This window comes from Pristiophorus japonicus, chromosome 9 (genome assembly GCF_044704955.1).
Source record: "Pristiophorus japonicus isolate sPriJap1 chromosome 9, sPriJap1.hap1, whole genome shotgun sequence".
NCBI classification, from domain to species: domain Eukaryota; kingdom Metazoa; phylum Chordata; class Chondrichthyes; family Pristiophoridae; genus Pristiophorus; species Pristiophorus japonicus.
Window position 1 is genome coordinate 107791195 of NC_091985.1, and position 72089 is coordinate 107863283.

The 72089-nt window shown below is 47.2% G+C and overlaps 1 protein-coding gene and 1 non-coding gene across 2 annotated transcripts in view; one reads left to right on the forward strand and one right to left on the reverse strand.

The window, feature by feature from the left end:
• Positions 1-11794, reverse strand: part of LOC139273909 (NADPH oxidase 3-like) — a 110027-nt gene extending 98233 nt beyond the window's left edge. The window contains exons 1-3 of the mRNA XM_070890981.1: positions 11750-11794; positions 11139-11234; positions 10931-11041 (exon numbers count right to left, since the gene is read on the reverse strand). Coding sequence (XP_070747082.1) covers positions 10931-11041; positions 11139-11234; positions 11750-11794 — 252 coding nt within the window. The remainder of the gene's footprint in view (positions 1-10930; positions 11042-11138; positions 11235-11749) is intronic.
• Positions 11795-31665: 19871 nt separating this feature from the next.
• LOC139274367 (U2 spliceosomal RNA) lies at positions 31666-31862 on the forward strand. Its single transcript, XR_011595451.1, has one exon. It is a non-coding gene; the product is annotated as a U2 spliceosomal RNA (small nuclear RNA).
• Positions 31863-72089: the final 40227 nt, after the last annotated feature.

Sequence of the window (72089 nt, forward strand, 5' to 3'; positions counted from 1 at the left end):
CGTCTGTGAAGCTGAGCTGGGAGGTCACGGGCCATTGAATCAGCTGATGTGTTGACAGCTTCAAATGTCAAGTCAAAGCTCCCAGCCGATTGAGAAATATTCCATTAACCACTTGCTTCTCCAAACTGCATTTCCATTACAGATTCAGAATGTTGAAAGTCTTTACACAAGTCTCCATTCAGTCTGACCTCATTACCTCTGCCACCATTTATAGATTGCTTCTGTCATCTCCACTTCACCTGCCATCTTTTCCATCAGCATTGGTCCTCAGAATCCCACCTCGATCAGCTCCAACACCATCATCACCAGGCACACTAGCAGCACCAACAACACCAACCTTCTCCACAATCAACTGGTGCTGCACAAGACAGAGGGCATCAGCACCCAACCACATTGCTACTCGGGATGCCAGGGATGGCCTTGCCATGGCCAGATTTACTTCACTGTACACCCTGGCTGCCACATGATGCGCCAGGTTGACACCACCCCACACCAACACCATAAAGCATCTCTACAATGCCCAAGCCATTCCTTTCACACTCATCTGCATTGCAGGGAGTACCGTTATGTATCACCATTCACTACAACTCACTAAGCCACTTCCAAAGGTGCACACAAATCTGTCCAAGTGTTGAAAATAAAGATTTCAATGTTTCACATCACATTAACAGAAACTTTACATGAAACATTGGCTAAAACACCTAAATGCCTACCCTTGTGTGTTGTTAGTTGGTATGATTGCACTAGGATGAGAGTAAGTGTGAGGGATGGCTAGTGAGCTGGGGAAGTGATAATGAAGATAGAGAGGAATGGGTAGAGGTGCAGGTAAGTTGGTGAGTAAGGATGTGCAGGAGTAGGGTAGGGAAGGCAGGATGATTGGGATGTGATGAGTGGCACAGCAGGATGAAGTTGAGTGTGGCTTTGCAGTAACGTTTCGTGATCTATTGAGATCATTGAAAGTTTGTGCCATTGCACCCTGGTCCTCCTAACAACATCCCTGCTTGTGCCCTCCTGTGCAATGTGCAACCAGGCTGTGTTGGTCTCCTGAGGAGATCTCTTCCACCCGTAGGAAGGGAAGAGAATCTCCCTGCGTGCTGTGACTCCCTCCATTAGCATATGGAGGGAGACATGGGAGAGCCTAGGTGCAGCCGTGCACCTTTGTGCAGTGCTTGTCAGTGTTTGCAGCACCTCAATGCTGTAGAACACTGACAGCACAAATGTCAAAAGAAATGTTTTGTGTCCAAATGGCGTCTGTGGCACGTGTGCACATGTCTGATGCGGGTCACACCAGATGCCATTTTGCTGAGGTTATTTGCGTCGGCGCAAGGAGCATGGGCCGGAAGTATGCAGAGTATGTAGAGTAGGCAGATCCTGATGTCATTCAGCGTGCCGTGCAAATTTGAAGTCAGTGATGCCCTCGCTCAATCTTCCACAGCTGAACACGTGTTCACCAGCGCTATTTGGCAGATCATGAACTACTTACAGGTTAGTTGCTGATTGATTTCTACTGGCTGATGCTGAGTTTGCAGAAGTGTTTGGTAACTTCTGCAGTTATTTGAAGTTGCTTAAAGTCTAAAGGGAGTGGTGTGGCATGTGCTCAAGGACTTGGTACTGATTTGCAAGGCTTCTGCTCAGTGCAGTAGTTTGTATCCCCCTTGGCCTGCAGCGTGACAGGGAAGATGAACACAGAGCAGGATATGCTGAGGGAAGAGGGAAGGAGGAAGGAGTAGTCTGTGATCGACTCATCTGACTGTGGTACGAGTGAACCCCAATTCCCCAGTTACCAACAGTCTAACACCTTAGTTTCCCTCTCTTACTAACCATCACGGCATTCTCTTGGCTACAATACTACAATAAAAGCCACCACAAAACAAGCAACCCAAGCCAAATTTATAAATGAAACCATTCCAATATTTCATACAAAATTCAAATAATCACCTTTGTGCATTCCCTTACTGCCTGTCTTTCATGTACCTTTGCCTGTCCTAGTGCTCCTACGCAGTGCTACCCCAGCGGCTGCACCATGGCTGGTGGAACGCTGCTGACTTTCAGTGTGGGTGAATGCAGATGGTCTTGGAGGATGACCTCGAGTAGATGTGGGCCTAGAAGGGCCAGTTTTGATGTGCACCACCTTGGCATGGGCAACAGAAGTCTAGGCTGGCTGGCTGACTGGCAACAGCAAAGGCACTGGCGAGTGGCAGGGTTGGGAGAACGAATGTTGTTATCCTGAGAGAGAACAGCAGCTTCATGCGCCATGGAGCCACTGCCATGCCCTGGGGTGGCACTGTGACAATCCTACTAATCTGCTTGAGGGCCGGTTACTGGACTACTGTGACATCCTGCAAGACCCTTTCCATACTGTGTGGCTCAGTGTGCAGCATCCTCTCCTGTGGGTTCATGTCCTACTCCCGATATTACTGAGGGAGCGCTGCACTGTCAGAGGGGCAGTACTGAGGGAACGCTGCACTGTCGGAGGGGCAGAACTGAGGGAGTTGTGCACTGTCGGAGGGGTAGTACTGAGGGAGTGATGTACTGTCAGAGTGGCAGTACTAAGAGAGTGCTCCACTATCAGAGGGGTGGTACTGGGGGAGTGCTGGTCTGTCGGAGGGGCAGTACTGAGGGAACGCTGCACTGTCGGAGGGGCAGAACTGAGGGAGTTGTGCACTGTCGGAGGGGTAGTACTGAGGGAGTGATGTACTATCAGAGCGGCAGTACTAAGAGAGTGCTGCACTGTTGGAGGGGTGGTACTGGGGGAGTGTTGGTCTGTCGGAGGGGCAGTACTGAGAGAGTGCTGCTCTGTCGAAAGGACTGTACTGAGGTAGAACTGAGAGGCGTGGTGGGCCCGACCTGTGAGAGACCATCAGCGGCAGGTCAGGGCCATAAAAGGAGCAGCGAGTGGCTCCTGGACAGCGTGGCGGCCATACCATGGCAAGGTACAACGCGAGCTGGTGCAGGAGGGCAACGGCAGCGAAGAGGGCGACTGGATTGGATGTCATCAAGGTCCAGGTCGCTGATTGGAGCGTGGGCAGGTACACCAGGAGCGGCGAGGTTGGGGCGCAAGAGCAGCGAGTGATCGGGGCCCAGGAGAGAAGTGGTTTTGGGGCCAGAAGAGGTGTGGCCCCAGAGGCAGCACGGTCCAGCCCACACTGAGATTGTGTGCGCACTAGGTCCGTGCAGCAGAGCTGGTCTTCAGTAGTCTTGGTTAAACCTTGCCACTGGACCAAGACCTAGCTCTGTCAGGCCCATGTGGTGGCTGGTGTGCAACGGCCACCACACGTTAAAAAAATCCACGCAGGTATCTTCCACCCTTCAGGATGTAGTTCAGGACCTGGAATATTAAGTCCTTCATTGAAACAGCTGTGAACTCATTCCTTTTTGGCATGAAAGCAAGTCATCCTTGATATGAGGGACTGCCTGTGATGATGATGACACTGGTAAACCCAACCATGATGGCAGCAGTCTGTGCTTGCGTGGCTGCAAACTTTGATTGCATGGCAACAAGCTGACTTTGCAGGATGTCAATCAGAGCTTCCACTGCAGCATTCAGATGTTGGGTGGCTTCTGCTTGTGCTGCAATGGAATACCACAGATGCTGCATGGTTGCGTCCACAAGTGTGCTAAGGGAGTTGCCCCACATACACGCTGGAAAGGATGGGCTCCGAGCTCTGCGCAAAGCCCTGTGCAAAGTTGGTGTCGGACTCGTACACGCTCCTTGACATTGCAGTCAGGCTTTCCGGCGGGCCTGCCAATGCACCAAGCATTTCATTGTGCATATCCATTATCATTCTTCTGCAGGTCGTCCCCTCGAAGTCCTCATCTGAGTCCTTGGCAGCAGAACTCATGTGCGACCTCACCATCCGGTCAGCTGGTACCTGTGTTACCCTTGCCTTGGCTGCAGGCCATTCGTGCCCGGTGATTCAACACTTGCAGATCCTGCCTCCATGCTACACTATCTATATTATGCATATCTGAGCTTGTGGCTGCGACTGTGAAATCGAGTGACAGTGCTGTCTTCAACATCATTGCTTTCCTCCTGTCATGTATTCAACTGTCATTGTAACCCACGTATAAACTGACCTAAGTTGTACACCGTGAGAACATTGACAACTAGGTGGTGAACTTGTGGGAGACACTCCTAACCTGGACTTTCAGGTATAAAAGGGGAAGCTCCACCCACCTTCATCACTTCAGTGCTGGCGAATAAAGGTTACTGGTCACAGAGTGACCTTCTCTCAAGTATGGGCCTCGTGTGCATTTATACTGCAAAATAAGGACATATTATTGGCGACGAGAAACTGGGATTTAAACCACACGAGCATGGCCACTAGCAGCACAGATGAGAGGTACTGTGTTGGTGATGATTGGGACGATTTTATTGAGAGACTACAGCAAAGTTTCGTCACTAAGGAATGGCTGGGACATGATTCAGCCAACAAACGCAGGGCTCATCTCCTGACGGTTTGTGGATCCAGGAAATACTCCCTGATGAAGGACCTTCTAGCGCCAGAGAAGCCGGCGGACAAGACTTTTGAAGAGCTCAGTAAGTTGATCGGGGAACACTTTAAACCGGCGAGCAGCATGCACATGGCGAGACACCGGTTTTACATGCACCGGTGGCGAGAAGGGCAAAGCATTCCAGGCTTTGTGGCAGATCTCCAGCGACTGGCGAGCCTATGTAAGTTCCCAGATGCATGCAGAGTGGAGATGCTGTGAGACTTTTTTATTGAGGGCATCGGGCATGCTGGGGTTTTCAGGAAACTGATTGAGACCAAAGACTTGACCCTGGAAACGGCGGCTCTGATGGCCCAGACATTTATCTCAGGGGAGGAAGTGACCAGAATGATGTTTGACAAAAATCTTGGCTTAAATGCAGCAAATGGACAGGGAGTCAACATTGTTAACGTGGGACACAGTTCTCCAGGCAGACAGGAGCAATCGGACATGCCCGAGCATGTAGTCGAACCCAAAGGGGGAATTCAACAGAGACAATGGCTAGCTGAACGGCGATTCATGCCATCGCAAGGGACAATGCGGCCAGTAATGAGGCCATCAGCACCTGTCAATGGTGCGCTTAAGGAGAGTTACAGAGACAGTCAGAGATGATCATCTGGTAATGGACCTTTTGTTTCCATCAACGGCTCATGTTGGAGGTCTAGAGGCAAACACACAGCCAGAGCTTGCAGGTATCAGCAATATACCTGCAGAAACTGCAACGTCAGCGGTCACTTGGCACGTAAGTGCAGGAAGCCTGCAGCCAGGTTGATGTACAAAGAGGACGGACCTGATGTAAGCCCTAAGAGGCCAAATGAACACTGGGGGAAATCGCTGGAAGCTGAAGTTCAGCGAGTTCATGTGGAGCACATATACAGTTCATATACCAGGACGCCACTGATAATGATGAAAGTGCTCCTCAATGGCATCCCAGTATCAATGGAGCTAGACACCAGGGCCAGCCAATCCCTGATGAGTATCAAACAGTTCGACAAGTTGTGGGCATTCAAGGCCAGGAGGCCAAAATTATTGCCGATTGACGCACAGCTACGGACGTATACAAAGGAGATCATTCCGGTGCTAGGCAGCGCCATAGTAGTCGTGACCCAGAAAGGTTCGGAGAACAGATTGCCAATCTGGATTGTCCCGGGGTACGGTCCCGCACTACTGGGGAGGAGTTGGCTGGCTGTCATAAACTGGAAATGGGGCGATGTCAATGCAATTTCTTCTGTGGAGCGAGTATCATGATCACAGGTCCTGGACAAATTTGACTCACTATTTCAACCTGGCATTGGCACTTACATGGGGACCAAGGTAGAGATTCACATAAACCCGTGGCTAGGCCAGTACACCACAAGGCCAGAACGGTGCCGTACGTGATGCGGGAAAAGATAGAAGGCGAATTGGACCACTGCTGAGGGAAGGCATCATCTCGCCAGTCGAATTCAGTGACTGGGCGAGCCCGATCGTGCCGGTGCTCAAGGCTGATGGGTCGGTCAGGATATGTGGTGATTACAAGGCCACCATCAATTGTGTGTCACTCCAAGACCAGTACCCGCTACCGAGAGCGGAGGACCTCTTTGCGATGCTATCCGGTGGCCAACTTTTTTCAAAATTGGACCTGACCTCAGCTTACATGACCCAGGAGCTGGCGAGTGAGTCGAAGAAGCTGACCACCATCACGACACACAAGGGATTGTTTGAGTACAACAGATGTCCATTCGGGATTCGTTCGGCCGCCGCGATCTTTCAACGAAATATGGAAAGCCTCCTCAAGTCGATTCCAAGGATGGTGGTTTTTCAGGAAGACATCCTCATCACGGGTTACGATACTGAAGAACACCTCCACAACCTGGAGGAGGTGCTACGCAGACTGGACCGGGTAGGGCTGCGACTGAAAAAGGCGAAGCGCGTCTTCCTAGCTCCAGAGGTAGAATTCCTGGGGATGAGGGTAGCAGCAGACGGGATCAGACCTACTGCGTCCAAAACAGAAGTGATCCAGAGAGCACCCAGACCCTGTAACACGACGGAGCTGCGTTCGTTCCTGGGGCTCCTGAACTATTTTGGTAACTTTCTTCCCAAATTGAGCACGCTGTTAGAGCCGCTACACGTGCACCTACGGAAAGGTCGCGATTGGGTCTGGGGGGACAGCCAGGAAAGGGCTTTTGATAGAACACGCAATTTGTTATGCTCCAACAATCTATTAACGCTATATGACTCATGTAAAAAACTTGTTTCAATGTGCGATGCGTCGTCCTATGGGGTCAGGTATGTATTGCAGCATGTTAATGCCAAGGGTCAGTTACAGCCGGTAGCTTAAGCCTACAGAAGTCTGTCCCAGGCAGAAAGGGGCTACGGAATAGTAGAAAAGGAAGCGCTTGCATGTGTATATGCAGTAAAAAAAATGCACCAGTACCTGTTTGGCAGGAAATTTGAGCTGGAGACAGATCACAAACCCCTAACATCCCTTTTGGCTGACAACAAGGCCATAAATGCAAATGCATCGGCCCGCATACAGAGGTGGGCACTCACGTTAGTCGGCTATGACTATACAATTCGGCACAGTCAGGACACTGAAAACTGTGCCGATGCACTCAGCAGAGTCCCAGTAGCCACCACCGAGGGGGCAACCGAGCATGCTGCTGAGATGGTCATGGCTGTTGAAGCTTTCGAAAGCGAAGGCTCACCCGTGACAGCCCGTCAGATCAAAGTCTGGACGAACAGAGACCCGCTACTGTCTTTAGTCAAGTAATGTGTCCTGAATGGGGACTGGGCTGCCACGTACAGGGCATGCCCTGAGGAATTTAAACCATTTCACAGGCGCAAGGATGAACTCTCGATTCAGGTCGATTGCCTACTATGGGAAACCGAGTAGTCATGCCCCAGGTGGGCAGAGAGGTGTTCATTAGAGAACTCCACAATGAGCACCCGGGCATTGTCATGATGAAGGCAATTGCCAGGTCACACGTTTGGTGGCCAGGGATTGATGCAGACCTGGAACTTTGTGTTCGCAGGTGCAACACGTGTGCCCAGCTGGGCAATGCGCCCAGGGAAGCCCCCCTTAGCCCTTGGTCCTGGCCCGCCAAGCCATGGTCATGCATTCATGTGGACTACGCAGGTCATTTCATGGGAAAAATGTTTTTGGTTGTAGTAGATGCCTACTCCATTCTTATCCATACTCCACTCCAATCGAGTGTGACATTCTTAATTCAAGCACATTCTCTGCCACAGTAGAAAGTCTACGGGCAATGTTCGCCACCCATGGTCTACCGGATGTCTTGGTCAGCGACAATGGCCCGTGCTTTACAAGCATTGAATTTCAGGACTTCATGGCAGGAAATGGTATCAACCATGTCAGAACGGCACCTTTAACGCCGGCCTCAAACGGCCAGGCGGAATGAGCAGTGCAGATAATCAAACAGGGGATGCTCAGAATCCAAGGGGGTTCCCTACAAAGCCGCTTATCACACCTCCTGTTGGCCAATAGATCCCGACCACACTTGCTCACAGGGGTTCCACCCGCAGAGCTGCTAATGAAAAGGACGCTCAAAACCAGGTTATCCCTTATACACCCCACCATGAAAGAAATTGTTGAGAGCAGGCGCCAGTCACAATGTGACTACCATGACAGGAATGCGAGGGCGTGATGTATTGATGTCAATGACTCTGTCTTTGTCCTCAACTACGCTGCAGGGCCCAAATGGCTCGCAGGCACTGTGATTGCCAAAGAGGGGAATAGGATTCTGGTAGTTAAACTTACCAATGGACAAATCTGCCGCAAACATGTGGGTCAAACAAAAAGGAGGTTCAGCAACCCCATAGAAGAAGCAGAGGAAGAACACGATGTAGAGTTCAATCCACCAGAGGTGACCGAATACCGGAACCAAAGGGAGGAGAGCCCAGTCACTGTGGGCAGTCCGGACAGGCCTGAGGCATCACAAACAGCAGACACTCAGGCCAGTGCCCAACAACCAGAGCCCCAACTCAGGCGCTCTACAAGGGAACGTAAACCGCCAGAGAGACTCAACCTGTGATCCCAATAAGACTTTGGCGGGGAGGTGATGCTATGTATTCAACTGTCATTGTAACCCATGTATAAACTGACCTAAGTTGTACACCGTGAGAACATTGACCACTAGGTGGTGAACTTGTGGGAGACACTCCTAACCTGGACTTTCAGGTATAAAAGGGGAAGCTCCACCCACCTTCATCACTTCAGTGCTGGCTAATAAAGGTTACTGGTCACTTTCTCTCAAGTATGGGCCTCGTGTGCATTTATACTATATAGTAAGGACATATTACCTCCTGCTAAGCTGGGCGATGCCATTCATCTCTGGGTGGATATAGCATTTGTCAAAAACTGAAAATTTTGAGGGTGACAAATCTCATCATTACATGGCAGGACTGTGGTCAACAGTAACTGTATAACTGTTATGTTGAACTGGGTGCATCAAACTCTAGGATTGAATAGATTTATTGAAGTTTGAAACAATCACTATCAGCTTGACTCATTCTTATCTCTCAAGGCTGATGTGGGTTCAAGCATGTCCCCAGGTATTTGAGCTCATAATCTAAGATGATATTTCAGTATAGTACTGAAGGACTGCTCTTTTGGATGAGATGTTAAATTAAGACCCAGCTTGTTCAGTTGGATGTGAACCATCATTATTCAAAAAAGAGCAGCAGAGCTATCCTGGAGTCCTATCCCCCATCCAAAGTGCATGGGGATCATTTTGACTTTGGGTGATAGCTGCCACATTCACTTACATAAAACAGTGACCACACTTCAAAAGTAAATCAACAGTTTTTCAACATGAAAGGTATTATATTAATGCATGTGTTCTTATTTGCTTCTATCATTGTCAGCAGCACTTGCTAACTTACAAATTCCAGCTTGCAGACTGACTGACTTGTACTGTTTGGATTTAACCATTTCCTTCGGTTGCAACATTGATAAAGCACTTGCTGCTGTGAAAAGAACGGGCCCTATGCAGTATAATGTGGATAAATGTGAGGTTATTCACTTTGAGGGCAAAAACGCAAAGACAGAATATTATCTGAATGGTGGCAGATTAGGTAAAGGGGAGGTGCAACGAGATCTGGGTGTCATGGTACATCAGTCATTGAAAGTTGGCATACAGGTACAGCAGGCGGTAAAGAAGGTAAATGGTATGTTGGCCTTCATAGCTAGGGGATTTGAGTGTAGGAGCAGGGAGGTCTTACTGCAGTTGTACAGGGCCTTGGTGAGGCCTCATCTGGAATATTCTGTTCAGTTTTGGTCTTCTAATCTGAGGAAGGAAGTTCTTGCTATTGAGGGAGTGCAGCGAAGGTTCACCAGACTGATTCCCGGGATGGCTGGAGTGACATATGAGGAGAGACTGGATCAACTGGGCCTTTATACATTGGAGTTTAGAAGGATGAGAGGGGATCTCATCGAAACATACAAGATTCTGACAGGACGGGACAGGTTAGATGCGAGTAGATTGTTCCCGATGTTGGGGAAGTCCAGAACCGGGGACACAGTCTCAGGATAAGGGGTAGGCCATTTAGGACTGAGATGAGGAGAAACTTCTTCATTCAGAGAGTTGTTAACTTGTGGAATTCCCTGCCACAGGGAGTTGTTGATGCCAGTTCATTGGATATATTCAAGAGGGAGTTAGATATGGCCCTTATGGCTAAGGGGATCAAGGGGTATGGAGAGAAAGCAGGAAAGGGGTACTGAGGGAATGACCTACTCCTGCACCTATTTTCTATGTTTCTATGTAAAAGCAGGCGAAAGGTCCCTTTTACCAGTGCAAGAGTTTCAAAAAGCAGAAAAATAAAATGTTATCAATAATTTATACACTTAAAAATCTGTGAAATAAGGTACATTTATTTTTAGCTGCTTTAAAACATTTAAATGTATTTTTCAAAAAATTACATTTTAGTTTTAAATTTTAATTAAATGCCATTTTGATTAATTTTAAATGTGTGATTTAAAAAAAAAATTTATTTGAAGAGTAGATCTATTTTGGGGATATTCTCATCCATGCATGAGGGGTTTCCATGCATACGGAATTCGCATAAGTATGAATGAGGATGCCCTTCTCTCATTCGTTGGGCTGACCTATGTGATCCCAGGGTGCATGCAGTTTGCAAGTGCCCCTGAGATACGTGGGCCTCTACCCGCGGGTACCCGGAGAGCCCCAGGACCGCAAGCCTCTGCACCTTCCAAACCACGAGATACGTGGGCATTTTATTTGTGTATTGCCTCCGATTGCAAATTCAGGGCCAAGATCTCCAAGTTCCCGTACTCAATTGATATATCACTACAGATAAACCTAAACCTCAATCTAAAAACAGTATGTAACATTTTGTGACCCTTCTTTCATGTAATAAGTAATATATAAATGTCCCAATTAGTGTAAACCCCAGGGTACCTTGATAAAATAGTACATACACTGCATGATCCTCTCAAAAATGAAATCAGATTCCGACTGATGGGCAGCAGGATCAGAAGACAGTTTAAGTTGAGACACATCGCAGATGCTCTTGACCAAGCCAGCGCTGACTGATAGGAAAAATCAGACACATATCTCTAGCTTACTACCAAGAGCAGATTAATGATGTAAAACCTGTATTTTAAACAGGAATAATATCTCACTTACCCCAAGCAGTGCACGAGTATAAATATATGCTTCCCCTCGTTCATACAGGAAGAAAGTGTGGCCGAAAAGAAAAGTATTGAGTCCCAACCACAACAACTGTAATAAGAAAAAAAAAACTTTTATTTCACAAACTAGTTCATTTTATGTGAGTTCATCTAATTTGTTTTAAATGGTTTATTATGAGGAGTAGCAAATGCTAACAATTTTTTAAAAACTTTTCAAATCAATTATGTGTAACATTTCAAATGTTCTTAATGTGTGCAAATTAGGAACCGGCTTCAAATTGTACTGAGTAAACTGATGCAAATTAAAAGCTAACTGTATGTATAATGTATGACATGATGTGGAGCATGTAGCTTTTATTTTTCAATAATTTATCTAGATTTCCCAACAAATACAGTTAGTTTTGTTTCTTTGTAAACTATCAGAAATTTATTTTTCCAAACAGGCCTGAGCAATTACTTTGTAAAAATAATTAAGTAACTTTAACAATTGAGCAATATAATTAGTACTTGTTATTTGTAATAATGTGTTTTAAAACAGAGTTTTATAGCATTAACGTAGTACTAAAAGGACATTTGACAAATTAACAAATTAAATATAAGACTTACTAATATGATGAGCTTTGGAGCTTCATTCACAACCCAGTTTGCCATCCTGTAGTGCGGTTGTATTAATCTGTTCTCTGCTCTTTTACAACTGGTGCCTTGTTTTCTACCTACCCAGCACTGTAGGCGATGGCTGAGGTACAGTATTGTTGAGGGTGCACTCTGGGAATCGTAGTTCTGTCTTTGCTTGTCCACCATTCAAACCTTTGTTTAGCTGTAGTACTAAGATTTCTAATAACTCCATAGAGTAGACAGTTTTAAAAATAACGTGTCTGGGCACTGGGTGCCAGAGGGTTAGTACTCTCATTCCTTTTTTTCTCATCAAGATAAGAATCCTACAAAAAAGGAGCTTGGACAGTCTCAACCTAGTTCCTATTGGGAGCAGCTCCATAAAACAAAACTGTCAAATATCATTCAGACAAAATGGAGCAATACATTGGGCTAAAGTCAGAATGATTTTGCTGATATGTTGTGCATTATTCAGGAATAGATTTCTGAAGCCAATGTGATGGTTAACTGTACTTGTTATTTTTAAATCACTTCATGGCCTTGTCCCTTCCGATCTCTGTAACTTCCTCCAGCCCTACAATGCCCCCTACCACCACCCCAGAATTCTCTTTATATCTGACTGTCCTCCTAAGCATTTCTCCCTCCCTTCGCTCTACCATGAGTGTCTGTACCTTTAGCCACCTAGATCCCACGCTCTGGAATTGCTGCCCTAAATTTCTCCGCCTCTCCACCCCTCTCCTCTGCGTTAAGACCCTCATTAAAAACCCACCCTTTTGACCAAGCTTTCAGTCATCTCTCTTAATATCTCCTTTGGCTTAACATCGATTTTTTTTAAATGAATTATGACTCTGTGAAGTGCCTTGGGATATGTTTCTATATTAAAGGTGCTATATGTGATATCTTCCATACGACCTCACAAACACACAGGCTTTAAGATGGCTGATAACTTCAGGAACATGTCAGGTGTCCTATTCCCTCTTTATTCTGGTACACATCAATGGCTGCATTACCACAGTAGTCCACTAGGTGTATATATATATATATATATAATTATAACACTCTTCCCTCCTTAATGAAGAAGTAATGATACCAACAACCATCATGCATAACTTGCATGGTTATACATAACAAAGGATATGGACTTATTTTGCGATATTTACAAATCAAGCTTAATGACTTGTTTTCTGTTTTAAAGAGGATAGCTTTGCTCTTGAACAGAACCTTCCAAACATGGTGTCAAACTTAGACTCATTCTAGGCTGATCCTGAGGAAAGTTTTCCTCCAATGGATGCCCTTGATTTACATTTGAACTCTACAACTTCAGACTGTTTGTCTGCCTGACTCGGACTCAGACTTAAATTCTGACTTTCTCTTGGACTTGTTTCCAGTACATTTGATGCAGGATATGCTATTGGTACTGTACTTGTATCAAGACTATCTGATGCGTCAGAACTAATTTAATCATTCCAACCTTCAACTCCTTCCACATCTGTAAGTAAAATATGATCAATGTGAACAAACCTAACCTGTCCACGATCAAACATCTTGACCAAATATGTGCGAGGACCACATATCTTCACCACTCTTCCTGGTAACCACTTTACCCATTTATGGTGATGGTTCTTCACTCTCACCTTCTGATTTAATTTCACACTTCTCTCTCTTACTCTACCTCTATCATGATTCTTTTTCTGTCTTAATTGTTTCTCTTCTATGGACTGTGCCATGTTTGATTTTAACAACGAGAATCTGGTTCGTGGCTGTCGTTTGAGAAACAACTCTGCTGGTGTTCTATCATGACAACGGAGGTAGCTGGAGCCTGGAGCAGCTGGAGGGAGTTTTAAACATAAGCTAGCTATTATAGGTCCTGTTAAGGCTCTGAGTTGGCCGAAGGGAATGGAAGCGGCCACTCTGACTTCTCTCACAACCCTTTGAGAAGCTAAAATAGAGCACGGCCCCAGTGTCTCTCATCCCCAACCCTCATCACACCTCCGATCTCCCACCACCTCTCCTAAAGGCGCTGCTCAATGCCGAGCTTAAGGCTCACATCCCACCATATGCAATTAGACCTATACAGTAGAGCCTGGTCTCCAGGCATCTCGGACCCCCCTGCCACTGGACCAAGACCGTGCTCGTGTGATAACCGGTGTGCAACGGCCACCCCACGCTAAAAGAACTCACGCACAGGCATCTTCCACCCTTCAAAATGAAGTTCGGGATCTGGAACGTCAGGACCCTCATAGACAACCTCAACAGCTACAGACTGGAACGTCGCACTGCTATCATTGCCTGGGAACTCAGATGCTTCGACATTGACATCGCCACCCTAAGTGAGACCCGGCAGGCAGGGGAAGACCAGCTCAAAGAACAAGGTGGTGGTTATACCTGCTTCTGGAGAGGCAAACCAGAAGAATGCCGCCTCCATGGAGTTGGCTTCGCCATCAAGAATGAGCTGGTGGGCCACCTCAGAGACTCCCTCTGTGGGATAAGCGAACGTCTCATGACTCTTTGGCTCACTCTAGCCCGGAACCAGTGTGCCACAGTCATCAGCGCGTATACTCCAACACTTGACGCAACAGATGAGACCAAAGAGGAATTCTACTCCAGCCTCGAACAATCCCTGTCCCGAGTCCCTATGGATGACAAGCTGATCCTCCTTGGTGACTTCAACGCCAGAGTTGGAAAGGACACAGACCTCTGGGGAGCCGTAATCGGCAGAGAGAGGGTAGGGAAAACTAACTCCAGCGGTACCCTGCTCCTGACAAAATGCCTGGAACACAACATTGTCATCACTGACACCTTGTTCCATCAGAGGGACAAATAGAAGGCATCATGGCAACACCCTCGCTCTAAGCACTGGCATCTGCTAGACTACGTCATCGTCCGAGCGAAGGACTGCAAGGATGTGCGCATCACTTTCCTAGTGGCCATGACAGGAGTTGCCGACTGCTGGACGGACCACCGTCTAATCCGCTCTGTCATTAACATCAATATAGTCCCAAAATGGCGATGGCAACAGAAACAATGCCACAGGAAAATCAACGCCGGGGCATTCAATGACCCAGTTAAGAAAGCCCTATACAGCCAGTGCCTCACTGCCAACCTGGCGACCCTCGATGACCCCGAGACGCAGACTGCCCACAGCGCCTGGTCTGTCCTCAAGGCCAACATAATCAGTGCCTGCGAAGACACGCTCGGTCACTCAACCAGGAAACACCAAGACTGGTTTGACGAGAACGACCAGGAGATCCAGGAGCTAATAAGCTGCAAGCGCAAGGCATTTCTGAAGTTAAAGCAGCAACCCAATTCGGGAGCAGCAAAGCAGCTCTACAGGCAGCTGAAGGCCAAGGTCCAACAAAAAACCTGTGACCTAAAGAATAGATGGTGGGTGGAGAAAGCAGGAGATCCAGCAGCTGGCTGACAACCATGACATGCGAGGATCTTAAGCGCAATTAAGACCATCTATGGCCCAAACACCCAAAGCCCCATCCCACTGCTGGCACACATTAAGGACACCGAGGCAGTCAGTGCCCGCTGGAAGGAGCACCTCGATGATCTCCTTAACCGAGACTCTGCCGTCGACGCGAGTGTCCTTGACTCCATTCTGCAGCATGCTACCCGCCACCATCTCGGCAAAATCCCAGCCCTGCACAAGGAAGAAAAGGCCATCCGTTAGCTCAAGAACAAGGTATCACGAGCAGATTAAATCCCCACCGAGGCACTACGATGGAGAAGCACTACCCTGACCCGAATGCATGGCCTCATCTCTCTTATCTGGAAGGAGGAGAGCATGCCAAGAGATTTCAGAGATGCCATAATTGTGACCATCATCAAAAAAGGGGACAAGTCCGACTGCGGTAACAGCAGAGGAAGCTCCCTGCTGTCGGCCACTGAGAAAGTGGACCTGAGCCCATAAACAGATCAACCATGATCATATTAAATGGCAGAGCAGGATCGAGGGGACATATGGCCTACTCCTGCTCCTATTTCTTATGTCCTTAAAGTCCTCGCAAGAATCCTCCTCAATTGTCTTCTCCCTGTGGCTGAAGAGCTCCTCCCAGAGTCGGAATGTGGATTCTGTCCACTAAGGGGTACAACGGACATGATCTTCACCGTGCGACAACTATAAGCGAAATGCAGTGAACAGCCCCAACCCTTGTACATGGTCTTCTTCTTTGACCTCACAAAGGCCTTTGACACTGTCAACCGTGAGGGACTATGGAGCGTCCTCCTCCGTTTCGGCTGTTCCCTAAAGTTTGTCACCATCATCCGCCTCCTCCACGATGACATGCAAGCCATGATCCTGACCAACAGATCCACCACAGACCCAATCCATGTCCGGACCAGAGTCAAGCAGGGCTGCGTCATTACACCAATGCTCTTCTCGATCTTCCTTGTTGCAATGCTACATCTCACTCACAACAAGCTCCCCGCTGGAGTGAAACTAAACGATAGAACCAATGGAAACCTGTTCAACCTTCGCCACTGCCAGGCTAGATCCAAGGTTATCCCATCCTCTGTCATCAAACTACGGTACACGGATGATGCTTGCGTCTGTGCACACTCAGAGGCCAAACTCCAAGCCATCGTCAACACCTTCACTGAGGCGTACGAAAGCATGGGCCTTACACTAAACATCAGTAAGACAAAGGTCCTCTACCAACCTGACCCCACCACACAGCACTGCCCCTGGTCATCAAAATCCACGGCGCGGCCTTGGACAACGTGGACCATTTTCCATACCTCGGGAGCCTACACTATCAGCAAGGACAGACATCGATGACGAGGTGTAACACCACCTCCAGTGTGCCAGCATAGTCTTCAGTTGCATGAGGAAGAGAGTCTTTGAACACCAAGACCTCAAATCTGGCACTAAGCTTATCGTTTACAGGGCAGGAGTGATACCCACCCTCCTGTATGGCTCAGAGAAGTGGACTATATACAGCAGACACTTCAAAGCGCTGGAGAAGTACCACCACCACGGTATGTTGATGAATTTCGTGCTCCAAATGTTTTACTTGTTGTTATTTTCCGCATTGGAAACACCTCTTCCCATTTCGAATGGCTATCAATCACAATGAACAATTGCTGTCCTTCTAGCTCAGCAAAATCGATATGTCACCTTTGCCACACCCTGGGAGGCCATTTCCATGGCTGTAATGATACTGATGATGGTTTCTTGCTTACCGATTGACATGTTGTACACTGACTAACGATGTACTCTCTATCTTTATCAAGACCTGGCCACCATATGTAACTGTGTGCAAAACTCTTGGTCAAGCACATTCCCAGGTGCTGGTCATGAAGATCTCCCAATAATTTGGACCTGAATTTATTTGGTATAACCACTTTTGCACCCCACATGATATAATCTTTATCCACTGATAATTCATTCCTATGGATGAAGAATGGATGAATATCTTTCTCTGATACCTGGTTGGGCCAGCCATTTGTGAAGTAATCATGCACCTTTGATACAACTGGGTCACATTTGGTTGCTCTACCAATCTCTTCAGCTGTGACTGCAGTTCATCAATGTATGAAAAATAGAACACTTCTTCCCTATTGGGTATAACTTCGACAAGGTCCCACACAAGAGATTAATGTGCAAAGTCAAAGCACATGGGATTGGGGGTAGTGTGCTGATGTGAATTGAGAACTGGTTGGCAGACAGGAAGCAAAGAGTACTTTTCAGAATGGCAGGCAGTGACTAGTGGGGTACCGCAAAGTTCTCTGCTGGGGCCCCAGCTGTTTACATTGTACATTAATGATTTAGACAAGGGGATTAAATGTAGTATCTCCAAATTTGCTGATGTCACTAAGTTGGGTGGCAGTGTGAGCTGCGAGGAGGATGCTATGAGGCTGCAGAGTGACTTGGATAGGTTAGGTGAATGGGTAAATGCATGGCAGATGAAGTATAATGTGGATAAATGTGAGGTTATCCACTTTGGTGGTAAAAACAGAGAGACAGACTATTATCTGAATGGTGACAGATTAGGAAAAGGGGAGGTGCAACGAGACCTGGGTGTCATGGTACATCAGTCATTGAAGGTTGGCATGCAGGTACAGCAGGCAGTTAAGAAAGCAAATGGTATGTTGGCCTTCATAGCGAGGGGATTTGAGTACAGGGGCAGGGAGGTGTTATTTCAGTTGGACAGGGCTTTGGTGAGGCCACACCTGGAGTATTGTGTACAGTTTTGGTCTCCTAACTTGAGGAAGGACATTCTTGATCTTGAGGGAGTGCAGCGAAGGTTCACCAGTCTGATTCCCGGGATGGCAGGACTGACATATCAAGAAAGACTGGATCAACTGGGCTTGTATTCACTGGAGTTCAGAAGAATGAGAGGGGATCTCATAGAAACGTTTAAAATTCTGAAGGGTTTAGACAGATTAGATGCAGGAAGAATGTTCCCAATGTTGGGGAAGTCCAGAACCAGGGGTCACAGTCTCAGGATAAGGGGTAAGCCATTTAGGACCGAGATGAGGAGAAACTTCTTCACCCAGAGAGTGGTGAACCTGTGGAATTCTCTACCACAGGAAGTTGTTGAGGCCAATTCATTAAATGTATTCAAAAAGGAGTTAGATGTAGTCCTTACTACTAGGGGGATCAAGGGGTATGGCGAGAAAGCAGGAATGGGGTACTGAAGTTGCATGTTCAGCCATGAACTCATTGAATGGTGGTGCAGGCCCGAAGGGCTGAATGGCCTACTCCTGCACCTATTTTCTATGTTTCTATGTTTCTATGTGATGGTGAAGGCAATCTAGGCATAGCATCAGCCTTACTATGATCACCTGATCGTCTGTTTTCAATATCATATGTATATACTGACAAAATCAAAGCCCACCTCTGCATTCGGGCTGCAGCTACTGTTGGAACTGGGGACTTTGGATGGAGGATTGCTGACAGGGACTTATCGTCTATAACGATGGTAAACTTATGTATACAATTATTTGTGGAATTTCTTGACCTCAAAAATGAAGGCTTCCCTTTCAATTTGCGCATAATTACGCTCACTGGAACTGAGAGTGCGTGAAGCAAAAGCAATTGGTCTCTCTTCCTCACTATGTAGTACATGAGTGATCACTGCCCCAACTCCATATGGAGAGGTGTCATATGCTAACTTGATCTCCTTAGGTACGTTATAGCGAACTAACATGGTACTCTCTACCAATTGGCTTTCACCTCCTTGAATGCTGCATCGCATTCTACTGAGCATTTCCAATGGACCTGTGTTTTCAACAGTTCATTCAGTGGATGTAACACTGCAGTCAAATTTGATAGGAACTTGCCATAATAGTTGAAGGGCCTGAAATTCGTGAAACCCAAGGTCCGTCCAAGTGTCGCCCAAAGCACCGCCGATGGCCGCCGAGAGGCCAGGAAGATTCTTCTAAAAGAGGTGGCAGTACCGCCCGATGGCAAAATAATGGCTTACACCATCAATCTGGGTGAGCGGGAGCTCTCAATCTCAGTGGAAAATGAGCTTGCCACCCAAGTGCCGCCAAGGATGGAGTCAGGCCCAGAGAGGGGGGGAACTCTGAAAAGTAAAAACCATTATTAAAAAAAACCACCGGAATAGCTTCAGGGGACCCCATCCAGGTAAGTCGCTGTTAAAAAAGAATTTTAAAGATATTCACTAACCATTTTTTGCAGGACTTCATATTATCATCGGGGTTAGACCTGCCTTCACGCAGCGCTCCTTCCCCCTGCTGACGCCGACTCCCGCCCGCACCAATCTGGCAGCTCGGCAGGCGGGAGGTCACGTACGCTACTTGGCCGGCAGCAGCCGTCAGTGGGCGGTTCCCGGCAGTACTCCTCTCCCGCCTGCTCCAGCCCAAGTGGAAACTGGCTCAGAGAGGAGACCGGAGGCAAAACTTGGCGGCAGTCAGCGGCAGCAAGCGGCGGTGGGCGGTAAGGCCACCAATATTGGGGCCCAAAAGACCCAAAAATGATCGAAGTTCAGTGACATTCGTAGGAGTCGGTGCATTTCTGATTGCATCCAGCTTTCCCTTGGTTGGAAGTAAACCATCTCTGTCTATTCTGTGTCCTAAGTACTCCACTGATGTTTGAAATAACTCACACTTGTGAGAAGTAACTCCTACTCTGTGCTTCTCTAGCCATTTGAGGACTTATTCAATATGTTATAATGGATTTGCCAAATTGGTGCTGATATTAGTTATTCATCCAAATAACATACGACCCCTTCAATACCTTGCAAAATCTGGTTCATCATCCTTTGAAATATGGTGGGGGCGGAAGACACCCCAAATGGTAGCCTATTAAATTGATATAAGCCTAGATGAGTATTTATAGTTAAGCATGACTTGGACTCCTCATCTAGTTCCAGTTGTAAGTAAGCATTTGTAGGATCTAACTTTGAGAGGATCTGACCACCTGTCAGTGTTGTGAACAAATCTTTTACATTGGCAATGTATTGGGGACATTACCCTCTAGAACCTGGTTTATGGTTACTTTATAATCACCACACAATCTTACCTTACCACTAGACTTAGGTACAACAACAATGGACGTAGCCCAATTACCTCGATCTATCTTAGAGGTATGTTCTCATTCTCTAGTCTTTTGAGTTCTTGCTCAACTTTCTCTTTGAGTGCATATGGTACGGACGTGGCTTGCAGTAAACTGGTCTAGCATCCTTCTGTACCCTGACACTCGCCTTGAAGCCTTGGATCGGACTGCCTGTTTCGCAGAACACCTTCGGATACTTCTTGATGACACCATCCTTCGATGCAAATCTCATTTCAACACGACAAACCTCACTCTAATCCAGCTTCAATGATCCCAACCAATTTCTTCCTAGTAAGGCCATATACAGAGACATGGACCATGTATAGTAGACACTTCAAATCGCTGGAGAAATGCCACCAATGATGTCTCCACAAGATCCTGCAAATCCCCTGGGAGGACAGACACACCAACGTCAGTATTCTCGACCAGGCCAACATCCCCAGCATCGAAGCATTGACCACACTCAACCAGCTCCGTTGGGCGGGCCACATTGTTCACATGCCCGACACAAGACTCCCAAAGCAAGCGCTCTACTTGGAACTCCTACACGGCAAGCGAGCCCCAGGTGGGCAGAGGAAACATTTCAAGGACACCCTCAAAGTCTCTTTGATAAAGTACAACATCCCCACTGATACCTGGGGGTCCCTGGCCAAAGACCGCCCTAACTGGAGGAAGAGCATCCGGGAGGGCGCTGGACACCTCGAGTCTCGTCGCCGAGAGCATGCAGAAAACAAGCACAGGCAGCAGAAGGAGAGTGCGGCAAACCAGACTCCGCACCCATCCTTTCCTCCAACTGTCCCACCTGTGACAGAGACCGTAATTCCCGTATTGGACTGTTCCGTCACCTGAGAACTCACTTTTGGAGTGGAAGCAAGTCTTCCTCGATTTCGAGGGACTGCCTATGATGATGAGTAAGGCAGGCTTGTCTGTTGCCACTACTAAGAGGCAAGCTCTGAAATTGATCCTTATATTTTACCACTACGGTGATATGACCCGCCACAGGAATGTTCTCTCCTGAGTAGCCTCACAGCTCTATCTTGAATTTCTCCCATGGGAAATCAAGCAATTTGTCGAGATATAGCAATTCCGGTACTACACTCATGGATGCACCAGTGTCGATTTCTATGAGTATCTTGTTTCCTGCAACATCTACTTGGATGATACTTTTCGAATCATTGTTCGATACCTTCGAGCTCCTGATGATGTGTATCTCTTCATCCTGTTGCTTTTCTTCTATGCTATGTAGTCTCTGGGGATTTTTACTTATAGCCTTGAAAGTTGGTTTACTCTTCTGTTGGCATGCTTTCACTAGATGTCCAGTTTTCCTGTAGAAGAAGCACTCTGCCTTTACATATGAACAACTTTGAGCAATGTGTTGTCCCATGCACTGATAGCATGGCTTCAATGTATTGTTACCTTGGCCAGTTGTTAAGGCCTTGGGGCCCAACAGCCTTTTACTTTTAACCTGCAGGCGATTCACCTCGGGTTGTCTGATGACTGGAATTGATACGAAATTTTCGGTAATATTGGTCGGCCATGTCCATCGATATAGCTGTCTGACACGCTAAATCAAAAGTCAAGTGAGGAGTTGTCAATAACTTTTTTCTGATCGTTTCATTTTTCATTCCACAAACAAAGCCGTCACGCAATACTCGGTCCTGAAAGTCTCTGAAATTACAGTGAATAGATACCTTTTTCATGCTACAATGTACTCACTGATACTTTCGTCGGTTAACTGATCTTGTATTCCGAAATGATAACTTTCAGCAATTTCCAGGGGCTCAGGACTGTAGTGCTGTGAATCTGCTTAAGAGATGTGTCCTTTGGCTTGCCAGGCATGAGCAAATTTTTCAGGGTTTCATACACCTCCGGCCTTGCTTCAGTTAGCCGTTTTCTTTCCAACACCATCCGGTTATGGTTTTCATCATCGGGGACTTCGATGATACTATTTGTGGTGAAAAACATTTCTAGCCGCTCCACATACGCTCCAAAACTTTCATGGTTGTGTTGAAACTCCCTCAAGCGCCCTATTATTGCCATAGGCGCGGCCATCTGGACTCTGGCAGTTCAGCCAAGTGTGCTTGTAATTTACCTTGGACTTTTAGCTGTTAATCAAAACAAAGAAGCCCTCAAATTCTCTCTGTTGGTTGGCTGAATCATCCACCAATAAAAATTTCAGCTAGGTTATCTAGAAACCTTATCCTTTTTCGCCAAATGTGATATCTTCTGTATGACCTCACAAACACACAAGCTTTAAGATGGCTGATAACTTCAGGAACCTATCAGTTGACCTGTTTCCTCTTTATTCTGGAAAACAGCAATGGCTGCATTACCACAGTAGTCCACTGCGTGGAGCTATATATATTACAGCATAATCAAGGCAATTATTGTTTGTACATCAACAGTGTAGGTCATAGTGAACTCAGGGCAGTTTAAATGTAATGAAGACATTTTTTAAAGTGATGTTCCAGTTATTTTTCAAAGATTTGGGATTGTTGCAAAAACTTGTATTGCTGCTCTAGGATGTGTTTATAATAATTGACACTGCGGTTGTGAAATGTACTGGTGCCCTCTCCTGGTACAATGTTATATAGAGAATTCATCTTAGTCTTTCTTGTTTAACCTTTTGTTAGTACTTAGAGAACAAATCTAAGTAACTTAGATACATTTTACATATGTAATGTTTTTCCGTGGTGTAAATTTTATGAGTGACTAAGATCACTGAGAAAAGATTGCACGTACAGGACATACAGGAGGCAAAATTGCCCTTTTATAAAGCCCCATTAGTGCCCTCAGGGGGTGCTAATGGGGCGCAACGAGGTTATTGTCTGGGGGAAGGGGTCAATAACACCTCCAGGGAAATTGCCCCGGAGGTTTGAGGGGCCTTGTGCTGGTAGCGCCGCACCCCACGATTTTGCACAGGCACTGCGATGACGTCATCGCCGTGCATGCCGAGCCCTCACAGCCCCACGCCAAACCCTTTGCGTTCCGTGGGGGTCATTGCCCTGCGGGAGGCGAGAATGACACCGGCTGATTTTAACGGACATCCACCGCCGGGGCGCCCCTTAAAGGCCCTCGCCTTGACGGGGATGCCATCCTGCACTCCATTTAGGGTGCCGGGCTGTTGGCCCGATTGAGAGCCCAATGGCGACTGCCAAAGGGACTGGAGAGCACGCAGAGGCCCTCCCTTTTAATTGAAGGGGAGGGGAGGTCAGCCATGTCAGCGCTATGCAGCGCATTCACATACCGCTAACGTTGCTGGCGGTGCGCTGGGCTCCGGAGTGCAGCGCTGCACTCAGTGCTGTTCCACCGCCCCAGGATGCAGAGTGCCTTCGATAGCGTTCCGCCTCTGATGAGGGGACGGAAGGACCGAATTCCATGCCGGGGACGGAACTTCCGGGCCGGGTGATAAATGTCCTGGCCCGGGAAGGTTACCTCCTCCAAATGCCCCCACAATGTGAAAAGAAGGGCCAGCACCTTAGGAGCCTACTGACAGAAGACTGTGGTTGTAGTGTAAAGTTCTGTCCCTGCAGTACAGACTTACACGAGGCACATGCTGAAGTCAAGGTCACTCTGGACCTGCACCTTTATTTCACAGCTCTCGAGTGCCACACTTGCCTGAGACCTGCCTTTACATACCTGTGTGGGATAGGTATGCAGTGTCTCCTGCAAGTGCACCCCTAGTGGTAAGGTAAGCTTGTGGTTACAGGTCATATCTAGTTACAGTCATGTATAGCATGGTAAGATACAGTTATATACAGTAGTGTGAGATACATGCCATCACCCTCCCCCAAGGTCTTATGGTCTTTATAGATTCAATCTCTCAGGTGGTCTACGCTCTCGCGTGGAGCGTCTTAGTTGTGGTTCAGTTGTTTGCCTTGGTGCCCGTTTTTCTTTTGGTGTGATTGCTGGTATCTCGCCTGGGCTGTCTGTTTCATTCAGTATGATTGCTGATATCTCGCCTGGGCTGTCTGTTGAGATTGCCCTTTCCTCAGGTTGTTTCCTCTGTCTGTCCACCAGGTGTGGTGTGAGTTCCACATTGTAGTCTGCCTCTGGTTCTGCAGTGTTGTTTGTGAATCTACTTTTTACTTGGTCAACATGCCTCCAGCAGGTTTGGCCATTGTCCATTTGTACAACCAGTAGCCTGTTTCCTTCCTTGCCTGACACTGTCCCTGCAAGCCATTTGGGACCACTGCCATAGTTTAGCACAAACACTTTGTCCCCTATCTCATTCCACCTCCCCCTCAAATTTCGGTCATGGTACTCAGTTAGCTTCCGGCGCTTTGCCTCAACAATTTTATGCATGTCTGGGAGGATTAACGCGAGCCTAGTCTTTAAGGTCCGTTTCATCAATAGTTGCGCGGGGGGAACCCCAGTCAACGAATTCAGACGAGATCTGTATGCCAGCAGCAGTCACAACAGGCGGCTCTGCAGCGTGGGACCTTGGATTTTTAGCATGCCTTGTTTAACGATTTGCACTGCTCGCTCCGCCTGGCTATTGGAGGCGGGCTTGGATGGTGCCGTCTTAACGTGATTTATGCCGTAGTCAACTATAAAATCTTGAAATTCTGCGCTGGTGAAGCAACGGACCATTATCACTGAACAATATGTCAGGAATTCCTTGCGTTGCAAACATGGTTCTAAGGCTCTCCACAGTGGTGGAGGTAGTGCTCGAATTTAAAATGGTGCACTCGATCCACTTTGAAAATGCATCGACGACTAAGAGGAACATTTTGCCCATGAATGGGCCCGCATAGTCTACATGCACCCGCGACCACGGTTTGGTGGGCCAGGGCCAGGGGCTTAGGGGGGCCTCCCTGGGGGCATTACTGAGTTGGGCACAAATGGTGCACCTCCGGATGCAGAGCTCCAAGTCAGCGTCAATGCCAGGCCATCAGACGTGGGATCTGGCTATGGCCTTCATAAGAACAATCCCCGGGTGCTCGCAGTGGAGCTCCCGGACAAACACCTCTCTGCCTCGCAAGGGAATAACTACTCGGCTGCCCCACATCAGGCAGTCGGCCTGTAGTGATAGTTCATGCATGCGCCTATGGAAAGATTTGATCTCCTCGGGACAGGCATCGCGAGCCTCTGCCCAGTCACCAGTTAAAACACATCTTTTGACTAAGGATAACGTGGGGTCGCTGGTCATCCAGGCTCTGATTTGGCGAGCCGTCATGGGCGAACCTGTGGATCAAAGGCATTGATTGCCATGACATCTCACAAGTCCTGTTCGTCAGACCCTTCCGTGGTCGCCAGGGGTAGCCTGCTAAGCGCGTCGGCACAGTTGTCTGTGCCTTATTGTGTAGTCATCAGACGCCAGCATGATTGCCCACCGTTGAATGTGCACCGAGGCATTGCCGTTTATTGCCTTGCACTCGGATAGCAGGGATGTGAGGGGTTGGTGGTCGGTTTCTAACACAATCTTGGCCCCGAAAAGTTATTGGTGCATCTTTTTGACACCGTACACACACGCGAGCGCCTCCTTCTCAACCATACTGTACCCGCGCTCCGCCCGCGAAAGTGACCTGGAGGCATAAGCAATGGGTTGTAATTTACCCGCATCATTGACATGCTGTAAAACGCACCCGACCCCATACGCTGATGCATCACATGTAAGAACTAGCTTTTTACCTGGGTCAAAAAAGGCTAAAACACTGTTGGAACATAGGCGGTTGCGTACCTTATTGAAGGAGCGTTCTTGGGCGTCCTCCCAAAACTAATCGCACCCCTTTCTGAGTAGCACGTGGAGAGGCTCCAGCAGCGTGCTCAAGTTCTGCATAAAGTTCCCAAAGTAATTGAGTAGCCCGAGAAAGGCACGCAGTTCCGAGACATTCAGGGGCCTGGGTGCCAGACGAATTGCTTCGGTTTTGGATTCTGTTGGGCGGATTCCATCAGCCGCAATCCTTCTGCCCAAAAATTCAACCTCGGGCGCGAGAAACAGACACTTGGATTTCTTAACTCTTAGGCCTACCCGATCCAATCGACTTAGTACTTCCTCCAAATTGCGGAGATGGGAGTCGGTGTCCCTGCCCGTGATGAGTCTGTCATCTTGAAACACAACCGTCCCCGGGATGGACTTGAGCAGACTCTCCATGTTGCGCTGGAATATAGCAGCTGCTGACCTGATGCCGAATGGGCATCGATTGTACATAAAAAGGCCTTGATGTATGTTGATGGTGGTGAGTAGCTTAGACTCTTCGGACAGTTCTTGCATCATATACGCAGATGTGAGACCTAGTTTCGAAAAAAGTTTTCCTCCAGCCAATGTGGCAAATAGGTCCTCCGCTCTGGGCAGCGGGTATTGGTCCTGTAGGGAGACTCCGTTTATGGTAGACTTGTAATCCGCACAGATTCGTACAGATCCATCAGGCTTCATGACGGGGACGATGGGACTTGCCCAGTCACTAATTTCCACGCACCGCAGAAGCTGGTCCAGTTCGTGTTCAATCTTTTCCCTCATCACATAAGGCACAGCTCTAGCCTTGTGATGGACCGGTCTGGCATCCTGTGTGATGTAGATTTTAACTTTAGCCCCTTTGAAGGTGCCCACACCTGGCTGAAAGAGATGTTCAAAACGACTTAGAACTGTTGAGCAGGAGGTCCATTCCTCTGACGACATGACGTGAACATCATCCCATTTCCAATTTAGTTTTGCCAGCCAGCTTCTCCCCAACAGTGCTGGGAGATCTCCGGGGACAATCCACATGGGAAGTTGGTTCACCTTCCCTTTGTGTGTGACTGAGAGCATGGCATTGCCAAGGACTGGGACGATTTCTTTGGTATAGGTCCTTAGTTTGGTATTGATCCTTGTGAGTTTTGGCCTGTTGCTTTTGTGCGGCCACAGCTGTTCAAATTGTTGGACGCCCATGAGAGATTGACTAGCTCCCATGTCCAGTTCCATGCTGACGGGTATCCCATTGAGTAGGACCCTCATCATTAATGGAGGCATCTTGTTGTAAGAACAGTGGACATTGATTGTGTTGACCCGCTGTACCTTGGTGTCCTGGGCACTGTCCCCACCATCTTCTGGTCCGCTTTCAGACCCTTCCGATTCGTATATCAGCCGAGCTGCTGTTTTTCTGCACATGCGAGCCAGATGCGCTGTATAGTTGCAGTTTATGCCTTCTCCCACATCTCCAGCACAGACCGCTTCCGAAGGATGAGCTGCGTCTGGCTGATCTCTCTTGAGCTTCTCTCAGTCTGTAGTTGATTGCTCGCAGTGTGGGTTGATGAGGTGTGAACGGCCGTTCATGTAGCCCTTGATGGCTTCTGGCACCACTGCCTGCTATTGAAGGCCTGCTCTCCTGCCTTTGTCTGTGTGTGGGGGTAGCGGCTTGTTTCACGCTGTGAATCCCTTGTTCCGATGTTTCGCTAGTTGTCGTACCCGCAGTGTCGATCAACCTCGTTTCTTCTTCTCCTGCTAAGAATGTCTGTGCGACCAGTGCTGCTGCCTCTAGGGTCAAGTTCTTGGTCTCTATAAGCTCTCGGAATATGCCTGCATGGCCTATTCCTTCAATAAAAAAGTCTCTCAGTACTTCTCTCCTTAGTTCATTGGAGAACTCACATAAACTAGCCAGCCTCTGAAGTTCCGCCACAAAGTCGCGTATGCTCTGGCCCACACAGTGTCTGTAGCTGTAGAACCTGTGTCTGGCCATGTGTAGGCTGCTCGCTGGCTTCAGGTGGTCTCTTACCAGTTTGCTCAACTCCTCAAATGACTTGCTTGCTGGTTTCTCGGGTGCCAGCAGGTCCTTCATTAAGGCGTATGTTTTCGAGCCACAGCTGGTCAAGAGATGGGCTCTTCTCTTGTCTGCCTTATCGTCGCCTAACCAGTCTTTGGTTACAAAGCTTTGCTGGAGCCTTTCTATAAAGTCCTCCCAATTGTCTCCAGCATTGTATTTCTCATCTGAGCCGTTGGTAGCCATTCTGTGGATTCTGTGATCCTGTAACTCGTCGCCACTGTAAAGTCCTGACCCTGCAGTACAGACTTACACGAGGCACATGCTGAAGTCAAGGCCACTCTGGACCTGTAGCTTTATTTCACAGCTCTCGAGTGCCACACTTGCCTGAGACCTGCCTTTATATACCTGTGTGGAACAGGCATGCAGTGTCTCCTGCAAGTGCACCCCTGGTGGTAAAGTATGCTTGTGGTTACAGGTCATATCTAGTTACAGTCATGTATAACATGGTAAGATACAGTTATATACAGTAGTGTGAGATACATTACATAGAGGTTGCTGTGCAGACAGGATCCCAGTAGTTATTTTTATGTTGGCATGAACTCAAGTTGTGTGAGTTAATACTCACAGGAACTTTTAGGCATAGAAATTGGCCTTAGCACCTCCCGGTATCGCCTACGGGGGGAGATAATGGGGTGTGAATGAATTATTGACCGAGCGTGGTGATAAGATCGACTCCTGCCATATTCGGCAGGAGGTTTGTGCGACGGTACAGCATTGCACCTCAATCTCCTTCGCCCGCAGATCATGACATCATTGTCGTGCACATCGCCTCGGTAGCGCCCCGGGCCTGAACTTGGGTTCCGCCCCCTGCAGCATCATCGGGTGAAAACACCGGCAGCTGCAGGAGATGTTCATCGGGAACCCGGGCGCTTCGGGGGCGATGGTTAAAGGCGAGGTAGCTGAGGTAAGTAATAAAAAAACGGATCCTCTGTTTGATTTTTTTCCCCCCGTTTGTTGCCCAAGATCAGTCAGCCCGGCACTCTGCCGCAGTGCATCAGACTGATCAGGTCAGATTGCCAGCTGCCGTCGAATAAAAGGTAAGTCTTCTTTCGCAGAGCAGCGATGGCCCTTCCCATTGTGCAGCACTGCACAGATGCTGCCCAGCCCTGCTGCCTCTTGTGCTGCAGGAAGGAAGTGGGGCACTTGATTTAAAACATTTGAAAACAGTATCACCTGGTGCTAAACTTTTAAAAATGAACACCCCAAATGCGCGCTCCCGAATAACTCCCCCTTGGGGTTCAATGTGGTCTGTATTTGCCCCTATTTCATGTCTCCTCATCTCCACTAAGCAGGGAGACAAATGTAGGTTGTGAATTGGGGCAAGCAGACTCTCCAGAAAGCGTGGTCCTAGGCACACTTTGTGTAATGCCCATTCAAATTGATATGTCACAATGATATATGTCACATAGAGATTTTAGGGTCGTTTTCAACTTTGCCAACTAGGTTTTTGGAATGAAAAATTGGGTGAATTTTACAACTTGTGGTACATCCTGCCAGATTACCACCAGATGGCGAAGTTGGAAATTTACCCCCTTTAATTTTATTGTGGATATCTTCAATTCAGTTCTTAAAGAGTAAAATCATCATAACATGAACTACTTTTGATGCCATTCTGTTTCACACTGTGAGGAAAATATTCCTTGTAAATGTTGTACTCACCTCCTATTTTGCAATCACAGTTCAGGTTAGATAATTTGGTTACATTACCCATCACTTTCAGCATTTCAAAGACCTGGATCATTGCATCTCTCCATTTCTACCCCTAGTGAAACAAATTTAATTCTGTAAATGTCTCTACTTTATGTTGAATCTTTGAATTAGCCTCCTGAATCTTCCCTGAACCCTTCCCATTCAATCTTTCTGATGGTAGGATGCCCAGAACTGTATACAATTTTCCAAATGTGGGCTTGTAAATGAGTTATCATCATCATAGGCAGTCCCTCGAAATCGAGGAAGACTTGCTTCCATTCAAAGTGAGTTTTTAGGTGACTGAACAGTCCAATACGGGAATTACAGTCTCTGTCACAGGAAAGGGTGAGTGGGACTGGTTAGCCACACACTCCTTCCGCTGCCTGCGCTTGTTTTCTGCATGTTCTCGGTGATGAGACTCGAGGTGCCCAGCACCCTCCAGGATGCACTTTCTCCACTTAGGGCGGTTTTTGGCCAGGGACTCCCAGGTGTCGGTGAGGATGTTGCATTTTATCAAGGAGGCTTTGAGGGTGTCCTTGAAACGTTTCCTCTGCCACCTTGGTCTCGGTTGCCGTGTAGGAGTTCCAAGTAGAGCATTTGCTTTGGGAGTCTTGTGTCAGGCATGCGAACAATATGGCCCGCTCAGTGGAGCTGGTCGAGTCTGGTCAGTGCTTCGATGCTGGGGATGTTGGCCTGGTCAAGGACGCTAATGTTGGTGTGTCTGTCCTCCCAGGGAATTATGAGTTATACAAAATCAAAAAAGTCTGCTTTGAATTATAGGGCGAAAAATTCAGTCACGTAGTGCCCATGGCTTGGGTGCTATGGGCGCTGATGTGGGTTGCAAATGGGGTCTGAACAACTTGCGCACACGTCTGGTACGGGCTGTACCAGATGCCATTTTGATGAGGGTGTTAGCATTGACATGCATGTATTCAGCAACAGGAAGGATTCCTGACCAGTGCTATGAAAGGGATCATCACTTACTTACAGGTTAGTTGGCGATTGATTTCTACTAGCTGTTGCTGGGTTTGTAGAAATGTTTGGTAATTTGTAAACTTCTTTAAAGTTGCCTTAAGTCTACAGGGAGGGGTGTGGCATGTTCTCAAGGATATGGTACTGACTTGCAAGAGGTCTGCTCAGACCAGTTGCTCCCAGACATGGTGCAGTAGTTTGTATCCCCCTTGGCCTGCAGCACGAGAGAGAGAATGAGCAGAGGTGAGACAGAGCAGGACAAGCTGCTAGACAAGGCAGGAGGAGGAGGGGGAGAAGGGCTCTCAGCAGGAGGCCATATCCACCCAGGGTCTGCCTCAACCTCAGCGAGGAACAGTGCATGCGACGTCTCCGTTACTAAGGAGGTTCTCACTGAAATCTGCCACCTGCTGCAGGCAGACCAGCAGCCTCAGTCCCGGGCAAGGACAGCATTGCCAGTGGCTATAAAAGTGACCATGGCCTTGAAATTCTTTGCATCGGGCTCTTTCCAAACTGGATCAGGCAATATCTGGAACAACTCCCAGTTCGCTGTCCACTCCTGTATAAGCAAAATGAGTGAGGCTCTGTATGAAAAGAGAGCTGAATACATTTCATTCGCTCTCTTATCAGAGAGAAGCAGGTGGAGCGAGCACACGGCTTCGCCAGGATAGCAGACTGTCCCATGGTGCAGCGGGGCATTGTCTGCATGCACATTGCTTTGCAGGCACCGCATCTCAATTTGGAGATGTACCGCAACCGGAAGGGATTCCACTCCCTCAATGTCCAGCTGATGTCCGACCATACTCATGCAAGTTAATGCTCAGTATCCTGGCAGCAGTCATTCTGCGGGTGGTCCACTGTTCTATCAGCATTTGAGCCACCACAACAAACTAGAGGGTGACAAGGGCTATCCGCTAACCACCTGGCCTTGCTCATGACTCTTTTTCGCAACCAAAGCCATGCTGGCATATGGAATCTGATAGATCGCTTCTCGGCCTTTTGGCTAAGATCATGCGTAACTGACCTGACAGGGGAGTAACCATGACCCCAACGTGGTTCTCCCTGGATCAGGAAGGTGGTTCTCCTATGCTTTTTGGAAATAGGAGGTGGGTGGGGTGGTTTGACCCATCCATCTCCACGGAGGTGTGTGGGGGTGCTGACCCATCCACCTCCATGGCACGAACCTGGTATTGCAGTACTTCCAGGAACGGTGCTTGGGCTCTAGGCCTTTTGGCTAAGAGCATTAGCGCAGGGTGATCCTTGATGTGTGCAAGGTGACCTCTGGCGTTTGTGATCTGACAAAGAATTGGAAAGATTGGCTACGGTTTAAAAAAAAAAAAATCTGATAGAACACACCATTGGCATCCTTAAACAATGCTTCTGTTGTCTGGACCGCCTTGGAAGAGCCCTGCAGTACTCACCAGAACACATCTCAAGATTCGTCATGGTCTGATGCATCCTCCACAACCTCGCCAATATGAGGGCACAGTCCTTGCCATCAGAAATACAGCGACCAGCTGAGGAGGAAGAGGAGGAGGAAGAGGAGGATGGGGAAGCAGAAGTGGAGGAAGCGGAAGGTAGGAGGCAACCCAGACAGTCCCTTTCTGCCCGGGCTGTCCATGATCAACTCATCCAACTGATACCAGTGAACGGAACCACAATTCCCCATTCACCAATAGTCCCACACCTTCCCTTCCCTCTGTTACTGACTATCACAATGTCCTCTTGAGCACAATGCTACAATAAAAGCCACCACAAAACAAACATTCCAAACACATTTTACGAATCAAACCATTATAATATTTAATTCAAAAATTAACTAATCACCCTTGTACATTCCCTTCATGCCTGTCGTCTGTATGACTTTGCCTGTCCTAGTGCTCCTATGCAGTGCTACCCCAGTAGCTACAGTATGGCTGATTGAAGGCTGCTGATTTTCAGTGGGAGAGATAGCAGAGGGCCTTGCAGGATGACCTTGTGCAGCTCTAGTCGGCCCGGTTTCGGATCTCAGCATGGGCGGCAGCAGTCTGCGCTGGTTGGCTGACAGGCAACAACAAGGGCAGAGTGGCAGTGGTGGGAGGATGAATGCTGTTATCCTGAGAGAAGACAGCAGGTTCGTGCTCCATGGAGCCAATGCCATTCTCCCGGGTCGGCAATTCAGCAATCCTAGTACTCTGCTGGAGGAGAGAATACTGGACTGCTGTGACACCCTGCAAGCCCCTATCAACACTGGTAAACCCAGCCATGATGGCAGCAGTATGTGCTTGTGCGGCAGCAAGCTGAGCTTGCATTGGTTCAGCCTGAGCTTCTATTGCAGCACTCAGACATACGGTGGCTTCTATTTGTGCTGCAATGGAAGCTGAAACATTGGACATCAGACGCTGCATCATGGTTGGGTCCACAAGTGTGCTGCGCAAAGCCCAATGCATGGTTGGTGCTGGACTGTTCCATGCTCTTTGACATTGTACGCAGGCTTTCTGGCAGGCTTCCCAATGCACCAAGCATTTTGCTGTGCATACCCATCATTACTCTTCTGTAGGTCACCCCATTGAAGTCCTTATCTGAGTCCTGTGCAGCAGAACCCATGTGCAACCTCACCCTCTAGGGAACTGACTCCTGCGCGACCCTTTCCCCCTGCCCTGGCTGCGTGCCACTCGTGCCCGGTGACTCACCATGTGCAGATCCCACATCTAACCTAGCCTCTAAACTACGTGGACTGTCAGTATCTGAGCTGGTGGCTGCGAGTGTGAAATCGAGTGACAGTGCTGTGTCTTCTGCAGCACTGCCTTCTTCCTCTTGTATTTTCTGCTCCTCCACCACTGCCCGGCCAGGTTGCAGTTCTTGGCTATCTGAAAGGAGAAAGGCACAAGTGTAGAGTTGTGGTGAGCGGAGGGGGAAAACAAGCGGTGCATGCTTGCACCATCTGCAGCTTGTAAATCAGAAGAGATTGTGGGATGTGAGAAAGACGATAAGGTATGAGGATACTGTCATATTCAATTGATTCAGGCCCACCACTGCACACTGACTCAGCAATGTCCCTCCCAAGAATGGCCAGCACCGTCTCCTCCATCAGGGTAAGGTTATGCAGGTGCGCCTGTGCCCCTTTGCGTAGCCTCTGCTGCCTCCTGTTATATGCCACCTCTCCTGCAAGAAAGAGGGAAGTGTGTCACTGAGTGTCATACAAACTGGATGATGCGCCTGTCATGGTTGAATAACTGGCAATGTGTGCAGCTGTGAGTTGTGGGTGTGAGGTTTGTAGCAGTGTGTGAGGGTGGGGTGAAGCTATGAATGTTTGGTATGAGTCGTAATTGATAGAGGTTGTTGGTAGGTGAGTGATGGGGGTGAATTGAGCTTTGGTGAAGCTAGTGGTTCAGTTGTAAGGACATGGCATTTGAAGATGAATTCACTGACCTTGACCACTCGTGTGAGGTCATTAAACTTCTTGTGGAACTGCATCCAGGTCTTTGGGTCTACACTGCATTGACCACAACGGCTAACTGCTCCCATTGCCTTTTCTGCTTTTGCCTGGAGGACCTCCCTCCCCCATACAGGACCTTTCGTCACCTATCCACTTCCTGTGCCAAGTCCTCCAGTGCTGCATCCAAGAACCTTGGAGCATGCTGTCTCTGCTGTTGTGCCATCATTACCTCTTCTTCCTTCTTACACTGTTCCCCTGCTAGTTGAATCAGCTGCTGTAGCCAGAATGCACGTCCGCTTTGAGAGGTGCAGGCTGTCTTTAAGAAGTGTAGGCTAGCTTTAATTGGTCCTAGCGTCACATAAACTTGGGCCTCCTGCTGAGTGTGCAGCAACTTAACAGTGTGTTTAGTGCTGGTCACAATCATTATAATTAGCAGGCAGCATGAAGTTGGTGTGCTGCCTGCATCACTTTGAACGGGTGCGGGTTGATTGCGCATTGCGATCCTGTGCCCATTTTCAGGGGTGATCCAATTTTTACCCTAATAATTGATGTTTAGTTTTGAGGGGATTTGTTCAACCCTATCTAAAATAACTCTGCCTCAAACTCAGGCAGTGCCTTCAGAATGTTTTGAAATGCTTTTCTCAGAGCTTCTGGCAGTACACACTACATTAAATAACATTAGCACGTACTTTGGTTAGAAAGAAAGAAAGACTTGCATTTATATAGTGTCTTTCACAAACCGGATGTCTCAAAGCGCTTTACAGTCAATGAAGTAATGTTGGAGTGTAGTCTCTGTTGTAATGTGGGGTTCAGGCAGTAAGTAGTAACATCCCGTTTAAATTGGTGTATTTTGGTAAAAAAATATCACCACATAATGGAATCCCACAAACCAAATGACTTATGCTGTGTGAGGTTGTTGTGAAACGTGGTGGTGAATTACTGTGTTTTTGTTACTTATTTTTGCTGAAAAATTATGAACTATCACTTTTCCCTCTTGACAGGCAAATGTAATGGTAATGATGATGTGCTTTTTTAATTCTACATTTCTAGCAGTGTGTAATTTCCAAAGATTAGAATCACTGGGAGCTCTCCTAGCAAATGGCTGAGGATATCAGTGGAATTCAATTTATTTGGATAGATTATAGCAATGTAATGGCCAATTACATTGTGATATTATAATCTAAATGATAATTACATAAGGCTGTGGATAAAGAAATAAGCTTTGCTACCAAATACAATTTCAATGTACTTTGATTTTTTTATAACCAGTGTTTATTAAAAATTAATAATGCATATTACACAATGCTATCAAACATTTATAAACTGGTTATAGTTCTGAATTTATAGGTTTCCTGAAATTTAACATCTTTATTAAACATGCTAATTATTAATTAAAGTGTCAGACATTTTTTTTTAAGTCTTCCTGTAGTTGAGATATTATAACTTTGGTACAATTATCACATCAATACAGGCAAGAGAAGATGATCAGTCCAACTAGCTCCCGATCCAATTATCCCCTTTCTTATGATATATATCAAAATGTAGTAACCATGAATTTCTTCAGAACTTCAAAATCACTTCAAGTTTCCTGTTTGACCATCAGCAGTGGCAATTTGTTTCACATGGTGATCAACCTTTTGCTAAATAAATTCTAGCTTGGAAATTCCTTGGGTGGATCGGAATTTTCACCCACCTCATGGGTGCATCACTGAGCCAGCCCAAAATTCCAAGGTCAGAATTGTTTGAATAATTTGGGCCATGGGGGTTCTCCCCTCAGGGAGGGGAGGAATATTGCTATGGTACCTTGCTGTGTAAATGGGGCCACTGAGCTGACCAACAAGATTAAGTTTTTTTTAACAATGTTAGATGGAGCCAAGCTTTAAATTTGCCACTTTCACTCTGCCATAGTACCTCGTGGTTAACAGTGTCAAAGGCCTTTGTGAGGTCAAAGAAGGCCATGTACAAGGGTTGCTGCTATTCCCTGCATTTCTCTTGTAGTTGTCGCGCCGTAAAGATCATGTCCGTTGTACCCCGTAGCGGAAGGAATCCGCGTGTGACTCCTGGAGGAGCTCCTCAGCCACAGGGAGAAGACGTTTGAGGACGATTCTAATGATGACTTTCCCATAGCCGACAACTGAGAGATTCCTCTGTAGTTGCCACAGTCGGACTTGTGCCGCAGCCGACATGAGACTCCCAAAGCAAGCGCTCTACTCGGAACTCCTCTACAGCAGGCGAGCCCCAGTTGGGCAGAGGAAATGTTGCACTTTATCAAAGCCTCCTTGATAAGGTGCAACATCCCCACCGATACCTGGGAGTCCCTGGCCAAAGACCGCCCTAAGTGGAGGAAGAGCATCTGGGACGATGCTGAGCATCTCGACTCTCGTCGTCGAGAGCATGCAGAAAGCAAGCGCAGGCAGCGGAATGAGCATGCGGCAAACCAGGCTCCCCACCCACCATTTCCTTCAATGACTGTCTGTTCCACCTGTGATAGAGACTAGACTTGCTTCCACTCAAAGTGACTTCTCAGGTGACTACAGTCCAATACGGGAATTACAACTTAAAATAGTTGTAATTCCCGTATTGGACTGTACAGTAACCTGAGAACTCACTTTTAAAGTGGAAGCAAGTCTTCCTCGATTTCGAGGGACTGCCCATGATCTTGATGATGATGACTCTGCCTTTCAGTAACCGGCATTTCAGACACTTGTGGGCCCATTTCTGCCAGGATGTGATGCTGGCCCATTGTGTGCGTCGACATTATGCAGGTGTACAGGGTGTTGGGGCCTGCAGAAGAAGAACTAGTATAATTCTGGTGGATGATGTAATCCTGCCTCTTGTGGCATCTACACAGATGGGGGCGCAGAAGACAGGGCAAATTTGAGGGCACACAAAAAAGTCGCAGAAACCCAGCATAACCAGATCCTGCTTCAAATTCCTCTACCACTTACCCACATAACCACATTTTTGCATTGCCCAGTACCCAGAGTTTCTGAGATTCTGAGGAGAGATTCACAAATGTTTCCTTATCTTGAGTCTATGTCCCTGGTTCTGCAATCCTGTACAGAGCAGGAAAACCTTTCAATTTCCAGATTATTGAACTCCTTCATAATCTTAAAAAAGGATAATTAAATCTCCACTTCTCGAGAGAAAAGTCCCAGTGCATATGATCACTCTTCATAACTCAATCCTCTAAATTCTGATATTAATCTTGTAGGCCTCCAACAAATCCTACAATAACTTTTGAAGTAGGAGGACCAAAAGTGACTTGGATAGGTTAGGTGAGTGGGCAAATGCATGGCAGATGAAGTATAATGTGGATAAATGTGAGGTTATCTACTTTGGTGCTAAAAACAGAGAGACAGACTATTATCAGAATGGTGACAGATTAGGAAATGGGGAAGTGCAACGAGACCTGGGTGTCATGGTACATCAGTCATTGAAGGTTGGCATGCAGGTACAGCAGGCGGTTAAGAAAGCAAATGGCATGTTGGCCTTCATAGCGAGGGGATTTGAGTACAGGGGCAGGGAGGTGTTGCTACAGTTGTACAGGGCCTTGGTGAGGCCACACCTGGAGTATTGTGTACAGTTTTGGTCTCCTAACTTGAGGAAGGACATTCTTGCTATTGAGGGAGTGCAGCGAAGATTCATCAGACTGATTCCCGGGATGGTGGGACTGACCTATCAAGAAAGACTGGATCAACTGGGCTTGTATTCACTGGAGTTCAGAAGAATGAGAGGGGACCTCATAGAAACGTTTAAAATTCTGACGGGTTTAGACAGGTTGGATGCAGGAAGAATGTTCCCGATGTTGGGGAAGTCCAGAGCCAGGGGTCACAGTCTAAGGATAAGGGGTAAGCCATTTAGGACCGAGATGAGGAGAAACTTCTTCACCCAGAGAGTGGTGAACCTGTGGAATTCTCTACCACAGAAAGTAGTTGAGGCCAATTCACTAAATATATTCAAAAGGGAGTTAGATGAAGTCCTTACTACTCGGGGGATCAAGGGGTATGGCAAGAAAGCAGGAAGGGGGTACTGAAGTGCATGTTCAGCCATGAACTCATTGAATGGCGGTGCAGGCTAGAAGGGCTGAATGGCCTACTCCTGCACCTATTTTCTATGTTTCTATGTTTCTATGTCTAAAACTAGACACAATACTCCAGATGTGGTCTTCTGTGCCACACAAGCTCAGACTGCTGCCACTGTGGCCGCACTTACCAGTGTTCAAAGGGGCTTCCAGGGTGTCCCAGCGGTCCACCAATCTGTCCTCCAACAGAATACTAGGATTGCTGAGGCACCGTCCCAGGAGAGTGGCAGTGGCTTTGTGGAGCATGAACTTGCTGTCCTCTCTCAGCTGACAGCATTCGTCTTCCCACCACTTCCACTTAGTTACAAAGGGTACGGTAAGGTGTGGGACTGGTGGTGAATGCGGAATTGGGTCTGTGTTCATTGGTACCGAAGTCAGATGAGTCAATCATGGACAGCCTGGGCAGAAAGGGACAGTGTTGGTTGCCTCCTTCCCCCTGCTCAACTCTTCACTGTATACTTGGTGGCAAGGGCTGGGCCCTCATGATGGTGGGGTTGTGCAGCATGCAGCAAACAATGACGAATCCTGAGATGCACTCTGGCAAGTACTGCAGGACTTCTCCAGAGCAGTCCAGGCACTGGAAACATGGTTTAAGCCCCCCAATGGTCTGCTCCATCACATTCCATGTGTCAACATGGCTTTTGTTATATGCATGCTGACCAGGTGTGCTTGGGTTGTGCATTGGAGTCATAAGCCAGGTGGTCAGCGGATAGCCCTTATCTCCCAGTACCACCCTCTGGTTTGTCGTGGTGGCTCAAATGTGGGTGGTAGAGCAAACTTCCGCAGAATGAAGGTATCATGACTGCTACCAGGATACCAAGCAATGACCTGCATGATGCGCTGAGTACGGTCGCACATGAGCTGGACATTGAAAGTGGAATCCCTTGCGGTGGCGGTACATCTCTGGATTCACATGTGGCACCCGCAAAGCGCCATGGGGAAGCCTGCTATCCTAGCAAAGCCATGCGTTCACTCCGCCTGTTTCTCTCTGACAAGAGATAATTAACTGTATTCATCTGCCTTTACATACAGAGCTTCAGTGACCTCCCTTATGCAACAGTGCACGACAAACTGGGAAATGTTGGAGTATCGCCTGCTCCAGCCTGGAAGGAGCCCGACGCATAAAAGCTCATGCCCACCTTCACAGCCTCTGGCAATGCTGTCTACACCCTCCTTTGAGGCTGCAGTTCTGCATGAAACATGGCAGATTTCAGTGAGCACCTCCTTAGTGAAGTGGTGACGTCACACACAATGTTCCTCACTGAGGTTGAGATGGAAGAATTGCGCCCTGAAGGCCCAGGGTGAATATGGCCTCCTGCTGGGAGCCCTTCTCCCCTCCTCCCTCTTCAAGAAGCTGGTCCTCCTCTGCTCATTCTCCCTGTCAGGCTGCAGGCCAAGGGGAATACAAACTAATACACCCATGTCTGGGAGCAACTGGTCTGAGAAGAAGCCTTGAAGTAACCTGCTACACCACTCTCTGGACACTTTAGCATTTCAAATAAGATAACTGTCATGTATTCAACCAACATTGTAACCCATGTATAAACTGACCTAAGTTGTACACCGTGAGAACACTGACCACTAGGTGGGAGACACTCCTAACCTGGACCTTCAGGTATAAAAGGGGAAGCTCCACCCACCTTCATCACTTGAGTGCTAAGGAATAAAGGACAGGTCACAGACTGACCTTCTCTCAAGCATGGGTCTCATGTGCATTTATACTGTATAGTAAGGATGTATCAATGGCGACAAGAAACTGGGATTTAAACCACGCGAGCATGGTCACTAGCAGAACAGACGAGAGGTACTGTGTTAAGGAATGGTTGGGACAGAGATTCAACATTGTTAAAGCAGCACACAGTTCTCCAGGCAGACAAGGGCAGTCGGGCATGCCCCAACATGTAGTCAAACCCAGAGGAGGAGTTCGACAGAGACAATGGCAAGCTGAACAGCGATTCACGCCATTGCAAGGGACAATGCGGCCAGTAATGGGGCCATCAACACCTGTTAATGGTGCACTCAAGGACAATAACAGGGGCAGTCAGGGACGATCGACTGGCAAGGGACTTTTTGTTTCAAACCGCAACTCATGCTGGAGGCGTGGAGGCACACACTCAGCTGGAGTTTGCAGAGATGAGCAAAATACCTGCAGAAATTGCAGAAATGGACACTGGGGGAAATCGCTGGAAGCTGAAGTTCAGCGAGTTCATGTGGAGCACGTATACAGTTCATACACCAGGACGCCACCGATAATGATGAAAGTGCTCCTCAATGGCATCCCAGTATCAATGGAGTTAGACACGGGTGCCAGCCAGTCCCTGATGGGTATCAAACAGTTCAAAAAGTTGTGGGCATCCAAGGTCAGGAGGCCAAAATTATCGCCGATTGACGCACAACTACGGACTTACACAAAGCAGATCATTCCGGTGCTAGGCAGCGCCACAGTAGTCATGACCCACAAAGATTCGGAGAACAGACTGCCACTCTGGATTGTCCCAGGGGATGGTCCCGCACTACTGGGGAGGAGTTGGCTTGCTGTCATGAACTGGAAATGGAGCGATGTCAATGCAATTTCCTCTGTGGAGCGAGTATCATGCTCACAGATCCTGGACAAATTTGACTCATTATTTCAACCCGGCATTGGCACTTTCATGGGGGCCAAGGTAGTGATTCACATAAACCCGGACGCCAGGCCAGTACACCACAAGGCCAGAGCGGTGCCGTACGTGATGCGGGAAAAGATAGAAGGCGAATTGGACCGCCTGCTGAGGGAAGGCATCATCTCACCAGTCGAATTCAGTGACTGGGCGAGCTCGATTGTGTCGGTGTTCAAGGCGGATGGGTCGGTCAGGATATGTGGCGATTACAAGGCCACCATCAATCGGGTGTCACTCCAAGACCAGTACCCGCTACCGAGAGCGGAGGACATCTTTGCGACGCTATCCGGTGGCAAACTTTTTTCAAAATTGGACCTGACCTCAGCTTACATGACCCAGGAGCTGGCGAGTGAGTCAAAGAAGCTGACCACCATCACGACACACAAGGGGTTGTTTGAGCACAACAGATGTCCGTTCGGGATTCGCTCGGCTGCCGCGATCTTCCAACGAAATATGGAAAGCCTCCTCAAGTCGATTCCAGGGACGGTGGTTTTTCAGGACGACATCCTCATCACGGGTTACGATACTGAAGAACACCTCCACAACCTCGAGGAGGTGCTACGCAGACTGGACCGGGTAGGTCTGCGACTGAAAAAGGCGAAGTGCGTCTTCCTAGCTCCAGAGATAGAATTCCTGGGGATGAGGGTAGCAGCAGACGGGATCAGCCCTACTGCATCCAAGACGGAAGTGATCCAGAGAACACCCAGACCCCGTAACACGACGGAGCTGCATTCGTTCCTGGGGCTCCTGAATTATTTTGGTAACTTTCTTCCCAAATTGAGCATGCTGCTAAGCCGCTACACGTGCTCCTACGCAAAGGTCGTGAATGGATCTGGGGGGACAGCCAGGAAAGGGCTTTTAATAGAGCACGCAATTTGTTATGTTCCAACAATCTGTTAATGCTATATGACCCATGTAAGAAACTTGTGTTAACGTGCGATGCGTCGTCCTATGGTGTCGGGTGTGTGTTGCAGCATGTCAATGCCAAGGGTCAGTTACAGCTGGTAGTTTATGCCTCCAGAAGTCTGTCCCAGGCAGAACGGGGCTACGGGATGGTAGAAAAGGAGGCGCTCGCATGTGTATATGCGGTAAAGAAAATGCACCAGTACCTGTTTGGCAGGAAATTTGAGCTGGAGACAGATCACAAACCCCTAACGTCCCTTTTGGCCGACAACAAGGCCATAAATGCAAACGCATCGGCCCGCATACAGAGGTGGGCACTCACGTTAGCCGCCTATGACTACACAATTCGGCACAGACCGGGCACCGAAAACTGCGCCGATGCACTCAGCAGGCTCCCACTAGCCACCACTGAGGGGGCTACTGAGCATGCTGCTGAGATGGTCATGGCTGTTGAAGCTTTCGGAAGCGAAGGCTCACCCGTGACAGCCCGTCAGATTAAAGTCTGGACAATTAGAGACCCGCTATTGTCTCTAGTCAAGAAATGTGTCCTGAATGGGGACTGGGCAGCCACGTACAGGACATGCCCTGAGAAATTTAAACCATTTCACAGGCGCAAGAATGAACTCTCGATTCAGGCCGATTGCCTACTGTGGGGAAACCGCATAGTCATGCCCCAGATGGGCAGAGAGGTGTTCATCAGAGAACTCCACAATGGGCACCCGGGCATTGTCACGATGAAGGCAATTGCCAGGTCACACGTTTGATGGCCAGGGATAGACGCAGATCTGGAACTTTGTGTTCGCAGGTGCAACACGTGTGCCCAGCTGGGCAATGCGCCCAGGGAAGCCCCCCTTAGCCCCTGGCCATGGCCCGCCAAGCCTTGGTCACGCATCCATGTGGACTACGCCGTTCCTTTCATGGGGAAAATGTTTTTGGTTGTAGTAGACGCCTACTCCAAATGGATCGAGTGTGACATTTTAAATTTAAGCACATCCTCTGCCACGGTAGAAAGTCTACAGGCAATGTTCGCCGCCCACGGTCTACCGGACATCTTGGTCAGCGACAATGGCCCGTGCTTCACAAGCACTGAATTCCAGGACTTCATGGCAGGCAATGGAATTAACCATGTTAGAACGGCACCGTTCAGGCCGGCCTCAAACGACCAGGCAGAACGAGCAGTGCAGATAATCAAACAGGGGATGCTCAGAATCCAAGGGGGTTCCCTACAAACCCGCTTATCACGCCTCCTGTTGGCCTATAGATCCCGATCACACACGCTCACAGGGGTTCCACCCGCAGAGCTACTAATGAAAAGGACGCTCAAATCCCGGTTATCCCTTATACACCCCACCATGAAAGAAGTTATCGAGAGCAGGCGCCAGTCACAATATGACTACCATGACAGGAATGCGAGGGCGCGATGTATTGATGTAAATGATCCTGTTTTTGTCCTCAGCTACACTGCAGGGCCCAAATGGCTCGCAGGCACTGTGGTTGCCAAAGAGGGAAATAGGATTCCGGTAGTTAAACTTACCAATGGACAAATCTGCCGCAAACATGTGGATCAAACAAAAAGGAGGTTCAGCAACCCCATAGAAGAAGCAGAGGAAGAACACGATATCGAGTTCACTCCACCACAGGTGACCGAACACCGGAACCAAAGGGAGGAGAGCCCAGTCACTGTGGGCAGTCCGGACAGGCCTGAGGCACCGCAAACAGCAGACACTCAGGCCAGCGCCCAACAACCGGAGCCCCAACTCAGGCGCTCTACAAGGGAGCGTAAACCACCAGAGAGACTCAACCTGTGATCCCAATAAGACTTTGGGGGGGAGGTGATGTCATGTATTCAACCAGCATTGTAACCCATGTATAATCTGGCCTAAGTTGTACACTGTGAGAACAATGACCACTAGGTGGGAGACACTCCTAACCTGGACCTTCAGGTATAAAAGGGGAAGCTCCACCCACCTTCATCACTTGAGTGCTAAGGAATAAAGGACAGGTCACAGACTGACCTTCTCTCAAGCATGGGCCTCGTGTGCATTTATACTGTATAGTAAGGACGTATCAATAATGAACCGCCAAACACTTCTCACTCAGCAACTAAACTGAAAGCAGTTGATGATCCCTTTAAATAGCGCTGGTGGGGTTTGCTTCTTGCTGCTAAATGCATGTTCAGCTGTGTGTTTAAAAGAAGATGTATGCTGGAGTGTTAAGGTCGAAAATGGCAGCGCTAGCATCAAATCAGTGTTGCATGCTGATGGACATCATGATCTGCCTACTCTGCATACCTTCGGCACATGCTCCCAGCGCATGCTAACGCACTCACTAAAATGCTGTGCAGTGCGGCTCACACCAGAAGTGTGCGTGTGCCGCCTGTTTGCAATTTTGGACCCAAAACGGCACCAATAGCATCAAAAAACCAAATTTTGTGGCCATGCTGTCTGTTAAGAAGGCATACGGAATACTTGCCTTTATTAGCCGAGACATAGAATAATGCTTGAACTGTACAAAACACTAGTTAGGCTGCAGCTAGAGTGCTGCGTGCAGTGCACCCAGAGGGTGGTGGGGATCTGGAAATCACTGCCTGAAAGGGTGGTAGAAGCAGAAACCCTCGCCACTTTTAAAACTACTTGAATATGCACTTGAAGTGCCGTAACCTACAAGGCTACGGACCAAGAGCTGGAAAGTGAGATTAGTCTGGATAGCTCTCTGTTGGCCAGCGCGGACACGAAGGGCCGAAATGGCCTCCTTCCATGCTGTAAATTTCTATGATTCTACGACAAAAAAAGATGGTGGCACGGGGCACTGGCGCCCTCCCCTTTCAGCACCGCTCTGAGGTTGGCGTGGGGCGGTGAGGAGTCGCCATGCACGGTGATGACATCAATGGCGGTTGCTCGATGGCCTGGGGTGCTAACTGTGGCAGCGCCTCGGCAAATCCTGGGCAATTTCCCGGGAGGCAGTAGCATCTCCGGGGGTGCTACTGCTTCCAACGGGGCTATAAAAAGGGGCAACTTCGCCCCCAGTCTGTAGCTGACAGGAAGTTAGGAGTCACAGTAAATTGTGTAGATGGGAGCAGAAAGTTACAAAGGGAAATTCTCAGACTAGGTGAGTGGGCAAAACTATGGAAGAAGGAATTCAATATGGGGAAGTGTGAGGTCATCCACTTTGGATCCGAAAAAGACAAATCGGAATGTTTTTTAATGGGGAGAATTGCCCACTCGCCTAGCAAAGGGATTTTCGGGGCAAAATTGCGTACGGCCCAGGGTGGGGGCGGTAATAGCTGCGAGGCGGGACTTCCCGTGCCAGGTGCAAAAGTTCTGCCCCATGAGCTAAATTGGACATACTGCCCGAGAGGAAGTGGAGTGGAAAATCTTGTGCTCCACCTCTTCTCGTGGATGGTACCGGACTGCTAACCAAAGCGAATTTTCCAGCGTTACGCAGAGGGACATGTAGCGCTGCCGGGAAGACAGGGCCTTCCCCTTCCATTAAAGGGGAGGGCCAAGCTGCCAACTCTGCCGGAAGGAGACGGGGCCATTCCTAGACCACCAGGGAGCAGGGTGCCGTGGCAGTAGTCCGGCACACAAACGGAGTGACGGGCTGTAACATCACGGCATGGACCCCGCGATCTGAAGTGTAGAAGGTTGCGACCTTTAATTTTCACCCCACGAGCGGTCTACAGCGTGGTACGCGCCCCCGAAGCTATCGCGGGCATCGCCGTGGCAGCATCACGGGACGCTACTGAATTTTCGCTCCGGGGTGAAAGGAGGCTGCTGCGCATGGTGATGATGTTGTCATCGCTGGTGCAGCAGCCCAAGGCGCTACTGGTAGGAATGGGGCACTGTGGGTTAGTGTCGCTACGAAACCTCCGCACAATTTTGCGGTTGTCGGTAGTGGCGCTGTGCCCGGGCTAAAAGTCGCTTGCTCGCTAGCGGCCCCCCACCCCCAGCCCACACCAGTGGTGCTAACGGGAGGCACAAACAACCCGAATTTTTCATCCTTTATATCCATGTACATAAATCACTAAAAGCTAGTGCACAAGTACAAACATTAATCAGAAAGACTGTTGGACTTCATCTCAAGGGGGTTAGAATATAAAAGTGAGGAAGTGATTTTCAGTTGTACAGAGCCTTGGTCAGACCTCACTAAAAGCAGTGCCATTTATCATTTTATGATCTTAAGAAAGTTCAGAGCAATCAAAAGCCCATTCAGGCTCACTCTATCCAGAGTAAATGTAGAATTACACTACGATGGGCTCCTCCCACCCCACGATCGCTCATTGATCCCCCCACTTTCAGAAATAAATCTTCCCTCAATAAGCCTAACATCAGTTGTAGAATCCATAATTTGAGAAAAAATTAGCTAGCATTTCAAAATATAAGGGTTAATCAAGGATAGCTAACATGGACTCGTTAACGACAAGTGTTTGACTGATAGAAGGTTAAATTCAGAAGCGCACACTTTTTGGTGCTCCCCAGTGCAGCATTATTCCCTTGCACACACCGGAGCCCTGGAGATTGAGCCTCAGACCTCATCATAATGAATATGATGCTGCAGGAGATGGCCGCAAAGGTAGGTGGATCAAGTTTGATTTTCTGCTAGTGCAGTAGTAAGTGGATCGGAGGCCTTGGAATTAATGCTGGGGAATCAGGGGCATGTCATCGGGGCTAGGGGGAGTCAGGAAGATTATGGGGGCCTGGTTGTCAGGGCCGAGGTCAGGGAGGAAGAGCGAGGGGGGCCTGGGTATCAGGGCTAGGGAGAGTCAGGAAGGTCGGGGAACCTGGTTGTCGGGACTGGTGGTCGGGGAGGAAGATCGGGTGAGCCTGGTTGTTGGGATCGGTGGTCGGGGAGGAAAATCGGGTGGGCCGGGTTGTCGGGGCCAAGGCGAGAGTCAGGAAGATCGGGTGAGCCTGGTTGTCGGGATCGGTGGTCGGGGACGAAGATCGGGTGGGCCTGGTTGTCGGGGCCGGTGGTCGAGGAGGAAGATCGGGTGGGCCTGGTTGTCGGGGCCGGTGGTCGAGGAGGAAGATCGGGTGGGCCTGGTTGTCGAGGCCGGTGGTCGAGGAGGAAGATCAGGTGGGCCTGGTTGTCGGGATCGGTGGTCGAGGAGGAAGATTGGGTGAGCCTGGTTGTCAGTACCGGTGGTCGAGGAGGAAGATCGGGTGGGCCTGGTTGTCGGGGCCGGTGGTCGAGGAGGAAGATCGGGTGGGCCTGGTTGTTGGGGCCGGTGGTCGGGGACGAAGATCGGGTGGGCCTGGTTGTCGGGGCCGGTGGTCGAGGATGAAGATCGGGTGGGCCTGGTTGTTGGGGCCGGTGGTCGAGGAGGAAGATCGGGTGGGCCTGGTTGTCGGGGCCGGTGGTCGAGGAGGAAGATCGGGTGGGCCTGGTTGTCGGGGCCGGTGGTCGGGGACGAAGATCGGGTGGGCCTGGTTGTCGGGGCCGGTGGTCGGGGACGAAGATCGGGTGGGCCTGGTTGTCGGGGCCGGTGGTCGGGGACGAAGATCGGGTGGGCCTGGTTGTCGGGGCCGGTGGTCGAGGAGGAAGATCGGGTGGGCCTGGTTGTCGGGATCGGTGGTCGAGGAGGAAGATCGGGTGAGCCTGGTTGTCAGTACCGGTGGTCGAGGAGGAAGATCGGGTGGGCCTGGTTGTCGGGGCCGGTGGTCGAGGACGAAGATCGGGTGGGCCTGGTTGTCGGGATCGGTGGTCGAGGAGGAAGATCGGGTGAGCCTGGTTGTCGGGGCCGGTGGTCGGGGACAAAGATCGGATGGGCCTGGTTGCGGGAGGTCGGCAGGCGTCATTACATTGCAGAAATAAGGCCCCTCATTTGCATATGCAAATGAACAATATCTGCTTCGGGCATGGTTAAATGACAACTTTTGTTTGTTCTTACCCAATGTGGCGGCAGCACAATTCCGGTCAGAAGAGTGCACGCGTTTCCTGACCATCATTTGGGGGTTTTAGTAGGCTGCGTAACGCCTCAAAAATGGGTGATACGCGACCCAATTTGACCCCCATAGAGTTTTTAGTAGCAGTGTCTGATGCAGTAGGTGTAGGGAATGTGGATTTTTAGATGGCTTCTTTTTTAATGATGTTCATGGACCCCAAATCAAGTGCCATCTCTATGCATGTGATTCATAGGTCTACTATCCCGTGGACATTTTTTTTCTAATCTGTAATCTTGCCCAAGGCCTGTGAATTTTGTATTTGTGCCCTCTATTTCTCTGCTCATTATCCACACCAAATTGCTTACTTAAACTTATTCATGCCTTTCATTATTTTAAAGATTTGTATCATCTCCTTTCAGCTTTCTCTCCAGCAAAAATAGGTTTATTAATTTTGGCCTTTTATTATAACTTCGAAATAAGTTAGAGACTGAACTCAGTTCAAAGCTGTTTAAGGTTGCATTTAGGAACATTAGAGTAAGAGTAGGCCATTCAACCCTCAACCATGTTCAGCCATTCAATTAGATCATGGCTGATCTGTACCTCAACTCCATTTATCTGTTTTTGCTCCATATTCCTTGAAAGCCTTACCTAAAAAAATTCTATTGATCTCAGTCTTGAAAAATTTAATTGACCCAATATCCACAGACTTTTGGGAAAAGATTTCCACTAACTTTCATGTGAAAAAATGCTTCTGATTTCACCCCTTTGTTCTGGATTTGCCCACTAGAAAAACATTGTTTCTCCATATCGACCTTATCAAATCCCTTTATCACTTTAAACATCTTGATCAGATCACTTTTCCAGGACCGGAACACATAATTCATGGGACATTTCAGGGCAGCACTGAGAAAATGCTGCATTTTAGCAGGTGCTGGTATCTTCTCTGTGATTTCTTCTCTGAACCCCATGAAAGGATATGGGAGGCTGGTAGCCAATCAGATTTTGAAGTAGAGGTGAGAAGGATGATAAAGGGTGAGTTACTCAAAGCAAAAGAAGGTTCTGGTGAAATACGGGGTCAGGTTGAGGTGTGTCTTGGTGACGAGAGTCATGCTACCACCAGAACTGTTTGGGAGGTGGGACATGTAGCTGTGGTTTAGGAGTTAGTTTTCCATCAGTAAGCCAAGTTTAAGTCAGGCCCAGGATCCTAACCAGGATGCGATTGAAGACCGTGAACCTAATTTGCAACGTAGCATTTATTTTGAAGAGTACAGGTAGAAGAAGAAATCAACTTCAGCAGCTTTCAAACATACATCAGAAGCTGGGATTATCTGTCACTGGGCTGCAGACCTTTCATTTTGGATTGCCACTCCTTAATTGTCTGCCCATCAGCTGTGGCAAAGCCTAAAAATGAGAAGCCTCCTGAGGCTCTCCCACCCAAACTGGCTGCTGTGTTTCCCTACATTACAACAGTGACTACATTTCAAATGACTTCATTCTGAATGTTTGTCTCTTTATTGTCACACACCTTTTTCATTGTCACCGTTCCTTTCAATTTGAACTACAACGAATTGTCCTCTCCCATCCTCATGCATTCCCTGTTGATCTCTGCGTATCTGCACTCATTTTTGTGACTAACTGCAAAGTGAGAGCTATGTGCTCTTGATCTATTGGGTGAGGTTTGTACCAGTTCTAAATCATTTAGAAGTGATAAAAACGGACTCTACAAGTTCTTACTAGGGCATGGCAAATTCATGAAAGTGACAATTCTTTATGCGTGACCTTAGACAGTAAGGGACTGATAATATGATCCCTACACAGCGTGAAGATTTTGAATTAATATTTTGGGGACAGAGATTCAATGGGGCTTGGTGAGGATGGAGGTATATGCTTATTACATAGGGACAGGTAGGAGTGGGGCCAATTGAGGGCACTATTGTGAAAGTGGACCAGAGGAGAGGCAAGGCTGATTTTGTTTACGTGCTCCATGTACCTGTGCACAAATGAGCTCACCTTAACTTATGATGCCATGTCAGCTCATTATAATATTCTGATGACATGACACACTGGTATTATTGGGGTGGGGGGGAGCGGGGGCATGTTTCAGGCTCCAGGTTTCAGGCCACTGGACCCAAAGAGATCAGACACCCACTATCACCGTAATGGCCCCTTTATGTCAACACATTTCACTTCTGGGGACATCAAAGCCGAGTGACACTTCCTGATGTTTAGAACTAGGAACAGACTGAATTCGTGCAGTAAATACTGATTCAGCAGGACTATTCAAGGAAGAATAGGGACAATTCCTCATTCACCAAAAAAAAGCAAAGAATGTTGTTTTGGGACAAGAATAAAATCACCTAATCCAGATCCTCAAATAGCAAATGGATGATGGGACACATCAGATGGATTGTATTTTTTTTGTTTCTTACATTTTTATGTGAAAAATACAAAGATTTAATTATTGCAGGACTTATCTTCATAAATTTTGTAACCATTGTTGCATTTGGAAAACTTCAAGTTGCCCTGTCCTTGACCAGAACTCATCATCTGCAACATTTTCCTACAACTTATACTGTGGGGTGGAAGCAGCAAGAAGAGAAAGCTGAAGTTCCAAAGAGCACTGCAATTTAGCATGAAGGCTATAATTTGGTCTAACTCAATTATTGTTTTTAACTCAGCCTGAATGCAAATGAAATTGTCCCTTTAACTCCGCCAACCCTCTTCCACTGTCGTAAGTGAAAATAATGGGTCAGTGATGTCAACGTCTCGATTCCTTTATTTATCACAGTTGTACAGAATTCAGAAAGTGATGGGTGGTTATGAATGTTGCTTATTTGAAATATTGTTGGAATGCAAATCCTATAAAAGATAATTGCAAGTTCAACATTTGGCTCCTTTATTATAGAACTCTACAGACCTAACAGGCACAGCTTGGGACTATTCACATAAAGAAGGGTTCTGTTTAGCAAAAGCATAACTATGCCAAGAAGGAACTGCGATCAAATGAAGCATTGTTTGGAAGGGCATCAAACAAAAGCTTTCAGAATTTCTGACTGAATTGTCAGTACAGATACATTTTTAAAATTGCTAAAACTAAAACATAGATAAGGTTATTCCTTGTCCCATTGCAACCTTCATATGTAGGTACTGTTCCCTGCAAGGACATAGACTGCAACCTTTACAATATGGAGATTATTTTGTGGTTCTACTTTTCTATGTTATACACATTTGAATTTGAATGCTAGCATAGTAAATTTTGTTCATTTGAAAATTCCCTAAATAAAAACTACGAGATAGTTTCTCTTCTCCCCTTACTTCTGCTAGTTTGTTGACCAGACAAGACACCATCAACCTCTGGTTACAATCTGAGCAATTCAATCATACCTGACCCCACTCCTGTCCTCACTCAATACCCACAAACAAGCCCTTTCCAACAGTGATCACTGGATATCAACTGGGATTAGGAGTTCTGGATGATTTTTTCCCTCTCTCTAATATAGGGACTCTAAGGCCCATTGTAGCTCTCCCTCTACTGCTGAGACCAAATTCGGCATTAAACCTGGAACATTTCTGGTGGTTACTAACCACTGAACCATTGAACAACAGTACTTTTATTTTATTATTTCTCCCATGTTGTGAGCTTTACCCAACCTTTTTTTTTGGATTTTCTGTTTCATTCTTGATTAGAAAAGCCGACAGGGAACTGCTGCCCAGCCTCTGCCAATCTTAGGGGGTTATTTTGGGGAAGGGTGAAAATAGGCGTGAAGTGGGTGTTGTGCTAATAAGGCATGCTTGTTTAAAAGTCAGAAATTTTGGGACTAATTGATGATTACCATGATTTAAACGAGCCTGGAGGCAGCAAAACGGAGACCTGCACATTTAGAACTCAAGCGCTGATTAGGAACAATTTTCCTGGCGTGGTATTTAACGTCTCTGTTATGTTTAGAATAACTCCACAAGACTGTATATCTTAAGCTCAAACTGTTGTGACCTTGGTCTCTTTATTGTAACTCCAGAGTGAGGAGGCAGCATGGTAGACTGCCTTTTATACTTGCCTGCCCAGAGTGTGCAGGTGACCCTTGGGTCTCCCACAGTTACGGCCCCTTGATGGCAAGTCTTACACATTGGTAATGTTTACATACATAACATCATTCCCCCCCCCCAAAGTCTTATGTACAAGTTATTAACAAGCTGGGGCGCTACGTTCCCGGGTTAATCACCTGAGTTGAAGCCCAAGCATGGGTGAGTCGGTTGTATCATTGATGCACTGCGGTGTGGTTGGTCTGATCGGACTGTCAGGCATGGTGGGTTCATCTTCGTGGTTGACCGCGAGGTCAATTGCTGGTTGGGTGTGTGTGGGTGGATCAGTGATGGTAATATCCTCTTCAAACTGTTCTTGGTTGTCAGTGAACCGCAGTTTGGTCTGATCCAAGTGCTTTCTGCACATTTGTCCATTCAAAAGTTTGACAACAAACACTCTATTCCCCTCCTTGGCTATCACAGTGCCAGCAACCCATTTGGGACCATGACCATTATCAAGAACAAACACAGGATCATTAACTTCAATGTCGCATGATACAGCCGCGCGATCGTGGTACATGTTATGCCGGTGACGCCGGGCTTCTACATGTTCATTGAGATCCGGGTGGATTAAGGAGAGCCTGGTTTTGAGTGCTCTCTTCATTAGCAATTCTGCAGGGGGAACCCCGGTAAGCAAGTGGGGTCGCGTCTGGTAGCTGAGCAGAATCCGAGATAACTGTCCGTCACACGTTTCAAGCTCTGCTTGATGGTTTGGACTGTCCGTTCCGCTTGACCATTGGATGCGGGCTTAAATGGCTCAGACCTGACATGCTTGATGCCATTGCGGGTCTTGAACTCGTTGAATTCTGAGCTGGTGAAACATGGTCCATTGTCACTAACAAGGAAGTCGGGCAAACCATGGGTGACGAACATGGCCCAGAGGCTTTCAATGGTGGCAGTGGACGTACATGATGACATTATTACACATTCAATTCATTTAGAGTAAGCGTCCACTGCTACTAGAAACACCTTTCCTAGAAAGGGGCCAGCGAAATTTACGTGGACCCTTGACCACGGTTTGGAGGGCCATGACCACAGACTCAGTGGGGCTTCCCTTGGTGCATTGCTCCACTGTGAGCAAGTGTTACATTGGTGTACGCATGACTCCAACTCTGAGTCAATGCCGGGCCACCAAACATGCGACCTGGTGATAGCCTTCATCATGACTGTGCATGGATGGGTACTGTGAAGGTCGCATATAAACATTTCCCTGTCTTTTTTTGGCAAAATTATCCCATAGGAGGCAGTCCGAATGGATGGACATTTCATCCTTATGTTGGTGGAATGGCTTGATTTCGTTTTGCATTTCTCCTGGGACCGCCGACCAGCTCCCATTGAGGACGCAGCTTTTTACTAGTAATAGCACCGGGTCCTGGCTAGTCCAGGTCCTGATCTGGCGAGCCGTGATGGGTGACTTCTCGCTCTCAAAAGCATCCATTACAAGAAGCAAGTCTGCGGGTTGCACCATTTTCACCCCGGTGGTGGGCAATGGTAGCCGACTGAGGGCATCAGCACAGTTCTCAGAGCCTGGTCTGTGGCAGATTACATAGTCATACGCAGATAACGTTAGTGCCCATCTTTGGATGCGGGACGAGTCATTGGTGTTAATGCTTTGCTTTCTGAGAACAACGAAATGAGCAGCTTGTGGTCGGTTTTGAGCTTGAACCGGAGCCCAAATAGGTATTGGTGCATTTTCTTAACCCTGTATATGCATGCTAATGCTTCTTTCTCAACCATTCTGTCGGCTCTTTCAGCCTTAGATAAGCTTCTGGACACATATGCAAGCGGTTGCAGTTTGCCTGACACATTGGCTTGCTGTAACACACAACCGACCCCGAATGAAGATGCATCACAAGCTAGTACTAAACGTTTACACGGGTCATAGCAGGTTTCTGGCCTTGTTAAAGGCTCTCTTGAGTTTTACCCCAAACCCAGTCATCACCCTTGCGTAGCAATAGATGCAATGGTTCCAGCAAAGTGCCAAAATAGTTGAGGTGTCCCAGGAACGAATGCAGCTTCGTCACATTCTGTGGTCTGGGTGCATTCTTGATGGCCACCATCTTGAGGTCTGTGGGTCTGATGCCGTCCGCCGCAATCTTTTCCCCAGAAATTCGGCCTCTGGCACCAGGAAAACACACGCAGCATTTCAGTCTGAGTCCCACTCTGTCCAGTCGCTTGACAACCTCTTCCAGGTTGTGCAAGTGTTCGGTGCTGTTGTAGTCAGTGATCAAGATGTCGTCTTGGAACACCACTGTGCGCGGAACCGATTTCAGCACGCTCTCCATGTTCCTCTGGAAGATAGCCGCCACCAACCAAATCCCAAAAGGGCATCTGTGGTATATGAACAGTCCTCTGTATGTGTTGTGGCACATCAATTTTTTCAAAGGTTCAGCCAGCTCCTGTGTCATGTAAGCAGAGATTAGATCCAGCTTGGTGAACGACTTTCCCCCTGCTAGCGTTGCAAACAGGTCATCCACTTTGGGTAGTGGGTACTGGTCCTGTAACGAGACTCGATTGATCGTTACCTAGTGGTCTCCGCAGATTCTGACCGTCCCATCACTCTTCAACACCAGAACAATTGGACTGGCCCACTCATTGAACTTGACTGGCGATATGATCCCCTCTCGTTGAAGTCTGTCCAGCTCGATCTCGACTTTCTCTCGCATCATGTATGGAACCCCTTGGGCCTTGTGATGAACGGGTCATGCATTAGGGACTAGATAGATCTGTACTTTGGCGCCTGTGAAATTGCTGATGCCTGGCTAGAATAACGATGGGAATTTGTTTTCGCTCTTGGGTGCATGAGGCGTCATCCTCTGAAGACAGTGCTTTGATGTCATCCCAGTTCCATCGGATCTTTCCTAGCCAGCTTCTGCTGAACAGTGTTGGGCCATCGCCTGGTACAATCCATAGTGGTAAATCATGCACAGCTCCATCGTACGATACCTTCACTGCCGCACTGCCAATGACTAGTATGAGCTCTTTGGTGTAAGTGTGCAGCTTGGTGTGGATCGGGCTTAGTTTTGGCCTTTATGCCTTGTTGCTCCACAGTTTCTCAAAAGCTTTCTCTCTCATAATTGACTGACTCGCCCCCGTATCCAATTCCATGGAAACTGAAATGTTGTTTAATTTGACTTTTAACATTATCGGAGAGCTTTTGGTGGTGAAGTTGTGTACCCCATACACTTCCCCTTCAGCCTTGGGTTGAGTTGCCTCTCTTACTTGTTCAACATGATCCGTGCCGGATCGGTCATCTTCTGCCGACTCTGCCACGTGGTGAGTCGCAGCGTGTCTGCACATTCGCTGGAGGTGCCCCATTGTTCCACAGCCCTTACACACGTAGTGCTTGAATCAACATTGATGGGCTCGATGGTTACCCCCGCAGCGCCAAAATGGTGCTAATGGATTCGCATTCATGCCCCACAGCGGACTCTGAGTCTTCCTAGGTCTGGCCTCAGTGGGCGTGTAGGCCCTGCCATGTGCTGAAAGCGTTATTTTATGTACAGTACTTGCCGGTCAGTTCCGATGCTGCAATGATATCTGTTTAGTGTCTTCGTTCGTGGACATAAAAGCCTGGACTATCGTGATGGCTTTGTTCAGATCTAGGGATTCGGCAGACAGCAGTTTGCGAAGAATGACCTCGTGGACAATTCTAAGCACGAAAAAGTCCCGCAACACTTCCCCCAAAAATCCAGCAAATACGCACGGTCCCACAAGGCGTCTTAGGTCAGCAACATAGCTTGCCACGTCCTGGCCCTCAGAGTGGTGGTGCATATAAAAGCGATACCTGCCCATCAAGATGCTGTCCTTCGGCTTGAGGTGTTCCCGAACCAACGTACACAACTCTTAATATATTTTCTCCGTTGGTTTCGTTGGTGCTAGCAGATTTTTGATGAGGCCTTATATCGTGGGCCCGCAAACGGTGAGGAGAATCTCCCTGCTCTTGACCGCAGTTTCTTTCTTTTCCAGCTCATTGGCCATGAAGTACTGGTCAAGATGCTGAACGAAGGCTTCCCTATCATCACCCTCAACAAATCTCTCAAGAATACCAACGGCAGCCATAACTGCGTGAAAGTTCGTGATCTGTTACTCATCGCCAATTGATATGTTTAGAATAATTCCACAAGACTGTATATCTTAAACTCAAACTGTTGTGACCTTGGTCTCTTTATTGTAACTCCAGCGTGAGGAGGCAGCATGGTAGGCTGTCTTTTATAGCTGCTTGCCCAGGGTGTGCAGGTGATCCTTGGGTCTCCCACAGGTGCGCCCCCTGGTGGTAAGTCTTACACATTGGTAATGTTTACATACATAACAGTCCCCATGCACGCATTTCCACTGAAGGTGTGGAGTGCACTGGCTGACGGACAACGGCATGTATCATGATGAATCAAGGAGAGAGCTCACAGGTTCTCAGAGGCAGCACTGGAGGTTCTGGTGGAGGAGATACAACGGAGGAGGGATGTCCTATACCCGCAGGGGTAAGGAGGGCAGAGAGACAACTAATGCTGCGGATGTGGGAGGAGATCACCGAGGAGGTCACAGCCAAGAGCACTGCTCCAGGGATATGACTCCAGTGTCACAAAAAATGTAATGATTTGTCACGAATGGTCAAGTTAAGATCCCATCCCACAAACACATTTTTCAAGAACTGCACCAACATCAGTATCACAACCTCAACACACTTCATCCACTGATAACTATACTGACAGTCACACAACCCACATTATTACATCCTTCACAGGCACTACTCACATCTCACAGTTTTTCAACTATGATAAACGCAGGATAAAAACATCATATGCACTTCCAGGATAGTGAGCGTTGACTGCGAGGATGCGCTGCGTGTGGTCACGCACTAGCTGTACATTTAGGGAGTGGTATCCCTTGCTGTTTCTGAATACCTCTGCATTCTCGAATGGTGCTCGCAAGGCCACGTGCATGCAGTCAAATGCTCTCTGAATCCTCGGGAAGCCCGCTATCCTGGCAAACCCACATGAGCGCTCATTCTGTTTCTCTGTGGTCATCGGGAGGGTAATGAAGTCTATTCTGCAGGTGTAGAGAGCCTGTGTGGCATTGCGGATGCAGCGATGTGCTGCAAATTATGAGACGTTGCGTATGTCCCCTGATGCAGCCTGGGAGGAGTTGGAGGCATAGAAGGTGAGTGCCACCGTAACTTTCACTGTGACAGGCAGCGCAGTCCTGGTGTCGATGTGAGGCTGCAGATATGCCTGCAGAAGATGGCATATCTCTGTAACGACCTCCTTTCGGAAGTGCAGCCTTCTGATACACTGCTCCTCCGACAGGTCCAGATATGAACTTTGCTGCCGGGAGTAAAGCCTCCTGCCCCGACGTCTCAGGGCTCTCCTCCTTCACCCGTCGACATGGCCAACAGTCCTTCTCTTTTGACGCCGCCTTACAAGAGCATGTAGAATGTGACGCTGGCAGCATAGTAATGCATCCATTAAAATTTTCCACTTCAGTTATTAGCAAGCTGTAATGTTAGGTCTGTTTGCCATTACAATTTTGGAGGCTCACATACCGTGCTCTGTGTAAATAGTGCACTGACTGTGACCTCGAGGGAAGCACTTCCTCATCCCTTTAAGTAGCCACCAATTAATGACTATGGAAGGTTGTGCCGACTGTTTTTTCAGGCGTGATTAGGGGTGGTCGTTAAATGAGGCAGCAGTACCTAATTTAGCGAGCGGGCGCAAGCGCGGTTGTTGCACCAGGACTGATGTCATGATTGGACTGAAAGTCAGCAGCCAAGTGCTAGTGTTTGGCGCTGCCACTAAGCCTCAACTGCATTTTCCAGCGGGATGATACAAGCTGCGGTCAGTAAGCTATTAGGTTCACATTAACGCTAGACAACCGAATTTCCATCCCCGAATCTCTTCCTGCACAAGATAGCACATAACAGGTGCCAGCAGGACCTGACCGAGTAAGGGGAAGTACGACTCTATGAGATCTATGAAATCACTCCCATTGAGGCTGCGTTGGCATTAATCGGGAGGGGAGTGGCAGATGCTGTGGCCACAGGCAGAGCAGGACACATAGTGCCTAGAGGTATGTGGCTACTCCAGCTTCCTTACCCACAAGTATTTCTGATCCCAAATCCCCCAATGTTCACTCACAAGCTCTATATAGTCTCATCACACACATCCACCTATTGTGGCTACACTCGCTGCACCCTAACCCTAAGCTTTATCGTTGTGGGCTCCCATGAGCAAGATCCACCTCGCTGCCCCCGTCGCCCCCTCCCCTCCAGAGGAACTGGAAGAGGAGGAATAGTTGCCTGGAGGAGATGAGGAGGAGAAGAGCCTGCTGCACCTGCATCGCTAACACTGTCCCGGGTACTAGCTCAAAGACTGGGTAGAACATGGATCTCACAGTGACACTCACCCAGCATTAATGGGCAGCAGCCATACCAGGTGGAAGGGACACATAGAAACATAGAAAATAGGTGCAGGAATAGGCCATTCAGCCCTTCGAGCCTGCACCACCATTCAATAAGATCATGGCTGATCATTCACCTCAGTACCCCTTTCCTGCTTTCTCTCCATACCCCTTGATCCCTTTAGTCGTAAGGGCCATATCCAACTCCCTCTTGAATATATCTAACGAACTGGCATCAACAACTCTCTGCAGAAGAGAACTCCACAGGTTAACAACTCTGAGTGAAGAGGTTTCTCCTCCTCTCGATCCTAAATGGCTTACCCCTTATCCTTAGACTGTGACCCCTGGTTCTGGACTCCCCCAACATCGGGAACATTCTTCCTGCATCTAACCTGTCCAGTCCCGTCAGAATTTTATATGTTTCTATGAGATCCCCTCTCATTCTTCTAAGCTCCAATGAATACAGGCTCAGTCGATCCAGTTTCTCCTCATATGTCAGTCCTGCCATCATGGGAGTCAGTCTGGTGAACCTTCGCTGCACTCCCTCAATAGCAAGAACTTCCTTCCTCCAATTAGGAGACCAAAACTGAACACAATATTCCAGGTGAGGCCTCACCAAGGCCTTGTACAGCTGCAGCAAGACCTCATTGCTCCTATACTCAAATCCCCTAGCTATGAAGGCCAACATACCATTTGCCTTCTTCACCGCCTGCTGCACCTGCATGCCAACCTTCAATGACTGATGTACCATGACACCCAGGTCTCGTTGCACCTCCCCTTTTCCGATTCTGCCTTCATGTTTTTGCCACCAAAGTGGATAACCTCACATTTATCCATATTATACTGCATCTACTATGCATTTGCCCACTCACCGAACCTGTTCAAGTCACTCTGCAGCCTCTTAGCATCCTCCTCCCAGCTCACACCACCACCCAGCTTAGTGTCATCTGCAAACTTGGAGATAGTACTCTCAATTCCTTCATCTAAATCATTGATGTATATTGTAAATAGCTGGGGTCCCAGCATTGAGCCCTGCGGCACTCCACTAGTCACTGCCTGCCACTCTGAAAAGGACCCGTTTATCCCGACTCTCTGCTTCCTGTCTGTCAATCAGTTCTGTATCCACGTCAATACATTACCCCCAATACCATGTGCTTTAATTTTGCACACCAATCTCTTGTGTTGGACCTTGTCAAAAGCCTTTTGAAAGTCCAAATACACCACATCCACTGGTTCTCCCTTGTCCAATCTACTAGTTACATCCTCAAAAAATTCTGGAAGCTTTGTCAAGCATGATTTCCCTTTCATAAATCCATGCTGACTTGGACCAATCCTGTCACTGCTTTACAAATGCACTGCTATTTCATCTTTAATAATTGATTCCAACATTTTCCCCACTACTGATGTCAGGCTAACCGATCTATAATTCCCCGTTTTCTCTCTCCCTCCTTTTTTTAAAAAGTGATGTTACAGTAGCTACCCTCCAGTCCATAGGAACTGATCCAGAGTCGATAGACTGTTAGAAAATGATCACCAATGTATCCACTATTTCTATGGCCACTTCCTTAAGTATTCTGGGATGCAGACTATCAGGCCCTGGGGATTTATCGGCTTTCAATCACATCAATTTGCCTAACACAATTTCCTGGCTAATAAGTATTTCCTTCAGTCACCACAGGTGCCACCTTGCCAGAGGGCAAGGTCTCGTACTAGTTCTGCTGTAGAGGAGTCAGATGAGGACTTCGCAGGGCCAACCTTCAGAAGAAGGCTGATGGGTTTGACAAAACAAATTTTTGGTGCAATGGACCACCTTATGTGTCGTGGCTCGGGGGTTGGAGCAGTCTGTCTCCAGCTTGGCCCGTGGCGTGAGACAGAGCCTGGAACCTATTCTCTCCAGCATGGAGGGGCTGGTTAATTCCATCCAGCAACTTGTGGAGCCCAACATCATGCAACATCTGATGACTGAGGTTGCAGCTTTCACTGCAGTCATAGCAGCTTCCATGGAATGACAAAGTGCTGCAATGAAAGGTCGGGTAGCTGCCATGGTGGTTCAGGGTTACTCGGTTGAAAGGAACTTGCAGAGTGTCTCATCTGTCCAGAGATCTGTCCTCCAGCAAATCACTGGCCGGCTGAACAGTGGCATTGGTGTGAGAATCATGGAGCAGAAACCTACTGGCCTCTCTCCAGATAGCAGCATTCCTACTCTCTCCCCTGCCACTCCACCATTGCCTTTGCAGTTGCCTGTTAGCAAGGTAGTCCAGACTGCTGAAGCCTATGTTGAGATGGTACTATCATGACCCACAGCCTCTCGAGGGCATCGCAGGAGGACATCTGAACTGCCCTCTTCAGATTCTCAGCAGCCGATCATTTCGCGTGATGCTGCCCCTTGGGTTGCACTTCGTAGTAGCACCAGAGTAGGCAAGAACACTTATTGGATAGCCGCTAAGGGTAAGCCCCAGAGTGAATACTTTAATATTTGTAAATGCTGTTGGTTGTGTAATGTTTTCATTGTTTTTGCTCTCGATAAGGAGTCTTCTTCTGTGGTATGGTAGTAGTATAAGAACATAAGAAATAGGAGCAGGAGTAGGCCATACGGCCCCTTGAGCCTACTCCACCATTTAAAACAATCATGGCTGATTCGATCATGGACTCAGCTCCACTTCCCTGCCCGCTCCCCATAACTCCTTATTTCCTTATCAGTTAAGAAACTGTCTATCTCTGTCTTAAATTTATTCAATGACCCAGCTTCCACAGCTCTCTGAGGAAGTGAGTTCCACAGATTTACAACACTCTGAGAGAAGAAATTCCTCCTCATGTCAGTTTTAAATGGGCGGCCCCTTATTCTAAGATTATGCCCCCTAGTTCTAGTCTCCTCTATCACTGGAAACATCCTCTCTGCATCCACCTTGTCGAGCCCCTTCATAATCTTATACATTTCGATAAGATCACCTCTCATTCTTCTGAATTCCAATGAGTAGAGGCCCAACCTACTCAACCTTTCCTCAAAAGTCAATCCCCTCATCTCCGGAATCAACCGAGTGAACCTTCTCTGAACTGCCTCCAAAGCAAGTATATCATTTCTTAAATATGGAAACCAAAACTGCACGCAGTATTCTAGGTGTAGCCTCACCAATACCCTTTTTTGTATAACTGTAGCAAGACTTCCTTACTTTTATACTCCATCCCTTTTGCAATAAAGGCCAAGATTCCATTGGTCTTCCTGATCACTTGCTGTACCTGCATACTAACCTTTTGTGTTTCATGCACCAGGACCCCCAGGTCCCACTGTACTGCAGCACTTTGCAATTTTTCTTCATTTAAATAATAACATGCTCTTCGATTTTTTTTCTGCCAAAGTGCATGACCTCACACTTTCCAACTTTTTACTCTATCTGCCAAATGTTTGCCCACTCACCTAGCCAGTCTATGTCCTTTTGAAAGTTTTTTGTGTCCTCCTCACACATTGCTTTTCCTCCCATCTTTGTATCATAAGCAAACTTGGCTCAAACGTTACACTCGGTCCCTTCATCCAAGTCGTTAATATAGATTGTATGTTGGGATCCCAGCACTGATCCCTGCGGCACCCCACTAGTTACTGATTGCCAACCTGAGAATGAACCATTTATCCCAACTCTCTGTTTTCTGTTAGCTAGCCAATCCTCTAGCCATTCTAATATATTACCCCAAACCCCGTGAAATTTTATCTTGTGCAGTAATCTTTTATTTGGCACCTTGTCAAATGCCTTCTGGAAGTTCAAATACACCACATCCACTGGTTCCCCCTTTATCCATCCTGTTTGTTACAACCTCAAAGAATTCCAGCAAATTTGTCAAACATGACTTCCCCTTCATAAATCTATGCTGACTCTGCCTGACTGAATTATGCTTTTCCAAATGTCCTGCTACATGTTCTTTAATAATGGACTCCAACATTTTTCAAACCACAGATATTAGGCTAACTGGTCTATAGTTTCCTGCTTTTTGTCTGCCTCCTTTTTTAAATAGGGATATTACATTTGCAGTTTTCCAATCTGCTGGGACCTCCCCAGAATCCAGGGAATTTTGATAAATTACAACCAATGCATCCATTATTCCTGCCGTTACTTCTCTTAAGACCCGAGGATACAAGCCATCAGGTCCAGAGGATTTATCTGCCTTTAGTCCCATTATCTTACTGAGTACCACCTCCTTAGTGATTGTGATTGTGTTAAGTTCCTTCCCCCCCCCACCTATAGCCCCATGACCATCCACTGTTGGGATATTGTTTGTGTCCTCTACTGTAAAGCCTGATACAAAATATTTGTTCAGTGTTTCTGCCATCTCCACGTTCTCTGTTGTAGGCATTAGGCACCTGCTGAATATATCTAAACTCATATAAGTTTAAAGTGGCCACATATAAAATGACTGCCCAAGCATGATGGGAACCCCGTTAGTCAAGTAATGAACTGGGGCTGACTGAGCGATGACCGAGCAATGACCCTGTGAGGCCCACTATCAGGAATGCCTTGGATACAAGATAATTATAACGAACCATTATAGTACTCTGGTATAATCAGTGACTTCACACAGCCGAACCCCGAGGAACAGAGATAAGGGGAGAACCTGCCTCACATAACGAGGTCATTAATCAGCCCAAGCTGACAAAAACTGAACATACAGCCCCTGAGGTATCAGGGGAATTCTATTGGGTTAAAGAAACCTATATGTAATCTATAATCGTTATGATTGGATTGTGTCCAGCCGAAGTGGGCTGAGTAACTGTAAAGAACTATTGTAAAACATTTAAATATCGATGAGTTTCTTTGTTCGTCGGAGAGAAGTGCCTGGATCCAGTCCTGAGGCTTCCTCCCCGCATGCGAAAATAAAGGCCGCATTGGCGTTGGAACCGACTCTGAGTGTTGAGTGATTCTTCCGAGAAAACATTCACGCTAACAGTGGCATCACGAACAGGATTTCGGGGTCGCTGACGCGCTTGGATAAACCGGGTGAGTATACCTTAAACAAAATTTTATAACGGGTGCGGAAGGTGGATGCTGGTTGATCGACACGAGGAGACGGTCCAATATCTCAAACACCTAGCCTGAGCCTGAATTAAGAGGACTTTAGTCCCACATGACAGCCAGGAACTAAGTAGATGCCGGGAACACACTTGGACCATGGGATCGTGATACCGAAAGACATCTTCCAGACCCAGTAGTGTGATTTGAAATATACCCCGGGGTAGAACCAAGTGGTGCACAGCGGCTAATGGAATCCAAACCTGTGAACAGGGTCGGACCAACGGGCAGAGCGGTGGTAGGTAGTCGTTAAGGATACGTAGAGCACTGCGGGAATTGCTTAAACGCGTTTTAAGAATTGTATAAGTTTGTGTAACAGCAGAACTTGTGACCTGACAGTAGCCAGGAGATGGTCTACTACAAGTTACGCTAGGTAGAAAGCAGACCTCTGAGAGTAGATTCCTAACAGTTCTAGTCCTACCCAGGAATGGCCACGGAAGCAAGTAACCTCGCATGGGGACCAGAAGGGTCCCTTACCCGCCACCTGGCAGAAAAACAAAAGAAACTAATCGAGAAAATGATTAGAGCAGGGTGGGATCCTCAGGACCTGCCATCGAATAAAAATGAAAAGGCTGTGGTCTTGATACTGCGAGCCCACATAAAACTAACAGAGGAAGTAAATCAATATGTAAGAAATAAAAAAACCTGATAGTGATTATCTTAAGTGAAGTATGGATCCAAGAGTAGAGCCAGCCAAAAAAAAAATTAATAAGCTTTGTTGAATGAAGAGAGACTTTTGTGAATGTCTGTCGTTGAGAGTCCTTGTGTGATTTTTTGACTGCGGAATGAATTTTTTAAAATGTTTTCATGTTTCCGAAAGCCTGGTTGGAAGAGGAATGCAAGTGTCTGTTTATTTTAGCTCCACCCACTTTTCTAAACAGAGTGAAAGTTTTTTTTAACCCTTTGTAGTGTTGTCCTGTGTGTGGGAAGTTTTAAGACATTTTAAGTTAGAAACGCAGGTGTGGATTTATTCGGGTGATAAGTTACGGAGCTAGGAAATGTACAAAGGATAGGTTTGTTGAGCAAAAGATAAAAAAATACATGGTCCCGGTGGTTAAAAAAAAAGAATTTATTTGGCACGCTCACTTACTTGTCGAAAGAAAACATGCAATGATTGATTACATTGGGTTGAAAGACATAAATTTAGTCTCGGAATGAGATAAAGAATGCCTTTTAAAAAAAAAGCTTCTAGCAAAATAAAAAAGTTTTAAATAAAGATTGAAATTACAAAGTTTGAATTGGGATTTTGAGATATTCAGAGAAGGCACAGCAAAATACTGAGGTGGATTCAAAAAAAAATTATTCAATTAAATCTGATCTCTTAAAGAAAAAAAGGAGATATAAAACTAAAAGGTTTGGAAACAATCTAGAAATACCTTCAGGGATCAGGTCAAACTCCTGGGTGAGTGGTGAGCTATCTGCGAAGGTGCAAAAGGGACTTTTGAAAAATGTTAAAAACAGCAAGCTTTAGCAGTTTAGAAGAGACATTTTAATGACTTTGAAACTGGAGCATTTTGAGATAACGAAAAGCAGCCCTCAAAGCCTAATTGCTGGATTCCATTCCAGTTATGGAGAAAAGAAAAAGATAAAGACGCCACTTTGAAAGTAAACAAATGATTTTAAATTAACAAATTTATGGAGTCATGAGCCCTCCGTGTAAAATACAAAACCTAATTTGAAGAAAGGAGATCTGAAAAAAAAAAATGTAACGTACTAAATAAGTGCTGAAAATAAAATGTGTTTGTGATGGAAAAAGACATAACTTACTAAATACTAGTTGGTGTTTGCTGTGAAAAAGATATTGGTTTAATTAGAAAAAGAAAAAAAAATTGGAAGAGGTAAAAAACACTCTACGTTGATAATGATTTTAAATTATGAGAAAGTTTCAATGCAGTTTGAAAAGATTTCCAAAATGGACAGTGTTTATCAAGAAAAGTCCCGAACAGTCTAAACAAGCAGGAGGGTTTTGAAAATAATGAGGAGAAAAGATCTAAGCTATGCGAACTCAGCACAGAAAGAAAAAACTGGGAATTAGAGAATCTTACTGAATTTTTAAATTCTTATAGAAAATGGAACTGGCACGGATGTTTAGATTTTGTGCTGAGAGAGAAATAAAACACAAGATTTGCCCAGTGAACGGGACCGTAAAAAAAAAAATGAAATGTTGGAATGCATGAAAATAACGAGAAGAAAAGATCTAAACTATGCTAACTCAGCACAGAAAGAAAAAATGGAACTGGCACAGAAGTTTAGATTTTGTGCTGAGAGAGAAATTTTAAAAAAAATTGAATTTCAGTAAACAAAATAGCTATTAAAAATGTGTGGTCTCGTTTTAAATCAAGTTAAAAAAAAAATTCTTTGGCAAGTACTTGAATTAGAAGTTAAGAAAAAATTGGAGTTTAATCTAAAATGCTGTCTTTCCCGATGAGAAGATTTTTATTATGACCACTTTACTAATGTTTAACGGATTCCTAATTTCTAAGCAAGTTTTGAAGGCACAAAGACTTAAAAAAAAAAGAATTTTTCGGATGATTACGTGAAGTCACGTAATGACATCAGGCTTTCTTACAAACCTGTAAAGGAGTTAACCCTTTCCATTGACAGCTGTTTTATACTGGACATTATTAATTTGGATTTCTTAATAAAATAAAGAAGACTCACCTGACAGACAGAGGAAATGGTGGGATATTCAGAATAAAAATAAAATGGAACTAGCTGGTCAAGAGTTAAAAGCTAAGATAAACAGGCTGGAAGAGATGTTTTAAAAAACAGGACTAGACGGATAGTGCAGTGCGCAGCCATAGCACCATCACCTATGGCAATAGAGCCAATGTACCCCATGGTGGGTAGGTGCAGTCCACAAACCCAACCTAACGGTAAAGCAGACAGCGATGTTTGGAGGAATAGTGGTGGCATTGGTGTTGATTGGAATATTTAGATGGGTCATCGTGCAGGCTCGAGCACAGCAGGCTCAAACGCAAAACCGATGGCAGCCCAGACAGGGACATGAAGTGATAGAGATGGTACGACTATAAAGAATATGGTTAACCTAATCCTTACCTTCGATTCCACAGAGTGACAGCGACACAAGTAGACCAGAACCTAACAGCTGGTGACGACCAGGCTATCTGTTTAAAATTTTCAGATAAAACACTCGCCAAGATGGGACCGCAGTGGTGACTTCGACTCTGGGGACTCATGATACTGGGAACCTCAAGACCCACGCAAACACTGGATGATACCAACGGATTGCAGCGCACTCAGGAAATAAACAACTACATGAATTATGGAGTCTTGTTTAATTTAACGGATGGAATGTGCATCCCAGCAGCCAAGGATTGGAGCAAGGACAGGACTTAATTTAATGCATGGTTACAAGTGAATCCTAATAAGAACCGGTTATGTGTACAGTGCTCCACGGGTATAAGGAGCGGCTGCATTAAACGGAGGGATGTCAAAGGGCCCGATGAATGTACTTTCGGCATGATTTGTGCGCCTCCGTGACAGTCCCAGCAATCAGTCATCCGCAAAAAGAGAGTGGGGCTGTGTGGGTACTACGAGGAGGAGGGGGCGGCTGCAATATCATTGTATGTATGCTTCTCACCCCCTCCGACACCGCGCCCCATAAGAACCACTACATTGCCCGAGGAACTGCCTTGTCCCATAACTACTAAGGGACCAGAAAATGGGATTGTAATGTACAACGAAGGGGAATTATTGTATGATAATGTTAAACATGAAATTGTGCCTATCCTGATCAATATTTCAGGCATCCAGATGCCGGAATACTGTACAGAACAGTCAAGGAAAATGTACAATGTATTAAGTAGAGTTGTAATGCAGCAGGCTGCCGATGCAATGGGTGCCAGTAGATTCCGAGGACAGGGGTCAGCCCCCAGGAAAAAGAGGGGAATAGTTAATGATGTTGCTACCGGTTTCAATACAGGGACCTCCGTAGTAAACTCGATAGATATACAGGGGTTATTAAAAAGGGTGGAGCAAAACCAGGAAGACCAAGCCAACCTAGGAAAGGAGGGTGCCGAAATCCAGTTGGATGGCATCTCAGTCCTGGAAGCTCACGCCAAAACCATCAATCACCTCATTGATAGAGAAAAAGAAGATACAGGAAAGCAAAGACAGGGGCAACTCTGTCACGCTTATGGTCTGTGGATGGTGGGACAGATCCGCCACAGTCTTGACCAGATCCAACACAGGGAAGTACCTGATTGGATAGACAGTTCACATTTAGCTCAGTTGGCTAACTAAAGGGGGACACTGGATAATTGTACTCTGAAGAGACTGACCCGAGTATACCCAGCAATTCCAGATTGCCAGATGGGTAGGAATACTGGGATAGGGATAGTCCTGATGATTCCTATAGCCACGCCGGACTCAGGGCCGTTCCCCCTGTACCAACTAGAGAATATCGGAGTAATACGGGAAAATGTCTCCACACGTTACTATCTGACCACCACCTCCGCCGTTCGTCGAAACAACATACTTATCGGAATTTCCCTAACAGAATGCAAGCAAAGGGGGGAGATCACAGTATGCCCTCACCTGGTAGGCCGAGGTGAGCTAGACGAGAGCGGGTTTAACCGAACCGATGGGTGTGTACTAGAAATAGTGCCCGCACACAGGCACTTCGCGAGGGCAGGCTACGGAGGGAAGGGAAGATACTGCGTCTCTACCACATAAGAACATAAGAACATAAGAACATAAGAATTAGGAACAGGAGTAGGCCATCTAGCCCCTCGAGCCTGCTCCGCCATTCAATAAAATCATGGCTGATCTGGTCGTGGACTCAGCTCCACTTACCCGCCCTCTCCCCGTAACCCTTAATTCCCTTATTGCTTAAAAATCTATCTATCTTTGACTTGAAAACATTCAATGAGCCAGCCTCAACTGCTTCCTTGGGCAGAGAATTCCACAGATTCACAACCCTCTGGGAGAAGAAATTCTTTCTCAACTCGGTTTTAAATTGGCTCCTCCGTATTTTGAGGCTGTGCCCCCTAGTTCTAGTCTCCCCCACCAATGGAAACAACCTCTCTGCCTGTATCTTGTCTATCCCTTTCATGATTTTAAATGTTTCTATAAGATCACCCCTCATCCTTCTGAACTCCAAGGAGTAAAGACCCAGTCTACTCAATCTATCATCATAAGTTAACCCCCTCATTTCTCGAATCAGCCTAGTGAATCGTCTCTGTACCCCTTCCAAAGCTAGTATATCCTTCCTTAAGTAAGGTGACCAAAACTGCACGCAGTACTCCAGGTGCGGCCTTACCAATACCTTATACAGTTGCAGCAACACCTCCCTGCTTTTGTACTCCATCCCTTTCGCAATGAAGGCCAACATTCCATTTGCCTTCCTGATTACCTGCTGCACCTGCAAACTAACCTTTTGGGATTCATGCACAAGGACCCCCAGGTCCCTCTGCACCACAGCATGTTGTAATTTCTCCCCATTCAAATAATATTCCCTTTTACTGTTTTTTTTCCCAAGGTGGATGACCTCACATTTTCCGACATTGTATTCCATCTGACAAACCTTCGCCCATTCGCTTAACCTATCCAAATCTCCTTGCAGCCTCTCTGAGTCCTCTACACAACCCGCTTTCCCACTAATCTTAGTGTCATCTGCAAATTTTGTTGCACTACACTCTGTCCCCTCCTCTAGGTCATCTATGTATATTGTAAACAGTTGTGGTCCCAGCACTGATCCCTGTGGCACACCACTAACCACTGATTTCCAACCGGAAAAGGACCCATTTATCCCGACTCTCTGCTTTCTGTTCGCCAGCCAATTCTCTATCCATGCTAATACATTTCCTCTGACTCCGCATACCTTTATCTTTTGCAGTAACCTTTTGTGTGGCACCTTATCGAATGCCTTTTGGAAATCTAAATACACCACATCCATCGGTACACCTCTATCCACCATGCTCGTTATATCCTCAAAGAATTCCAGTAAGTTAGTTAAACATGATTTCCCTTTCATGAATCCATGCTGCGTCTGCTTGATTGCACTATTCCTATCCAGATGTCCCGCTATTTCTTCCTTAATGATAGTTTCAAGCATTTTCCCCACTACAGATGTTAAACTAACCGGCCTATCGTTATCTGCCTTTTGCCTGCCCCCTTTTTTAAACAGAGGCATTACATTAGCTGCTCTCCAATCCGCTGGTACCTCCCCAGAGTCCAGAGAATTTTGGTAGATTATAACAAATGCATCTGCTATAACTTCCGCCATCTCTTTTAATACCCTGGGATGCATTTCATCAGGACCAGGGGACTTGTCTACCTTCAATCCCATTAGTCTGTCCAGCACTACCTCCCATGTGATAGTGATCATCTCAAGGTCCTCCCTTCCCACATTCCTATGACCAGCAATTTTTGGCATGGTTTTTGTGTCTTCCACTGTGAAGACGGAAGCAAAATAATTGTTTAAGGTCTCAGCCATTTCCACATTTCCCATTATTAAATCCCCCTTCTCATCTTCTAAGGGACCAACATTTACTTTAGTCACTCTTTTCCGTTTTATATATCTGTAAAAGCTTTTACTATCTGTTTTTATGTTTTGCGCAAGTTTACCTTCGTAATCTATCTTCCCTTTCTTTATTGCTTTTTTAGTCATTCTTTGCTGTTGCTTAAAATCTTCCCAATCCTCTTGTTTCCCACTAACCTTGCCCACCTTATAAGCATTGGTCTTTGATTTGATACTTTCCTTTATTTCCTTGGTTATCCACGGCTGGTTATCTCTTCTCTTGCCGCCCTTCTTTTTCACTGGAATATATTTTTGTTGCGCATTATGAAAGAGCTCCTTAAAAGTCCTCCACTGTTCCTCAATTGTGCCACCGTTTAGTCCTTGTTTCCAGTCTACTTTAGCCAACTCTGCCCTCATCCCACTGTAGTCCCCTTTGTTTAAGCATAGTACTCTCGTTTCTGACACAACTTCCTCATCCTCAATCTGTATTACAAATTCAACCATATTGTGATCACTCATTCCGAGAGGATCTTTTATGAGAAGATCCTTTATTTTTCCTGTCTCGTTACACAGGACCAGATCCAAAATGGCTTGCTCCCTTGTAGGCTCTGTTACATACTGTTCTAAGAAACAATCCCGTATGCATTCTATGAATTCCTCCTCCAGGCTACCCACTGCCATTTGATTTGACCAATCGATATGTAGGTTAAAATCCCCCATAACTACTGCCGTTCCTTTTTCACATGCCTCCATTATTCCCTTGATTATTGCCCGCCCTACCATGAAGTTATTATTTTGGGGCCTATAAACTACGCCAACCAGTGACTTTTTCCCCTTACTATCTCTAATCTCCACCCACAATGATTCAACATTTTGTTCATTGGAGCCAATATCATCCCTCACAACTGCCCTGATATCATCCCTTATTAACAGAGCTACCCCACCTCCCTTCCCTTCCTGCCTTTCTTTCCGAATCGTCAGATACCCCTGTACATTTCATTCCCAGTCCTGGCCACCTTGCAACCATGTCTCTGTAATGGCCACCAAATCATACCCATTTGTAATGATTTGTGCTGTCAACTCATTTACTTTATTTCTAATGCTGCGTGCATTTAGGTAGAGTGTTTTCATCCTAGTTTTTAAACCATGATTTTTAGTTTTGACCCCTCCTGCAGCCCTTTTATATTCAGTGGTCCTTTTTGTTTCTTGCCTTTGGTTTCTCTGCCCTCCACTTTTACTCATCTCTTTTCTGTCTTTTGTTTTTGTCTCCTTTTTGTTTCCCTCTGTCTCCCTGTATTGGTTCCCATCCCCCTGCCATATTAGTTTAACTCCTCACCAACAGCACGAGCAAACACTCCTACTAGGACATTGGTTCCGTTCCTGCCCAAGTGCAGACCGTCTGGTTTTTACTGGTCCCACCTCCCCCAGAACCTGTTCCAATGCCCCACGAATTTGAATCCCTCCCTGCTGCACCACAGAGCGTTCATACCGGTATAATGACCTGAAGTGCCCGATACCACAGCCGAACTTTTGCTTTGCGCCGCTACGACCTGTCACGATCGGGCAAGCGCATATCACTCAGGTTAGGCGCCGGAAGCCCGAACTTATTGATGTAACCGATCAGCTCCACGATCATTTGCAGGATTATGACGAGCCAGAGCAGGTCCCTATCCCACATCTAACCGAAGTATTACGAGAATTGAGGCTCAGGGTGGGTCAATCCGTAAAGCTCTACCACCAACTGCAAACTAAAATCAAAGTACTGGAAGAAGATATCGATGTAGACTTACAAAGTCAGAGTTGGTGGAGAAAGGTCTGGGGCTGGGGAATAAATGTGAACATCCATCCTTGGATTCGAATAATTTCACACATACTGGTCAGGATACAATTGATCTTAGCGATAACATGGGGCATAATGGCCTGCCAGGCATGCAGGCACCAAGCACGACGAAGAGGGACCCATGACCGGTCCCCAAATACTAAATAAGCCTGTCTAATAAAGGGGCAGGAGGATTTGGCCTTTGTTAATTTGATTTAAGCAACCGGGACTCCTGAAACCGCGTGACTGGCCAGCACGTTGAGGCAGGGAGTACCGGGCCGTGCACAAAATCTAATAAAAGTAGGGCGGTCGGTTAAAGGGGGACTAGGACTAGTCCCTTTACCGAAAGGAGGGAATTGTTGTAGGCATTAGGCACCTGCTGAATATATCAAAACACTAGGCATTAGGCACCTGCTGAATATATCTAAACTCATATAAGTTTAAAGTGGCCATATATAAAATGGCTGCCCAAGCATGATGGGAACCCCGTTAGTCAAGTAATGAACTGGGGCTGACCGAGCAATGACCGAGCAATGACCCTGTGAGGCCCACTACCAGGAATGCCTTGGATACAAGATAATTATAACGAACCATTATAGGACACTGGTATAATCAGTGACTTCACAC